The sequence below is a fragment of the Oncorhynchus masou genome, chromosome 18, assembly GCF_036934945.1.
Source record: "Oncorhynchus masou masou isolate Uvic2021 chromosome 18, UVic_Omas_1.1, whole genome shotgun sequence".
Taxonomy (NCBI): Eukaryota; Metazoa; Chordata; class Actinopteri; order Salmoniformes; family Salmonidae; genus Oncorhynchus; species Oncorhynchus masou.
The window spans coordinates 18,405,738-18,477,826 of record NC_088229.1 but is presented as its reverse complement, the minus strand read 5'-3'; the positions used below and the strand labels follow the sequence as shown (position 1 = coordinate 18,477,826).

The following is a 72,089-nucleotide window of genomic DNA, read 5'->3' as shown; positions in this document are numbered from 1 at the left end:
AGTCGTAACGCGTGACAAACCTCTGAAAGCTGTGTAGATGTAACCTATAGGCAGGCAGTGTGTGTTTGGGTCACACTACCCAGCCTAGCCCCAGGAATCATCAACAGATGGTTAGGGTGGAGGGAAAAGAACATGTAGCCACTTTAGTCTGTAAACCACAGAAATTCCCTCGCTGTTTCCAAAACCATGAGTAGAACCACATCCAGTTCTAGCTTGCCTGCTGTGCCAGGTACTGCGTACTGGGTGAACCATTCCTGAGTATATACCAAATTGTGCCCAACATCTGGGCACACAATAGAAACAAATATACCAAAACATAATTTTAGTTTGGGGTTGATTGTTTTCCTTGGATGTGTTTGCCCATAATCTTATCGTGAACAGAAAAAAACGTAGGTCTGAAATAATTCAGTAAGCCTCAGCACATCAATAACCAGGAACAGTCTCCAAAGGACACATTGGACATGGTGTCTGGTAAATGTCTAAACGATATAATTGCGATGATAGCCACTAGCCAGCATGGTGCAATGGCCACGATTCTGATCTAGCGAAGCACTCAACCGCACACAGGATCCACATTCCATCCACATCAAACAACGGTTCAAGTTTCCTTCCCACAACTTCTCCCTATAGTATATTCACACACACACACACCAGGGTTTCTGTTAGCTGGTAATAGCTGGCTTTTGGCCAATTTCTTTTTGTTGAAAAGCCAATAAATAAAATTGGCACCAGTCAATTTTTTGCCTATTCATTGATGGAAATACCAGTCGTTTGAAATAGATTTCACTGGTTATGCTTATCGGTCTATAGGTTAATTTGCATAATTTTGTAGAATTAAATTGGCGCGTGTGTAGGCTACAGTATATTCATTATGTATCTTATTAATCACAGATACATATACAAATCAGATTTTCCTTTGAGAGGAAATCTGTCAGTCTGCGTGAGAACTGCTGCTGTTGTAGCATATCATAATGGCAGCAGAAAGCAGGCTTCATCAATACACCACACACCACTTTTCAATCAGTTGGAGGCAGTACGCTATACATTTATAAAAAATATACTTCATTGTTTGAACCCTGAACGTTTTAATACATATTATGAGGCATGTCTTACCTTGCTTCAAAATAGCCTATTAGATCTCCTCTCTTTCAACATTTCTAACAGATATTTTCATTTCTGTCACATGAAACCGGTGGCATGTGCAGTGCTCTTTTGACAACAGTGCTTTCCCACTAATTGCACAATGGAACAAAGATGTTTGCGTAGCCTACTGCCTTGTGCGCATTGCAGCACTTACTGTATAATGTGAAGAAATAAGAGTTTATCAACATTTTAAGATAAAAGTTCTGATCTTTCGCATCAGACTCATTGCTTTTTAACGCTTCTTTATGTAGCCTAAGCCAACTGGTTGTATGAATTTGAACTCTTTTCTACTATGGGAGTTAGTAGATTGATATACGCTAGTCATTTTGCTGTTTGGTACTTGTCTTGTTGGCTGAGGAAAAGTAAATGTGGACAGTTATTATAACATCTTCAAAGCCAGCATCAGAATTCAGTAAGAAGGACAGCACATCGTTGCATCCTCGACTTGCATGTTCTGTTACAATGAATTACCATAATCTAAATGTGATTTCTGTATTTCTGATCCCAGTTGGTGGATGCACTAATCAGGTTGCGCACCCAATGCATATGGGTCTGTCAGATTTCTCAAATGTCCGGTAAATGTAAATGTTTCCCATGCCACATTTTCCTAACGGAACCGTGACACACACAAACACACCTTTCCAACCTGTAACTCCTACCTGTAGAGGTTGAGAAAAAGGTGAAGCGTTTTATAATGAAGTCAATATAGTTTATTACAATTTTTGCATTACTAAATACAATTTGATATGACAAACATTCCTGCTATGATGTGGGCCTACATCAAATGCCTCATTGTGAAGTACAGTAGCCTTGAAAACAGACCACATCTCCTTTTAAGTAGATCAGGAGTTGGAGTAAACGTCTAATTTTGCATCACTACAAAAGAATTTCCAGCAGATTGCGACCAGCAGCAGTACTCCCTCAGTCTTAATTGAGGAACAATGTTTCTCTACTTCATTTACTCCACACTTCTTCATCTCTGGCCAACAGAGGCAGGCTAAAGGCCAGTCAGAAACTCTGGAATTCACTCTCACTGATACTCTCTTTTCATTACATTAGCTAACACAGTGAGTGGTTGTTATTAGGTTCAAATCAAGGTATTTTCCCTGACAAGACACGGCTAGCTAGGCTAACAAACCTGTATGGAAAGTATTACATAACTGGACTCGGTTGAAGCTGTGATGGAAATCAAAATGTCACATACACACTTTCAGAGGGAATTATGATGAGTAAAGTATGTAGTTCTAGTGAGGTTTGGTGCAATCGGGTCCTAGGCAATTCATGACTTTGTAGTTGAAATATGTTGACTGCCAGGTTGAGATTTATATGGGCCCAATATGCAGCTCTGACTGCCACCAAACCACAAACAGTAAATAAAAAGCACTCAGCAGTCGGCAGTTAATTTCTGACTGCTTTATATTACCACAGATGCGACTGAGTTTCAACTTTTCTTACAGAACGAGATAGAATACTTGGAATGACGGTGTGGTGGGTTTAGGGATACTCTTTATATGGATCCACATACCGGTATGGATTTGTATAATACCTGTATAATATATACCTATAACAATATTTTAATGCAGTGCTAAATTAAATGAAAAATTGTACAAATTGGACTACATCACTGTCAGTTTTCTCATAGTTTGTTTGAATATAAACCCATCAGTACAAAACCACTTAGAACTCCTTTGTTGCCATTAAAGGGTCATGCACTACTCATAATATACTCAATTTTTATTATTCAGAAATATAAAATACCCTAAAATACGCTATACCTTCAAAAATGATACAAATCTTATGATATATTTTGCCGATATCACCCAGCCCTAGGTGGATTTGTGCATGTTCACTCTACATAAAGGGATTATGGGAAGGTGGAGGGGGGAGCACCACAAAACGTGTTCTGGGAGGAAAAATATGTATGATTGAAGTTCTTGGGGATTTGCCGTTCCAAACACACTTCAGACAGCAGATGGATCAGGGGGAGAAAAGAACAACAAATAGGATTATTGCTGTGGCTGTGGGTATGTAGCTAGGCTCTATAAGACAGACAGACAGACAGACAGACAGACAGACAGACAGACAGACAGACAGACAGACAGACAGACAGACAGACAGACAGACAGACAGGACATGCTCTGACTGCAATGTGCCCGGCATGGCACCGGAAACCCTGAAAAAACTTTGCTCCAGGGAAGTGGGACTCGACTTCTCCTGCAGATGAATCCAGGTTTAATTTCTCCAACAGGACGATGAGTCAGCATCAGGACGGCCCTGTTATGTTCTGTAGACCATCACAAACAACTAACCACCACACCAAACAATGGTCTGATAGTTGGCAAAAAAAACTAAATCCCAACCCTCTGTCGCCTGTTGCTCTAAATATACATCATGATGAGACCAATCACTTGCCCAGATTTCCTCCCTAGTTTCTCAGGATGTACTGGAGGGTTGTGTGCAGTGAGTTAAATCACACAGGGAGGAAAATCAAGAACAGGTGGCTAGGAGTTGGAGATACAGCCAGAAAGTGAGCTGAGCACAACCAAATTTGAACCGTCCTTCATACTACTGTGGCCTACCCCAACCCCACTAGAGCCCCGACACAAGGCATATACCAACAGCAAGGCACAAGGTATATTCTGTAGAGACTAGAGAGAGAGAGAGAGAGAGAGAGAGAGAGAAAGATAGAGAAGAGAGAGAAAGAGAGAGAGAGAGAGAGAGAGAGAGAGAGAGAGAGAGAGAGAGAGAGAGAGAGAGAGAGAGAGATAGGTAGCATGTTTTACACACTTTCACCATTTTCCCTCTCTGTCTCTGAGATGCTTTCCACCACCCAGAAGGGAGGAGGTTGAATTGTTAATTCCCAATGGGGAGGCTGTTGACATGCTAACACAGTGCAGACTCCTGCTGGCCTCAGAGATTTATCTCCTAGCGGTTCTCTCTAGTTGGCCTCTGTAGGGCAGGCTGAAAAAGGCTGAGGGAGGTGCAGAGGAGAGGCCCTGGGTGCCGACTAGAGAGCTGAACACTTCCAGGCGCAGGGCTATGGGGTTACACAGAGGCAAACTGAGACATATTTTGGCAGGGGCTTCAAAAGATACCTGTTTGCCAACAGTGCACGAGCACTGAACGTTACAGTTAGTGTTCTGAATGCGCCCATTAGGTCAAATGTACTGGGTGAGGCGCAAACTCAGGAGAAACGTTTTGTATTTTGCATTCAATAGTATGCAAGTTACTATAAATGTTTGTGCCATTTACATTGAAAAAGATAGGATTGTATTAAAGCAGAGTATTTAAAAAAGTATCACTTTTCACAGGCAGAATAAAAAGTTGTCACTCACAGTATCAACAGAGGCCCACACGCCCACTTAAATAAAATACAACATACAGTAAGCAGAAGTAACAAGTCATTTCCCCCTCTTGTTTATCTGTCTTCCTTTTGCAGTGAGGCATAATAACCAAAGGGCAGCTACATTCCTTCTGCCTGCCTTCCTCGCTGGACACCGATGGTTTAATAACGCCCTGGGAGAATGTGCATCATATTGGGGTTAAGAAAATACACTTCTTGAAAAAAACAGAGCTTGTCTTCTCAAGACAGGCAGGGGCTTGTCAGACATTGAAGGAAAGGAAGGCATGGGCCTTACAACCAGTTCAGGGGTTTGGGAATCACCCGTTCTGTAGATAAGAAACAACAACGGAACGCGTGATATACACACCTCTGGACGACAGGGTCACGCTAGGCATTAACAAATGGAAAGATTGAAAAATAACAATATTTTCTAAATAATGTACTTTTGACAAAAAAATAGAGGCTCCAAAAACATAATTTCTATAGCCATAGAAGCCTTGGTAAATAGGCTAACTAACCCTCTTCAGTGCTGCAGAGTAGGGAAGGCTACAATTAGGGAGGATTCAAATAACAATACATGAACTCCTCTTGAAAATCAGCAGAGCATTCAAATGGCTTAACGTCAATGCCAGTGTGAAAAACAATGAGGAGGATTCTAAAGAACACAGATGATGATAAAGTACCTTCAAAGGGGAAAGTGCCATACTAACTTAGCATTTCAATGATTCTCCAATAAGTGGAGGGCCAAGAGACAGGCAGAGAAAACCGGGAGAGAACGCCTCCCAGCACAATACAAAGGCTACATCCCAAATGGCACTCTATCTCCTATATAGTCCCCTACTTTTGACCAGGGTCCATAAGGTTTTGGTCAAGAGTAGTGCACTTTATAGGGAATAGGGAGCCCTTTGGGACATATGAATAGTTTCTCTCTACGATGCCTCCGGCCAGTGACCTCAGCCTGAACTCAATTGGCTCTCTGACTGACAAACATAGTTCCATAAAAGAGGAATGAGGAAGAATCCATCTAGACTAAAGCTTCTTCACTCAAGCTGAATCAGCACTAAATAAAGCAGGTATTTGGAATCAAGAGTATTTATTTAGACTGTTTATGTCAGTTAGGCTGATCGGAGGCCAGTGACGCCATTAACCTTTATTCAAGGTTTATAGTGAACCTTTGCTCTTGAACTTTATAGGCCTGTAATCCAGCATAACTCCACATGTAATGAGGAGAGGAGGCTTTCTGCCCACATCATCACAGCAATGTACTGAAGTGTGACATATAGTTTAGGATGATGTGTGTTCCAAAAAAAAGAGCCAAGCAAAGATCTGGGGTTAAGAGAGGGACTTGCCTAGTTAAATAAAGGTTAAATATAATTTGTTTTTAAATCTGGGGTTAAGAGAGGGAAACGGAGAATGGGGAAGAAGGGGAAACAGGGTTTCTCAGGGGCCAGTGACAACCCTATATTCATTTACACCGGTGGGCCTCTGCTACATTTTTGCCACCACTCTAAAAGATATGATTTATAAAATTAAAATGGAAATATATGCATATATGTTTTGAGAAAAAAATAGTGAACATTTTCAATGTGGAGTTAAAGGACTAAAATCAGATATGAACTTTGTAGAAAAGATCATGGAGCTACAGAGTTTTAAATAATATCATCTTTAACTAACAATCACCAAAATATAAACAAGACAGTCAGGGAGAATGTAAAATTCCAAAAATGGCATGTTATGAGGCCCACATTGATTTTGTTATAACGTTTGAGTTAATCAGATAGCACAAGAACATGGTATAAGCATGGCACTATGTGTATAATTGCAGGAAATTTGCTTTGAAACAGATATTTTTTCTCACCCCACTCCCTTTGCCACTGCTGCTGGAAAAATAACCAAGGGGAAACACTGGGGTCTCCTGTTGCATCAAGCAAGACAGGCGGCACAGGAAGAGAAGTATGCGTGCTGCTCCTGCTTATGTCAGCACATGCTCCGTCCTGTACGAGCTGAGGTGCAGCTGTGTTTGGAACCTGCCCCTCCATCTGACACGGAAGTGAAACACATGAAAGCCAAGCACACCCTCCCCACCACACCCACAACCGCAGAACACGCTGCATTGTGAGAAGAGGACTAAGATGCTTGTTTGTTGAGTTGATTGACAAAACAAAGCAATTGATTTATTAATGCAAGAAGACGTCTAAAATGCTTGTTTGTAGAGCTGAGTGACAAAACAAAGCATTTGATTTACAGTTTTTTACAATCACTTGGGCACTAATTTCGGAACCTTGATGTCATTTTTCAAAACTTTAGACACAAAACTCACAACCAATGATCAAAATGCAAATTTTTCAAAACAGACACTTTTTCCAATTGCTTGGATTCAATACACATAAATCTAAGATAATTTGTTCATTGAACTAAAATCACCTGTTGAAAATAACACAACTTCAAACATCAAACATCAACATCAAAGTATAACCATTTCAAAATGCAATTCACACATTACATCTGAGATGACTGTCTATTTATTTCATTACAATGATCTAACTATCAATTGATACAACTGCTCAAAATGATAAGTAACTGTTGCATTAGCCTAAAAAAATATAGTTTTATGGAAACTGACAAACAATATTACATGTTTAGTTCATGAAAGTTTCAGGATAATGAGATCCATTGACACCAATTACCGTGGAATATGAACCAATTGGACTACATTATCTATGGATGTAATATTTAATTCTTTATCAGACACTGTTTCTATGGTACCATGTACCACTTTTCCAGACCATGTTTTCAGATTTGACATTACTGTACACTCACCAGCCACTTCATTATGTACACCTATCTAGTACTGGGTAGGACCCCTTTTGCCTCCACAACAGCCTGAATTATTCATGGTGTTGTACGTCAAGAGATGCCCTTCTGCACAACACTGTTTCAAACAGCTGTTATTTGAGCATTGGTGGCCTTTTGTTAGCTTGAATGAGTCTGGACATTCTCCTCTGACCTCTCTCATTAAAAAGGTGTTTTTGCCCACAGAACTGCCGCTCACTGAAAGTGTTTGCTTATTGCACCATTCTCTGTAAACTCTAGAAACTGTAGTGCGTAAAAATCCCAGGAGGGCAGCTGTTTCTGAGATGCTGGAATCACCATGTGTGCCATCAACAATCATACGACGGTCAAAGTTGCTTAGATTACTAATGTTTGGTCGAACAACATCTAAAGCTCTCTACTCTATATACTCTATATATTGAGTTGCAGGCAGCCACATGATTCGCTGTTTGAATGTAACCTTCCTTGATGAGCTAAACCAGGTCTGTAGAGCTGATGGCGTGACCTATGTCATTGTGTGGGATAATATCAGGTTCCACCATGCTCAAATGGAGCAAGCCTGGTTTCAGGCCCAACCCCAATATACCACCCTGTACTTACACCCATACTCTGCCTTCCTTAACCCAATTGAGGATTTTTTTCTCCACATAGAGGTGGCAGGTATATGACAGGCGCCCTCACGAACAAGCCAACCTTCTCCTGGCTATGGATGACACATGCAATGACATCACAGCAGACCAGTGTCAGGCCTGGATTCGCCCGAAGATTCTTCCCAAGATGTTTGACTAATTAAAACATCAATTGTGATGTGGATGAGAACCTGTGGCCAAAACCACAAGACAGAGTTGATGGAAATATAGAAGTACAGTAATTAATCCTTTGTTTTGATTTTTACAGTAAGCCAGGTGAGGAACACTGCAGTTGATGTTTTACTGTAGTTTTTTTCTAATTTTGTAGCTAATTATTTTTGCTTTGATTCAAAGAAACCTATGTTGTGATTGTATTGTCTTTCATCAATAAATGTCATATTTTGTTCAATGATTCCACTGTGTCTGTAGTATTCTCTCTACTCGTCCTTTTACAGTGATGTATTTACGTGTAGTAGCATAATGAAACATGTGACATATTTTGTACTACAATATTTAATGATTGAACGAACAACTACACGGTGAAACTATCGGTATCTTGTGTGTGGGTGATCTAAATGAATGTTCCAATGGTATTTCATGATATATTAGTTATTTGAACCAATGATTCCGCAAGTGCAAGGTTTCTTTAAAGATATGAATGCACAATGCAATGTTTTGAACATTGGACATCATGTGTTACAAGTGATGACCGTTTTGAGTTTTGTGTCTAGAGTTTTGAAAAATGACCATAAGGTTCTGAAATTAGTACCAAAGGGATTGTAAAAAAAACTGTATTAACTGTGAGTGTCGAATACTCCGCTGCTCGCTAGAACCCATTGTTTTGCTATCAGACAATTGAGAAAGAATCGTCTGTGTGAATGAATTCATTAATGAATAGTAAAAGCAGATTCTTTGTTTCAAGTTGAATCAAGTTATGCCTCAAGCTATAATAAACTTAAACAAGATGAAAGGCACAATTGCATGAGAACCATGAACCGAAAGGTTTATCCCCAAGGTGCAGGAGAATCTCTGTAGTGAATAAATCATGTAGAAACCTGACTACAGAACACAAAAAGTCAGGTTCAAAGTCGTAACCGCTGTAACCATCCTGTGTGTGTGTGTGTGTGTGTGTGTGTGTGTGTGTGTGTGTGTGTGTGTGTGTGTGTGTGTGTGTGTGTGTGTGTGTGTGTGTGTGTGTGTGTGTGTGTGTGTGTGTGTGTGTGTGTGTGTGTGTATTGGGTCTTAAAAACTCCAAAAGTACAACAGTAAAACTAGGAAAATTCTCCATCGTGAGGAAAATGGCTATTTTAAGCTTAGTGGTTAGGTTCAGGGTTAGAATTAGGGTTAGGTAAGGGGTTAGTGGTTAGGTTTAGGGTTACGGGTTAGGGATAAGTTTAGAGTTATGGGAAGGGTTAGGGAAAATAGGATTTGAATGGGAAAAAAAATGTTTTGTCCCCAGGAGGATAGGAAGAACAAAACGTGTGTGTGTGTGTTTGAGGAGGCCGGGGCCAACCAGCCACTTCACAATAGCATTGTCCTCTGAGACAAGATGGCATCCTTCCCCTCTTGGGGGGGGGGGGGGGGGACTAACTCAACAATGCAATGTTTGTCAAGCCAAGTCAAGTCAAATCAAATTTGATTTGTCACATGCTTCATAAACAACAGGTGTAGGCTAAAAGTAAAATGCTTACTTACAGGCTCTTCCCAACAATGCAGAAAAATAATAACATGAGGAATGAATACACAATGAGTAAAGATAACTTGGCTATATACACAGGGTGAGTAACGAGTTGACATGCAGGGTTACGAACGAGATAATTGAGGTAGATATAGGTATGAATAAAGTAACAAGGCAATAGGATAGATAATAAACAGTAGCAGCAGCGTACAGAGCCTTCTGAAAGTACTCAACCCTTTGACTTTTTCCACATTTTGTTGTTTTACAGCCTGAATTTAAAATGGATTCAATTGAGATGTTGTTCACTGGCCTACACACTACACAACCCATAATGTCAAAGTGGAATTACATTTTTTAGAAATGTGTCTTAATTTATTAAAAATGAAAAGGTGAAATGTCTTGAGTCAATAAGTATTCAACCCCTTTGTTATGGCAAACCTAAATGAGCTCTGGAGGAAAAATGTGCTTAACAAGTCACACAATAAGTTGCATGGACTCACTAAAATCAAATCAAATCAAATTTTATTTGTCACATACACATGGTTAGCAGATGTTAATGTGAGTGTAGCGAAATGCTTGTGCTTCCAGTTCCGACAATGCAGTAATAACCAACAAGTAATCTAACTAACAATTCCAAAACTAGCTTCTTATACACAGTGTAAGGGGATAAAGAATATGTACATAAATATATGAATGAGTGATGGTGCAGAGCAGCATAGGCAAGATACAGTAGATGGTATCGAGTACAGTATATACATATGAGATGAGTATGTAAACAAGGTGGCATAGTTAAAGTGGCTAGTGATACATGTATTACATAAGGATGCAGTAGATGATAGAGTACAGTATATACGTATACATATGAGATGAATAATGTAGGGTATGTAAACGTTATATTAGGTAGCATTGTTTAAAGTGGCTAGTGATATATTTTACATCCTTCCCATCAATTACCATTATTGAAGTGGCTGGAGTTGAGTCAGTGTGTTGGCAACAGCCACTCAATGTTAGTGGTTGCTGTTTAACAGTCTGATGGCCTTGAGATAGAAGCTGTTTTTCAGTCTCTCGGTCCCAGCTTTGATGCACCTGTACTGACCTCGCCTTCTGGATGATAGCGGGGTGAACAGGCAGTGGCTCGGGTGGGTGTTGTCCTTGATGATCTTTATGGCCTTCCTGTAACATCAGGTGGTGTAGGTACCCCGGAGGGCAGGTAGTTTGCCCCCGGTGATACGTTGTGCAGACCTCACTAAACTCTGGAGAGCCTTATGGTTGTGGGCGGAGCAGTTGCCGTACCAGGCGGTGATACAGCCCACCAGGATGCTCTCGATTGTGCATCTGTAGAAGTTTGTGAGTGCTTTTGGTGACAAGCTGAATTTCTTCAGCCTCCTGAGGTTGAAGAGGCGCTGCTGCGCCTTCTTCACGATGCTGTCTGTGTGAGTGGACCAATTCAGTTTGTCTGTGATGTGTATGCTGAGGAACTTAAAACTTACTACCCTCTCCATTGCTGTTCCATCGATGTGGATAGGGAGGTGTTCCCTCTGCTGTTTCCTGAAGTCCACAATCATCTCCTTAGTTTTGTTGACGTTGAGTGTGAGGTTATTGTCCTGACACCACACTCCGAGTGCCTTCACCTCCTCCCTGTAGGCCGTCTCGTCGTTGTTGGTAATCAAGCCTACCACTGTTGTGTCGTCCGCAAACTTGATGATTGAGTTGGAGGCGTGTGTTGCCACGCAGTCGTGGGTGAACAGGGAGTACAAGGAGAGGGCTCAGAACGCACCCTTGTGGGGCCCCAGTGTTGAGGATCAGCGGGGTGGAGATGTTGTTGCCTACCCTCACCACCTGGGGGCAGCCCGTCAGGAAGTCCAGTACCCAGTTGCATAGGGCGGGGTCGAGACCCAGGGTCTCGAGCTTGATGACGAGCTTGGAGGGTACTATGGTGTTAAATGCCGAGCTGTAGTCGATGAACAGCATTCTCACATAGGTATTCCTCTTGTCCAGATGGGTTAGGGCAGTGTGCAGTGTGGTTGAGATTGCGTCGTCTGTGGACCTATTTGGGCGGTAAGCAAATTGGAGTGGGTCTAGGGTGTCAGGTAGGGTGGAGGTGATACGGTCCTTGACTAGTCTCTCAAAGCACTTCATGATGACGGAAGTGAGTGCTACGGGGCGGTAGTCGTTTAGCTCAGTTACCTTAGCTTTCTTGGGAACAGGAACAATGGTGGCCCTCTTGAAGCATGTGGGAACAGCAGACTGGTATAGGGATTGATTGAATATGTCCGTAAACACACCAGCCAGCTGGTCTGCGCATGCTCTGAGGACGCGGCTGGGGATGCCGTCTGGGCCTGCCGCCTTGCGAGGGTTAACACATTTAAATGTTTTACTCACCTCGGCTGCAGTGAAGGAGAGACCGCATGTTTCCGTTGCAGGCCGTGTCAGTGGCACTGTATTGTCCTCAAAGCGGGCAAAAAAGTTATTTAGTCTGCCTGGGAGCAAGGTATCCTGGTCCGTGACTGTGCTGGATTTCGTCTTATAGTCCGTGATTGACTGTAGACCCTGCCACATACCTCTTGTTCCTGAGCCTTGAATTGAGATTCTACTTTGTCTCTATACTGACGCTTAGCTTGTTTGATAGCCTTACGGAGGGAATAGCTGCACTGTTTGTAATCGGTCATATTACCAGTCACCTTGCCCTGATTAAAAGCAGTGGTTCGCGCTTTCAGTTTCACGCGAATGCTGCCATCAATCCACGGTTTCTGGTTCGGGAATGTTTTAATCGTTGCTATGGGAACGACATCTTCAACGCACGTTCTAATGAACTCGCACACCGAATCAGCGTATTCGTCAATGTTGTTGCCTGACGCAATACGAAACATGTCCCAGTCCACGTGATGGAAGCAGTCTTGGAGTGTGGAATCAGCTTGGTCGGACCAGCGTTGGACAGACCTCAGCATTGGGGCTTCTTGTGTCAGTTTCTGCCTGTAGGCAGGGATCAGCAAAATGGAGTTGTGGTCAGCTTTCCCGAAAGGGGGGCGGGGCAGGGCCTTATATGCGTCGCGGAAGTTAGAATAACAGTGATCCAAGGTTTTGCCAGCCCTGGTGGCGCAATCGATATGCTGATACATTTTAGGGAGTCTTGTTTTCAGATTAGCCTTGTTAAAATCCCCAGCTACAATGAATGCAGCCTATGTGTGTGCAATAATAGTGTTTACCTTGATTTTTGAATGACAACCTCATCTCTGTACCTCACACATACAATTAGCTGTAAGGTCCCTCAGTCGAGCTGTGAATTTCAAAACACAGATTCAACCACAAACACCAGGGAGGTTTTCCAATTCCTTGCAAAGAAGGGCACCTATTGGTAGATTGGTAGGGAAAAAAGCAGACATTGAATATCCCTTTGAGCATGGTGTTAAGCAAGTTATTAATTACACTTTGGATGGTGTATCAATACACCCATTCACTACAAAGATACAAGCGTCCTTCCTAATTCAGTTGCCGGAGAGGAAGGAAACCGGTCAGTGATTTCACCATGAGGCCAACGGTGACTTTAAAAGAGTTACAGAGTTTGATGGCTGTGATTGGAGAAAACTGAGGATGGATCAACAATGTTGCAGTTACTCCACAATACTAACCTAAATGAAGCCTGTACAGAATACAAATATTCCAAAACATGCATCATTTTTGCAACAAAGCACATAAGTAAAACGGCAAAAAAAATGGCAAAGAAATGTACTTTATGTGTTGAATACAAAGCCTTACGTTTGGGTAAATCAAACACATCACATCACTAAGTAATCACTCTTCACATTTTCAAGCATGGTGGTGGCGGCATTGTGTTATGGGTATGCTTGTCATCAGCAAGGACTAGGGAGTCTTGTAGGTTAAAAAGAAATGGAATAGAGCTAAGCACAGTCAAAATCCTAGAGCAAAACCTGGTGCAGTCTGCTTTCCAACAGATACTGGGAAACAAACTCGCCTTTTAGGAGGACAATAACCTAAAACACAAGGAACAAATATACACTGGAGTTACTTACCAAGACAACATTGAATGTTCCTGAGTGGCCAAGTTACAGTTCAGACATAAATTAGCTTGGAAATCTATGGCAAGACTTGAAAATGGCTGTCTAGCAATGATCAACAGGTATCCAGCAGGTATATTTCACTGGTCATCCCCAAAGCCAACACTTACTTTGGCCGCCTTTCCTTCCAGTTCTCTGCTGCCAATGACTGGAACGAATTGCAAAAATCACTGAAGCTGGAGACTTATATCTCCCTCTCTAACTTTAAGCATCAGCTGTCAGAGTAGCTTACCTGTACACATCCAATCTGTAAATAGCACACCCAACTACCTCATCCCCATATTGTTATTTATCTTGTTGCTCTTTTGCACCCCACTATCTCTACTTGCACATCATCATCTGCACATCTAATGCTAAATTGTAATTATTTCGCCTCTATGGCCTATTTATTGCCTTACCTACCTAATCTTCTACATTTGCACATAGATTTTTCTATTGTTTAATTGACTGCACGTTTGTTTATGTGTTGTTGTTTTTGTCACACGGTTTTGCTTTATCTTGGCCAGGTGGCAGTTGTAAATGAGAACTTGTTCTCAACTGGCCACCTGGTGAAATAAAGGTGAAAGAAAAAAAAGGGACAAAAAGAAATCAACAAGCAACTTGACAGAGCTATAAGAATTTTAAAACAACCATGTGCAAATATTGTCCAATCCAGGTGTGCAAAGCTGTTAGAGACTTACCCAGAAAGACTCACAGCTGATATCACTGCCAAAGGTGATTCTAAAATGTATTTACTCAGGGGCATGAAATCTTATGTAAATTAGATACTTCTGTAATTAATTTGCAATAAATTTGCAAACATTTCTAAAAACATGTTTTTACTTTGTAATTATGGAGTATTGTATGTAGATTGGTAAGAAACAAAATCAATTTAATACATGTTGAATTCAGGCTGTAACACAACAAAATGTGGAATAAGTCAAGGGGTATGAATACTTTCTGAAGGCACTTTATGTGATGAGTCAAAAGAATGAGTGCAAAAAGGGTCAACGTAGATAGTCTGGGTAGATATTTGGTTAACTATTTAACTACCTATTTAGCAGTCTTATGGCTTGGGGGTAGAAACTGTTTAGATCCTGTCGGTTCTGGACTTGGTGCATTGGTACTGCTTGCCATGCGGTAGTAGAGAGACCATCAATGACTTGGGTGGCTGGAGTCTTTGTCTTCACCCACATAGCTGAAGTTCTTGGGGCCCAACTTTCTAAACGGTTGTGGTGTGGCTGCTGTTTGCTCTGCTGTGCTTCAGAGACCCTGGCTGGGTTCCTTATTGTGTGGCTCTTCACTGAAGTAGCTAGTCAAGAGAGAACAGGTAGCTAGTCAGAACAGGTAGCTAGTCAATAGAGAACAGTTCAACAAGGCTTCTCTTTGCAGCGAACATGTTGCCAGAGTAACAATTTCAGTTGAATGATTTGAATGAACATTCCAAAATGTTACAGTGAAACATCAAATGGCTACTTTTTGCAAGGATTACTGTGGCTTTTTAGCAACAATATGCAAACTCAAAATGACTTAGCTATTCCTACTAAATATAAAAGAAAGTCTACAGTTGAAGTCAGAAGTTTACATACACTTAGGTTGGAGTCATTAAAACTCATTTTTCAAACCACTCCACAAATTTCTTGTTAACAAACTATAGTTTTGGTCGGTTAGGACATCAACTCTGTGCATGACACAAGTAATTTCTCCAACAATTGTTTACAGACAGATTATTTCACATATAATTCTCTGTATCACAATTCCAGTGGTTCAGACGTTTACATAACGTACACGAAATTGACTGTGCCTTTAAACAGCTTGGAAAATTCCATAAAATTATGTCATGGCTTTAGAAGCCTCTGATAAGCTAATTGACATAATTTGAGTCAATTGGAGGTGTACCTGTGGATGTATTTCAAGGCCTACCTTCAAACTCAGTGCCTCTTTGCTTGACATCATGTGAAAATCAAAGACCTCACAAAAAAATGTGTAGACCTCCACAACTCTGGTTCATCCTTGGGAGCAATTCATCTGTACAAACAATAGTCCGCAAGTATTAAACACCATGGGACCACGCAGTGGTCATACCGCTCAGGAAGGAGACACGTTCTGTCTCCTAGAGATGAACGTACTTTGGTGCAAAAAGTGCAAATCAATCCCAGAACAACAGCAAATGACCTTGTGAAGATTCTGGAGGAAACAGGTACAAAAGTATCTATATCCACCTAAAAACGAGTTCTATATCGACATAACCTGAAAGGCTGCTCAGCAAGGAAGAAGCCACTGCTCCAAAACCATCATAAAAAAGCCAGACTACTGTTTGCAACTGCACATCGGAACAAAGATCTTACTTTTTGGAGAAATGTCCTATGGTCTGATGAAACAAAAATAGAACTGTTTGGCCATAATGACCATCGTTATGTTTGGAGGAAAAAGGGGGAGGCTTGCAAGCTGAAGAACACCATCCCAACCGTAAAGGGTGTGCGAGCAAGGAGGCCTAGAAACCTGACTCAGTTACACCAGCTCTGTCAAGACGAATGGGCTCGACTCGACTTATTGTGGGAAGCTTGTGGAAGGCTCCCCAAAACATTTGACCCAAGTTAAACAATTTAAAGGAAATGCTACCAAATACTAATTGAGTGTATGTAAACTTCTGACCCACTGGGAATGTGATGAAAACAATAAAAGCTGAAATAAATAATTCTCTCTGCTATTGTTCTGAGATTTTACATTCTTAAAATTAAGTGGTGATCCTAACTGACCTAAGACAGGGAATTTTTACTAGGATTGAATGTCAGGAATTGTGAAAACGGAGTTTAAATGTATTTGTCTAAGGTGTATGTATGTATCTGCTAAATGTGTGTATGTGACCAATACAATTTGATTTGATTTGATTTGATTAAAGGATCACAGCTATAAATTTTCTTAGGGATAGCCCCCTTTTTTCAATTTTCACCTAAAATGACATACCCAAATCTAACTGCCTGTAGCTCAGGCCCTGAAGCAAGGATATTTTATTTATTTTTTATTTTATTTCACCTTTATTTAACCAGGTAGGCAAGTTGAGAACAAGTTCTCATTTACAATTGCGACCTGGCCAAGATAAAGCAAAGCAGTTCGACACATACAACGACACAGAGTTACACGTGGAGCAAAACAAACATACAGTCAATATTACAGCATAAACAAGTCTATATACGATGTGAGCAAATGAGGTGAGATAACATTTAAGGGAGGTAAGGGAGGTAAAGGCAAAAAAAGGCCATGGTGGCAAAGTAAATACAATATAGCAAGTAAAACACTGGAATGGTAGCTTTGCAATGGAAGAATGTGCAAAGTAGAAATAAAAATAATGGGGTGCAAAGGAGCAAAATAAATAAATTAAATACAGTAGGGAAAGAGGTAGTTGTTTGGGCTAAAATATAGGTGGGCTATGTACAGGTGCAGTAATCTGTGAGCTGCTCTGACATTACTCATCTCATATTGGGTCAGCAGGTAACCTAGTGGTTAGAGCACTCTTGGTACCATTTGAAAGGAAACACTTTGAAGTTTGTGGACATGTGAATGGAATGTCGAAGAATATAACACAATAGATCTGGTAGAAGAAAATACAACTGTTTGTTTTTTTTGTTTTTTTCTAACACCATCTTTGAAATGCAACAGAAAGGTCCATCACTCTGGTTGTAATGCCGATGGTGTCCACAAGATGGCAGCGGCGTGTGTGCAAAGTTTCAGACGGATAAATTGAAGTATGAGCAAACTACATGAGATTTAGTGTGAAGTCACCCAGGTACATTTGGGCAACATTTACATTCACATTCACATCCTCAAATCTGTATACTTGGACATTGATTTAGCTTTTCCAGTATTAGTAGCCCTATTATAAGTTCAACATTTGCAAAACGCCCAGTTTTCATAACTTCATAAATCTCCATATTCTTATCATTTCTGTCCAAAAGGAAAAGGCTTGCCGTCGCACAAGGTTAGCAGCAACATTTTGCTACAGATTCCATATACTCCCGTAAAGCCCAGCTCATTCGCTATCTAGCTAGCTTTGTTTGACCCTGATTGATGCTTATTTGACAAAGTTACAGTCAATCAAGTGAAGACCGCCCGCGTCATCGGCGTGCCATGAGGGCGTCGCTCTCTGACCAAATTTGGTGTCCTATAGGATATACTACACTCTTAATGATATAGTGAAGTCTGGTTACGTTCTAGGATCTCTGGGGAATAAATATGAATGTGATTTGACTGACGGGTTGAAACAACGTTTAGGGCTAGATTTTCACAGATTCCTTTCTTTGCATATTGAACGAGTGGAAATACAAAATCGATTGTGCATGCTATATGGACCTTTTTAGGTTATGAAAAGGGATTTTATCTAACAAAACGACACTTCGTGTTATCTCTGGGACCCTTTGGATGATAAATCAGAGCAACATTTCAGAATGTGTCATGATCGCTGTCTTGAAAATCAAGGTACAGCGTGGTAAGCGTACATTTTTCTTTATTATAAATGTCGCCGACAAAACAAGAAACAACCAAAACGAGCATGAAGCTTACTAGGGCTATACAGACCACTAACAAAGACAACTACCCACAAAATACAAAAGGAAAAAGGCTGCCTAAGTATGATTCCCAATCAGAGACAACGATAGACAGCTGTCCCTGATTGAGAACCATACCCGGCCAAAACATAGAAACACAGAATATAGAGTTTCCCACCAAACCATCCAAACATAGAGAATAAAAAGATCTCTACGATCAGGGAGTGACAGAATGTAAGTACACATTTCACCTTCAGAGGTGAATTTATAAACCTATTGCGGTGAAAAAAGTGTTTTGTTGTTAGGAGCTCTCCTCAAACAATAGCATGGCATTGTTTTGCAGTAATAGCTACTGTAAACTGGACAGTGCAGTAATATTAACAAGAATTTAAGCTTTCAGCCGATATAAGACACTTATACTGTATGTACCGGCATTTGTTGTTTCTCTAAAATCTGCGATCGTGACGTTGACGGGACGCCTATCCCTAATAAAGCATCAACTGACTTCTCAGCTTCGAAATCTCACCACACGTGTACAGACAGATCTGGGGTGGCAAAACAGCAGCACACAGAATCAAACTCCATTGCTTACTTAATATACCACACACATGGCACTAGCTATATCAAGATGTTGCATAACATTTAGATGGGAATAAGAGGGTTGAGTTTCACAGGATTAAAAAAGACCAAGGTTTATGACAATGGGCACACAGTCTGTTTATGGTCACAGGAATCCAGGGCACTCTTCCCCCGCGTGGCTCACGCCACCCCCAATGAAGTCAGGGGACACTTGTGGCTGTTGCAGTCCATACCAGGAGGGAGGGCTCGCAGAGCCAAAATAGTCAGCAGTGCTCACAGTTCTGATGTCAGACAACCAGAAAACCAAGTGGCCTCAACTCCAAACTGCTCGTAATGACAGGCAGTCAGGACGGGCACAGAACCAGATCAAAAAACGTGGCTCTGACAATATCCTGGACAAATACTGCTTGCTTTGCCAAAGTATGACGTAAAGATTGACGTTCTCAAGTCATGAGAAAACAGGAGGGTCGATAAAACATAGGAAATGCCGGCTTGTGATAACAGGGAATATCGAGCAATGCACTTCTATACCCATTTCTGAAATCTAGTAAACCAGGAAAATATGAGGTTATATTGTTGTTATTACACACATCATCCCCTTTTCAATACAAGTTCACACTTTTTTTATTTAATCTATTTTTCCATTGTTTAATTTAAGAATTTCTACTTATTATGCTTAAATAATCCCCAATACAAGGCATTGGTGGTTAATAGCAGGATGGGAGCAGTTGATTGAGTTAGTCAACTGGTATGTGCCATTTTATTGACGTTGATTGTTTGAGTTGATTGATCCGACTTACCCTGACATTCCAGAGGAGTGAAAGGGACCCCCATCGCAACGGCCCTTTCTATCCGGGATCCTTGGGAAGTCCTTACCCCATTGAAGTTGAGATGTAAAATGGTTAAGGTTATGATTAAGGTTAGGGTAGGGGTTAAGGATAGGGTTTTCGGGTAGGGACATCCCAAAGTTCCCATTGAGCACTAAGCCCACAGCAACAGCAGTATGTACTTAGTTGAAACATAGAGTCAAGCCTGTCAGTGTGCAGACTCAAAACACAAGAAACAGATGCTGCTACTGATAATTAAATTATGTTGCTATTGTCATCCTTGGTCGTCATCGAGGTTACTGGTAAAACTATATGAAAGCCAACTCCTAATACAGACAGGCGAGTCAACATGTATCAGATGATCGCTGAATGGAGACCCAAAAATAAGTTGAACATTGACAGCGATTCATGACATGCTTGAAAATTCAACTACAACAGAAAAAACACATACTTCAGCCAATTGGACATGACAACATTTAGACTTCCCATTATCAACATGTAAGCCACAGGATTGACAGTGGACTCCTCATCAACATGTTCCATGTTTTGTCTGTTACCCTCAGCTTACTGTGGTTTATTGACTATCTCAAACAGGTGTTAGACTGTGTATCTGGGACAGGGCTTCCAGGAGAACGCTCATTCTCTGATGAAATTAAAAACAGAAAAGTGCCTGACAGACAGACCTTGACCGCTTATTCTATTTGATGAAAAATAGATGAGAATCCAGACATGATCTCAGGGGTATAATTATTCTTATCATGTGGGATAAAGTGCCATCTCCTCAAATCAAAATCACATTTTATTTGTCACATCGTAAACAACTGGTGTAGAGACTAAGAGTGAAATGCTTACTTACGGGTCCTTTTCCAACAATGCAGAATTAAAGAAAAAGATTAAAAAGATAGCATAAAAATAGAAATAGAGACAGGATGAATAAATACACAGTGAATAACAATACAGAGTAAAAATAACGTCTATATACAGGGAGTGCCAGTACTGAGTCTATGTGCAGGGGTATGAGGTAATTGAGGTAGCTATGTACATATAGTTAGGGGTAAAGGGACTAGGCAACAGGATAGATAATACACTGAGCTGTAGAAGCAGCGTATGTGGAGAAGTAGCAGCAGCGAATGTGGTGAGTGTGAAAGTGTGTGTGTGTGGCGTCAGTATGCATTTGTGGGCATGTCATGTGTGTGGGCATATGTAGTGTGCTTGTGCTTGTGCTTGTGCGTGTGCGTGTGCGTGTGCATGTGCGTGTGCGTGTGCGTGTGTGTGTGTGTGTTGGGAGTGTCAGGGTAAGTATGTGTCAGTGTGTGGGTAGAGACTACCCACTGGGCACAAACTCTTTTGTGCATACTGTTTTTAGAACACAAGGCCTGCAATGGAAATAAAAATGAGCACATTTATCTATATGCCAACAGATCGCAACAATGCCTAATTTATCATAACCATACAGATAACTGCACTGGCCACTCAAGTAAACTGAACAAACTGTCATTTTCAACATAGACAAACCTTATGTAAAATATGTTGACTTTGTACCTTTGAAACAATGTCAGATCTTCAACGTTATAAACACTATCAGAAGAAAAAATAGTCTGGGTAGCACCTCCTACTGGAGAGCTGATCTATCTACAGCTATTAATTTGGTCGCCCAAACAGGATTTTAACCAAGCCCTGCTTAGCTTTGATAATTGTGACTGACTACTACCTATGTGCTATCGTGAGAATGATTATTGAGAGATCTCTAAATAATTAAATATATTCACTGTTGCTATCAAAGTCATTTCAAAAGGTCGGTTAACACAGCAAATTAAATGCAACCATACTTTATAAGTCATATATCATCAATTATACTATTTAGGCCTATATAACATTTACAAAGTCATCAACAGCTATTGTTTTAATTCAACCCAGCGTTCAACTAAAAATAGACAATACATATAGACTTAGGGTTTCAAGCTTTGGTTAATTTCAAATGTAATATTCCATTTAATCATTAATATGTCAGAATCACGTCTCCATCTAAATAAAATCTAAGTTAAAGAATAGGACTAAATCAAATCGAGCTTAATTCAAAGTGCATTTAAAGTTTGATTAGATTAGATTTAGTCCTATTCTTGAACTTAGATTTTTTGTTGAGATGGACACATGACTCCAACATATCAATTATTAATTTGTAGACAAACTGAATATTGAATTGTGTTTGGTTGTCAACGCAACCAATTATGAACATTTGAAGGAGATGTATCTTATGCTTGGATAGCTCCATCTGTGCCACTGATTTAGTCTGGCTTTAATTCCAGTTTGTCTACAAATTAGATTCTTGGTTGAGATGGTGACATCAACCCAACATATCAATAAATAATTTCTAGGCAAACTGGAATTAAAGCCAGACTATGTCAGTGGGACAAAAGATACATCTCCTTCAAATGTTGATTTTTGGTTGTGTTGACAACCAAACACAATTCAATATCCATTTTGCAATACAGACAGTAAATTTACATTTCTTCTTATGGAATGATATAAATCATCCATGTTCAAAATAGCATGCAAAGGTCAGAGGTCTGTGGAGACCTTCACAATTAATATAATAATTTGCGCATAATCTTGAACAGTATTGATCACTGCACTTTGTACTCTCAACTGCAACCCAGGTAATTTGGTTGTGCTATTAGACGAAGCACAGTGATAACACATTAAATTCTTCGATAAATACAAAATGCCTGGCATTGTATTCCCACTGGAATTTGGTTGTGCTTTTAGATGGTTGAAAACATAGTGATAACACTTTGGGAATTCAAGAAACTTCTGGCTGTCTTTTTGAGTGGGTGAATACAGGTTGAAATCTCATCGATCAATGTGTCAACTAAATATTACCCCAATTTCCACGTTGAAATTACTGGTGTGTCCAGTGGGCAGTGTTTGGGCATAGAGTCAGTGCAAGAGAGTCAGTTCAAAAAAGTGTCAATGCAGGTGGTCCGGGTAGCCTAGTTCTGTAGTTTTGTCTTAAAGCTTGGAGTTATTGTCTCCTACAATTCACATCACTTGAGCACAGGGCCAGGCTACACTGTACATTTCATACATCATTCTTATGATCCAATGTGAAGCTCTATCTGAAGAGATACTCATAGAACATTTTGAATGAATTGAAAACAGTATGCCACTAGCACAAGAACTGAATCAAGTTCGAAAAGTATGCTGATGAATATTCATACAAGAACAAGTGGCATTATCAAAGTATACTGATACCTGTTATAGACACCAGTATTTCCCCCTAGAAAAAAACGGTTACAATCTAGTTTACCAATAAGTTGGTTTTAATGCACAGTAACTAATAAGCAACCAAATCTAGATTCTGACCAGTGTCCTTTCACATCCATTCAATTATTGTTTTATGTAGCCTTTGCATAAATTCGCAAATAATGGAATAATGGTCAAACGCTGCCAGTTTTCCTGAAGCGTTTCATGTGAAATGAGTGTGGTTCAGACAGAAGATTGAGAAAGTTTTTTGCATGTAGACAGAAGAGAGACTTGACTATGAATAGACTGTTTCTATGGACAGAATTAGATCAGCTCTATTCCACTCGATATTCTAGTTTGTCACATTATTTTTTAGAACATATTTATGAAACGTATAATTAGCGTGTGGTGAATCATATATATTCAACTATGCTATATATGGGATACTTGACCCGCAACACCCAAGAAACAAATAGCATTACACTGTAATAAAGTTTTTAAAAGTAGCCTAGTAGTAAGTTAATTTTCTTTAGTCAATAATTTTCGGTTGTGCGTGGAGCAGTGTGAAAACTAGTCCAAAATCTTGTTCATGAGAAATATATTAAAGTTCAAAATAAAAGGATGTAAAAGATCACTTACATTTATCAGATGACATGTAAATATCAACGAGACGATAAGTCCAGAGACCGAGTGGATCCGCGTGCCCATTTTCCACCAACCTAGCACAGGCTGCAAATGCTGGGGAAAGGAAAATCAAGGTCCTTCACGTCTGGCCACTGAGTAATGGTTGGGTGCACCTCTTTACACTTTCTATAAAGGACAATTATTTTCTACGTCCCACACCCGGTGGGACTTCATCAACATAAAAATGATTCCTTAATGCGTTTTCTATTTAAACGGAGAAAAAAAATGACGTGAAAGAGATAGATCACTTCGCTCCTACTTTCTCTTGCACTCTGAAACTTCGACCTGTAATGCCAACACAAGTCACTTGGAAGTCCGATGCTATTGCGATACACGAGCCACTGCCCTGCGTAAAAGGCGGAATGGAATTCAGGGAGTTCTGCTGATAGGCAGCCGTAATCCCTCCGTGAGGAGACGCCGACCCACCTAGCATATCTTTTGCTTTACATTTTTAAAACAACCCCATTACTTTAAAATGTGTTAGGCTATATGGTTAAATGAACATTGAAATGGATCATAAATTGGATTTAATGTAGAGATGAATAATTACGCGTAAACTACGCACCAATACATATACTTTCACTGTTAGTCTACTACAACTGTTGTTTACGAAGGATGTGACAAGTAATATTTGATTCGATTTTTTAAATTTAGAACGCACGAGGCGTATCGTGCCCGCCTAAGATATTTGGAGCGCTTGACATCATGCATCACATTCACCACCATCCTAACCAAAAGCGGTTTAGTGGAAGAGCTTTGTGTTGATACTACACGATGTGGAAATTACTCTACCTTTGACCTTTAGCCTGTAGGCCTAAATAGAATGTTTCTCCCAGTGGTTTAGGCCTACCTTGATGCTGGAGAAGTCTGAGCATCGGCGCCCTCTGTTGTTGATCTCGAATCAGTTGTTCTCGTTGCCCATCGAAGGCTTGATGGCATTTCTCCACTGTATATCTGTGATGTGCATTTCTCCACTGCATGTCTGTGATGTTGAATTACTGTGATTTAACAGTACATTACAATGTAGACTTGCTGTACATTGTATGCCACCTAGGCCTATATTCTTTATGAAATCAATAAGCAAAACTATCATGAAGCATGTACTTTTCTAGACCTTTTCTAATGATTTAGTGTTAGCCTGGAATAACAATTCAACAACAACAGGAACACTATGGTGATACTCTTTTTTTCCTTTTTCTTTTTTACATACATATATTTTGAAGGATACAAATTCAAATCTGTTTCAAAACTCTATACATTCTTCTTAAAAATTGTAACACAAAACATTGCAAACAAGCAGATAAACACAAAAACAGCAACATCGTGTAACTCTTCTGCAGTAAAATCTCGCACACCCAAGTAATTCTCTGCAGCTGCCACCACAACATCTATCCTCTGTGATTTACGTACCATTCCTGCGATACAGTTGACAACCGTGGCCACCAACGCCAAAAAACACCCCTTACTGATATACGTTATTCCTATCACTCTCTATTTGCCTAAGCCTACTCACAGGGATCCTCTTAGGATCCCTCACCCTGGACCCATCTTCCTCTCCTACTCTCTTCACTGCCTCAGCATACAACATCTTCTGTACTACTCTGATCCTGGCCACTTCAACCTGCCTCTCTCTCACCATGGGTACCCCTTATTGATGTCACTTGTTAAATCCACATCAGTCACTGTAGATGAAGGGAAGGAGACAGGTTAAAGAAGGATTTTTAAGCCTGGAGACAATTGAGACACGGCTTGTGTATGTGGGCCATTCAGAGGGTGAATGGCCAAGACAAAATAGGGGGGAAACTCAGTATTAGGAAGGGGTTCTTAAAGTTTTGTACACTCAGTGTATATGTTTTTCAATAACATTCTTTCAAAGTCTTTGAACTTTACTCATGTTTTTTTGTGTTTTTTATGGAAAGTTTTCTGAGAACATTACTTGAAATAGAACCATGAGGAAACCTGCAGAAAACATTATGCTGAAATACTGAAATTCCCACAGAAGAACGTTGTTTCGTAGGGTTCTCTGAACAAGCATATCTACATGTACATACTACCTCAATCAGCCTGACTAACCGGTGTCTGTATGTAGCCTCGCTACTGTATATAGCCTGTCTTTTTACTGTTGTTTTATTTCTTTACTTACCTATTGTTCACCTAATAGCTTTTTTGCACTATTGGTTAGAGCTGTAAGTAAGCATTTCACTGTAAGGTCTACTACACCTGTTGTATTCGGCGCACGTGACAAATAAACTTTGATTTGAATTTAAGAACATTAAAACATTTAAATAGAACATTGTAGAAATGTTATGCTGAAGTATTGAAATTCCCACAGGAGAACGCTGTTTTTTAACATTCTCTGAACCTTTTGAAAACATTCCCAATGTCAAACAAGTTGGAGAACTTGCCTAGAACATTACCTAAAATTAAACTAAATGTAACAGTGTTTGAACTTTTAGGAAACATTCTGCTAAAGTAAGGAAAACCCCCCCCCAAAAAAGTTCCTTAAATGGGCTGAGAATGTTCCAAAGCCAAGCAACTATCCTGCACCATCCCAGAACGTTGTGGGAAGGTTATATGTCAAATAACCATGGGACAACCACAGTCTCACCAAGCTCGAAGAAGCAGAACGATAATTAGAACGATGGTCTTCAAGTTGTCCCTGGAGCTGGCTTGCTTGTGGACCAAGTCAATTGGAATTGTACTGCACAGCTGTGATCAGACATCTATGATATAAATCAAATGGATCAGCCCAAAAATATTAAACACTTCTAATATCAATGGATTCCAACCCCTGGAAGTGGGAATTGAGGGACCCAGACGGATTTTAGAATTAAGTATCTATTTCAGGAATTTCCCTTCGCACGTCAAAACATATCAATTTACTTTATAATTATCAAACTCCTGAATCCTGCTTACTGCATTTGAAAGCCACAATGACTAACAGGCACCCCCCCATACCAAAGAAATGTTGCAACGGTAACCTTTAAACCTTAAAACAAAATTAAAATCATTTTAAAAAAGAGTGTACAAATATGACCAGAACACAATTACACAATACATTTTGGACATCACACTGTTAACCTAAAGTACATCACAGCCATTCACTAAATATTCACCTGGAACTAATTCACTCAACATGGAAATGACATATTATATACAATTTATTTTCCGGCTAATAGTAAGGTCATCAACAGTCCTGATTGATATTTCGCAGAGAGCTTCTCAAGGTAAACCATCGTTTTTTTTCCGCAATTTTTTTTTTGATTTTCACAATGATTTTGCATTCTCAAAAATATTGAGTGTAAAAACAAGAAATGAAAGAACATTAGAAAAATGTCAACAAAATTACAATCTTGGTACTCTTTGATCACATATCCAAATAAACGTTGATAGGGAAAATTAGAATTGTTTTAAAAGGGCACATGAAGAGACAATTTCCTGAGAGTGAAACACTGTGTTGTCATGACACGATTGGTCTCTGGCAGGGCAGGGCTTGGAAGTAGAGAAGTTTGCGTAGAAAGTTAAAGGAACCAGGCATCTGTTTGTAGAGGCCGTTGGCCGTGTATTCTGAAACTTCATGGTTTACCTGAACACAAACAACATGGAAAGCTTCATAAGAGGATATACTTTAATATAATTAAAAGTAAATACAGCATTATTTTAAAAAGACAACAAACTCACCATCATTAACATGGTGACCAGGTCATCGGTGGCAGCATTCTCTTCCAACATGTTATCCAGTGTCTCTACATACCAGGAGCCAGCCTGGGTATCTCTCCAGGAGACGTAACCTGTACAAGTCACACCGACAAACAGCCATCAGAGCGACAGACACACTAACAACACTTTCTGGGATTGATAACCACAAAGATTTACTGTATTTGACAGAAACACACACACACACCTGGGAAGGTGGAGTAGGACACCAGTATGTCGCTGGCTGTGGGTAGTGTGGCCTTTGCGTCTGGCTCATCAGACTGAGTGCTCAGAGAGTCACTGCTAGAGGACATGGGCATTGCATCTGTCTGGTCACCTGTTCCTCCAATACAAGGCCTCGCCTCGTCAGGAGACACCTCAAAGCCTGTGTCTCTCTCACCTGCCAGTCCACAATGTACAGAACATTATACAAGTTATAACAAATGACTCCAGCCATTCTGGGTTTCTCAAACGAGAATCCTGTGTGAGGACTGACAGAGCGAGACTAGTTCCACTAGCCCCCAAATACTTCCTCCACTGTCGGAGATGTAACCCAGTGTACAGACTATTATTTCAACACCTTCATAACATTGTTGTTACAGTGCTGCATAAGCAGTAGTAAGTAATAACTAAGCATGAGCAACTATTATAGCTAGTGAAGTTGCCTTACCTCCCCCACAGGCCTGGATGAAGAAGATCTTTGGTTTGCCCTGTAGGGAAAGACAGTTCTGACCGTTCAGGTAGTTGGTAATGTGCTGAACTGGGACATTGGGCCCATCCACTCCATGTACTGCAACGGGGAAGCGATTGTTACACACCTGAAAATATGCAATGAAATTGATTAACATTATTAATCTCCTGAAAGACAAAAATGCTTACACTTTCTATGCATTTGTAAAAGAATAGAAAGAGTCTTACCTCCGTTCCATGTGATAACATGATCACCACACAGCAGTCATACTGTGAATGATCCTTCTTGGACAAAGCCGAAAGCTCCTGCTTTATTTGCTGAAATATAGTGATTAATGTAAGCATTGGATCACTTGGCCAGTTAAACATGAATATTTATAAACTAAACTAGTAGGCTAAACAGGAAGGTAGCTGGGGACATCCTCACCTTTTGTTTCAGGTTTCTTTGACAAGAACAATAAAGTTCAGAGAATTGAATCTTCTTTCCAGTTTTTCACAGTCTATGTTGGACCCTGTGCGCTTACTCAGTTCCGACTTAGGCTCAAAATCGACATTGTTTATGATCAGGCAGTGTCCACGGGGGTTGGCATCCATCTTATAACTCTGAGAGAATATGAAAGTAAAGCATGCAAAGATTCCACAGTATATCCAAACAATCAGGGAACTGGTTGGACACAAATTTAGACTTGTTGCAATCTTGACTCGGCAAGATACAGAGTATGTGGAAATATCACATTTAAATAAGTATTCAGACACTTTAATCAGTACTTTGTTGAAGTACCTTTGGCAACAATTACAGCCTCGAGTCTTCTTGGGTATGGTGCTACAAACTTGGCACACCTGTATTTGGTGAGTTTCTCCCATTCTTCTCAGCAGGTCCTCTCAAGCTCTGTCAGGTTGTATGGGGTGCGTTGCTGCACAGCTATTTTCAGGTCTCTCCGGAGATGTTCGATCGGGTTCAAGTCCAGGTACTGGCTGGGCCACCCAAGGATATTCCGAGACTTGGCCCGAAGCCAATCCTGCGTTGTCTTGGCTGTGTGCTTAGGGTTGTTGTCCCGTTGGAAGGTGAACCTTTGCCTCAGTCTGAGGTCCTGAGCACTTTGGAGCAGGTTTTCATCAAGGATCTCTTTGTACTTTGCTCCGTTCATCTTTCCCTTGATTGTGACTAGTCTCCCAGTCCCTGCCGCTGATAAACATCTCCACAGCATGATGCTGCCATCAACATCCTTCACCGTAGGGATGGTATTAGCCAGGTGATGAGAGGTGCCTGGTTTCCTCCAGATGTGACGCTTGGCATTCAGGCCAAAGAGTTCAATCTTGGTTTCATCAGACCAGATAATCTTGTTTCTCATGGTCTGAGAGTCCTTTAGGTGCCTTTTGGCAAACTCCAAGCAGGCTGTCATGTGCCTTTTACTGAGGAGTGGCTTTTGTCTGGCCATTCTACCATAAAGGCCTGATTGGTGGAGTGCTGCAGAGACGATTGTCCTTCTGGAAGGTTCTCTCATCCCCACAGAGGAACTCTAGAGCTCGGTCAGAGTGACCATCGGGATCTTGGTCACCTCCCTGACCAAGGCCCTTCTCCCCCGATTGCCTTTCCAAATCATGTCCAATCAATTGAATTTACCACAGGTGGACTCCAATAAAGTTGGAGATGCATCTCAAGGATGATCAATGGAAACAGGGTGCACCTGAGCTCAATTTCGAGTCTCATAGCAAAGGGTCTGAATACCTACACAAATAAGGCATTTCTGTTTTAAATTTTTATAAAATTGCCAAAATTTCTAAAACCTGTTTTCGCTTTGTCATTATGGGGTATTGTGTGTAGATTGATGAGGACAATTGTTTATTTAATTCATTTTAAATAAGGCTGTAACAGAAAAAAATGTGGGAAAAGGGAAGGGGTCTGAATACTTTCCAACGCCCTGTTTATAGCATATTGTGTGTTATATTATAAGTTAAATTCAACATAACTGAGATACAACAATTCCTTTAGAGAGTACTGTCAAAAACCACAATAGGGAACTGATGCTTAATTTAGCCTACAGTAAATAGAACCAAAAGGCAAGATAACTTACCTGGATACTGTCACGTCTAACTCTTCCTGTTGTCCTAGGTTTTCCAAACTCCCTTTCAGGGGCTGTAATAAGCATGGAATAAACATGGAATAAACATCACCACATTTATACTTGAATATGCAGACTTAAATTACTTACAGAAAATTGATGTGAACACTTACAGTGGCAAGAAGAAGTATGTGAACCTTTTGGAATTACTTGGATTTCTGCATAAATTTGTCATCAAATTTGATCTGATCTTCATCTAAGTCACAACAATAGACAAACGTTGTGTGCTTAAACTAATAACACACAAATTATTGTATTTTTCTTGTCTATATTGAATATATAATTTAAACATTCACGGTGTAGGTTGGGGAAAGTATGTGAACCCCTAGGCTAATGACTTCTCCAAAAGCTAATTGGAGTCAGGAGTCAGCTAAACTGGAATCCAATCAATGAGACGAGATTGGAGATGTGGGTTAGAGCTGCCTTGCCCTATAAAAAACACCCACAAAATTTGAGTTTGCTACTTACGAGAAGCATTGCATGATGTGAACCATGCCTCGAAACAAAAGAGATCTCAGTAGACCTAAGATTAAGAATTGTTGACTTGCATAAAGTTTGAAAGAGTTACAAAAGTATCTCTAAAAGCCTTGATGTTCATCAGTCCACTAAGACAAATTGTCTATAAATGGAGAAAGTTCAACACTGTTGCTACTCTCCCTAGGAGGGGCTGTCCTGCAATGATGACTGCAAGAGCACAGCGCAGAATGCTCAATGAGGTTAAGAGGAATCCTAGAGTGTCAGCTAAAGACTTACATAAATCTCTGGAACATGCTAACATCTCTGTTGATGAGTCTTCAATACATAAAACACTAAACAAGAATGGTGTTCATGGGAGGACTCCATGGAAGAAGCCACTGCTGTCCAAAAACAACATGATGCACATCTGAAGTTTGCAAAAGTGCACCTGGATGTTCCACAGCGCTATTGGCAAAATATTCTGTGGACAGATGAAACTACAGTTGAGTTGTTTGGAAGGAACACACAATACTATGTGTGAAGAAAAAAAGCACAGCACACCAACATCAAAACATCATCCCACCTGTAAAGTATGGTGGAGGGAGCATCATGGTTTGGGGCTGCTTTGCTGGCTCAGGGCCTGGACAGCTTGCTATCATCGACGGAAAATTGAATTCCCAAGTTTATCAAGACATTTTGCAGGAGAATGTTAGGCTATCTATCCGCCAATTGAAGCTCAACAGAAGTTGTGTGATGAAACAGGACAAGAACCCAAAACACAGAAGCAAATCAAAAACAGAATGGCTTCAACAGAAGAAAATACACCTTCTGGAATGGCCCAGTCAGAGTCCTGACCTCAACCCGATTGAGATGCTCTAGCATTACCTCAAGAGAGCAGTTCACACCAGACATCCCAATAATATTGCTGAACTGAAACAGTTTTGTAAAGAGGATTGGTCCAAAATTCCTCCTGACCATTGTGCACGTCTGACCCGCAACTACAGAAAACGTTATTTCTGCCAAAGGAGGGTCAAACAGTTATTAAATTCAAGGGTTCACATACTTTTCCCACCCTGCACTGTGAATGTTTACACAGTGTGTTCAATAAAAACATGAAAACATATAATTGTTTGTGTGTTATTAGTTTGAGCAGACTGTGTTTGTCTATTGTTGTGACCTAGATGAAGATCATATCAAAATGTATGACCAATTTATGCAGAAATCCAGCTATTTCCAAAAGGTTCACATACTTTTTCTTGCCATTGTACATGGAATGGGTGTGGTGGGCATAGGCTTCACTGATTGAGTTGGATAGACAGGGGTTACCACTTGAACAGGCTTGACAGTGTCCATAGGTGAGTCTGTCAACATAGAGCAGTCCAGAGCAAATATAAGAATTTCAGCAGTATGGACAGATATTGTAATGAACGACTACACATGCCTACTCACAAACTGGCAAAGGCCTAACGACTGGCCGGACATGGACAGGCTGAGGTAGAGGCTGTTTTTGTGGTTCTCCATCCAGTAGGAGCTCTGCTAAACTATGCTGCCCTGTTTCATGAAGGCACTCTATTAAAGCTGGGAACGCCAGACTCCCGCGGGTCTCCAGGTCTCGAACCAACTGCCTGGCCTGGTCTTGTCTGATCCCTGAGCTCTGAAATAGAGGAACAAGGTATGTGCTTTTGAGAACTGAAACAGTGGCATATGACGCATGGTAATAATTCAGGTAACCTGTTCATAGTCTCACACACCAGACTTCGCAGTGCGTAACAACATGGGATGAGAATAGCCTAATCATGATGATGTTTATCATGAATCGGGATTCTTTCAAAACAGACAATAATAGTCAAGAAGCATACCATCACACACTACCTTTATCTCGTTGATCATGTCTTGAGTAAATATTCCTTTTGACAGAAGTCCATGATACATATCTGACGGGTTCAGGTCTCTCACGAGATTGACCCTATTGCGTTGGAGAATCCTTTTGTGTCTTTCCTACATTCTGTAGGCTTAGGCTTTATGGAGCATGGAACAGGAGATCTACAATGACTCTGTTGTGGAGAAGAGAAATGACCAAATCAGTTTACAATAAGTGTTCTTAAAACATATGTATTTACAAAGACAGTCCCAGTACTACAAAATATCAATGATCAATACAAACAGCAAACAGGCAGAGAAGTAGATTACTTTATTGTCCAATTGAATGGACATTCGACTTCCGCTTTATCCCAACCCCTTCAAAAGACACACATACATACACAGTTTGGAGTGGAGAGGTCAGAGCATTTACATTTACATTTAAGTCATTTGGCAGACGCTCTTATCCAGAGCGACTTACAAATTGGAGAGCGACTTACAAATTGAGCAGAGGGCGTGGGGCCCATGGAGCAGCCGGGATATAGGATTCCGATACGGTGGGTGCCAACTCACATTCCAACTACTGTTCCCAAGGCAGACCCAGGATTTGAACTGGCTGGCTCATAAAAAGACTGTGGAAATGTACCTGCCTAGCTATAACCATCTAAAAATTGTGTTTTGGGACACATTGGTGGGACCAGGGTATCCTAGTGGTTAGAGCGTTGGACTTGTGACTGGAAGGTTGCAAGTTCAAACCCCCGAGCTGACAAGGTACAAATCTGTCGTTCTGCCCCTGAACAGGCAGTTAACTCACTGTTCCTAGGCCGTCATTGAAAATAAGAATTTGTTCTTAACTGACTTGCCTGGTAAAATAAACCAAAAAACACATAATTTGAACAATGTTGAGCAGTTGTTTCTCAATTCAACTCATTATAAAAGGCACGCTAGTTTGGTTCCTAGAGTAAACGGTTGCCAACGCACCATTTTGTAACAGACACAACGTTTTGCAACGGAGTACGACTAATGAATACACCCCTAGTTAGGTAAAGCGTTAAGATATATGTTATTGAAACTATGTCGACCACAGAGAGCTACGCGGAAGTCCTGAGTTTTAAAATACCAAAAATGGCTTATACAGTTGTCATAAATGGAAATAAATAGAATACACAAACTATAATGACAAGCAGTGGTGATAAATATGTTTGTTTTTTACCAGCTCCGTGTGATCACTCCCCACGCTTCTCTCACCTCCTTTAATTGTTCAACGACTTCCTTGTTTACATCACACTTCCTCGTGATTGGTGGACTGTAAAATACTGTAACTCCCACAATGCCTTTGGTGTCTCTGGTCCCCCGTTCGCACTCACTTGATGCAGTCCCAGCAGGTTATCGTTTAAGGAGAGAGATACGCCTTCACGACTTCACTATGGTGAATCACTAAAACAATACAGAAATACACTACGGAAAAAGAAGGAACAGCATGTCAGAAATCAGCTCAATGTAATTGAAGAATCCATAGACTCTAACCACTTTTGGGAAAATTGGAAAACACTAAACAAACAACAACACGAAGAATTATCTATCCAAAATGGAGATGTATGGGTAAACCACTTCTCCAATCTTTTTGGCTCTATAACAAAGAATAAAGAGCAAAAACATATACATGATCAAATACAGATCTTAGAATCAACTATTAAAGACTACCAGAACCCACTGGATTCTCCAATTACATTGAATGAGTTACAGGACAAAATAAAAACCCTCCAACCCAAAAAGGCCTGTGGTGTTGATGGTATCCTCAATGAAATGATCAAATATACAGACAACAAATTCCAATTGGCTATACTAAAACTCTTTAACATCATCCTTAGCTCTGGCATCTTCCCCAATATTTGGAACCAAGGACTGATCACCCCAATCCACAAAAATGGAGACAAATTTGACCCCAATAACTACCGTGGAATATGCGTCAACAGTAACCTTGGGAAAATCCTCTGCATTATCATTAACAGCAGACTCGTGCACTTCCTCAATGAAAACAATGTACTGAGCAAATGTCAAATTGGCTTTTTACCAAATTACCGTACAACAGACCATGTATTCACCCTGCACACCCTAATTGACAACCAAACAAACCAAAACAAAGGCAAAGTCTTCTCATGCTTTGTTGATTTCAAAAAAGCCTTCGACTCAATTTGGCATGAGGGTCTGCTATACAAACTGATGGAAAGTGGTGTTGGGGGTAAAACATACGACATCATAAAATCCATGTACACAAACAACAAGTGTGCGGTTAAAATTGGCAAAAAACACACAAATTTCTTCACACAGGGTCGTGGGGTTAGACAGGGATGCAGCTTAAGCCCCACCCTCTTCAACATATATATCAACGAACTGGCACGGGCACTAGAAAAGTCTGCAGCACCCGGCCTCACCCTACTAGAATCTGAAGTCAAATGTCTGCTGTTTGCTGATGATCTGGTGCTTCTGTCACCAACCAAGGAGGGCCTACAGCAGCACCTAGATCTTATGCACAGATTCTGTCAGACCTGGGCCCTGACAGTAAATCTCAGTAAGACCAAAATAATGGTGTTCCAAAAAAGGTCCAGTCACCAGGACCACAAATACAAATTCCATCTCGACACTGTTGCCCTAGAGCACACAAAAAACTATACATACCTTGGCCTAAACATCAGCGCCACAGGTAACTTCCACAAAGCTGTGAATGATCTGAGAGACAAGGCAAGAAGGGCATTCTATGTCATCAAAAGGAACATAAATTTCAACATACCAATTAGGATTTGGCTAAAAATACTTGAATCAGTCATAGAGCCCATTGCCCTTTATGGTTGTGAGGTCTGGGGTCCGCTCACCAACCAAGACTTTACAAAATGGGACAAACACCAAATTGAGACTCTGCACGCAGAATTCTGCAAAAATATCCTCCGTGTACAACGTAGAACACCAAATAGTGCATGCAGAGCAGAATTAGGCCGATACCCACTAATTATCAAAATCCAGAAAAGAGCTGTTAAATTCTATAACCACCTAAAAGGAAGCGATTCCCAAACCTTCCACAACAAAGCCATCACCTACAGAGAGATGAACCTGGAGAAGAGTCCCCTAAGCAAGCTGGTCCTGGGGCTCTGTTCACAAACACAAACACACCCTACAGAGCCCCATGACAGCAGCACAATTAGACCCAACCAAATCATGAGAAAACAAAAAGATAATTACTTGACACATTGGAAAGAATTAACAAAAAAACAGAGCAAACTAGAATGCTATTTGGCCCTACACAGAGAGTACACAGCGGCAGAATACCTGACCACTGTGACTGACCCAAAATTAAGGAAAGCTTTGACTATGTACAGACTCAGCGAGCATAGCCTTGCTATTGAGAAAGGCCGCCGTAGGCAGACATGGCTCTCAAGAGAAGACAGGCTATGTGCTCACTGCCCACAAAATGAGGTGGAAACTGAGCTGCACTTCCTAACCTCCTGCCCAATGTATAACCATATTAGAGAGACATATTTCCCTCAGATTACACAGATCCACAAAGAATTCGAAAACAAATCCAATTTTGAAAAACTCCCATATCTACTGGGTGAAATTCCACAGTGTGCCATCAGAGCAGCAAGATTTGTGACCTGTTGCCACGAGAAAAGGGCAACCAGTGAGGAACAAACACCATTGTAAATACAACCCATATCTATGCTTATTTATTTTATCTTGTGTCCTTTCAAATTTGTACCTTGTAAAAACACTGTATATATATATATATAATATGACATTTTCAATGTCTTTATTGTTTTGAAACTTCTGTATGTGTGATGTCTACTGTTAATTTTTATTGTTTACCTTACTTGCTTTGGCAATGTTAACACATGTTTCCCATGCCAATAAAGCCCCTTGAATTGAATTGAATTGAGATAACAGTAGAGAGCTCAGATGATGCTACAAACTACACATTGTCCATGCTTTCCTTTCGCAGATAAACAGTGACAATGTTGAGGAATGTGGCAGAAGAACAGTTGATCCAGACAAATGTTTGTTTAACAAACTAATCTGGATAGCTAACTAGCTAGGTTAGCTATCCATATATTCTAAATTGATTACAAGGCAAGGTGGTGAATTCAAGTCAATGGCAATTTAATGAATTTGTTCTGTTTTGTAACTTACATGTGGCAATTATAATGGTATTGCCTACTAACGGCTGTGTTTAGACGGTTATCTAGTTGGATCTGTATATGTTTCAAATCTTCCCTTTACCAATGCAGATTAATTTACCTACACATCCCGTCAGACATATGTGTTCACCCTGACTGTTGTTGTTGCTTTCCCGACAGAGAACATGGCAAGAAGAACAAGGATGTGTTTGGCATTTCCTGATATAGTGGTTGTCCGTCTGATTCTTCTGGTTCGCTTAGTGGAGACAGCCAATGAAGTAGACCCATACAATATTCTTGGAGTGACCAAAAGTGCAAGCCAAACTTAAATCAAGAAAGTGTACAAGCGCCTAATTAGAGAATGGTAAGAACATTACTTACTCTTTCTGTTCTGGGTGTCAGAACTCATATATTTAGCACTAGACTATTGACTGTTTACAACAATGAATGGCCCATTGATGCAATGTCTTTCCTTTATTTCTGTAAGGCATCCTGATAAAAACAAAAATGAAGGCGCTGAAGATATGTTCATCAAGATTACCAAATCTATGAGGTAAGAGTGTATACAATTTTCACCAGCATCAAAACGTCAGCAGCCTATTGTTACTTTCTTTTTACATTAGTTTATTTAGTAAATATTTTATTCATTTTCTTAAAAATGCATTGTTGGTTAAGGGCTTGTAAGTATGCATTTCACGGTAAGGTTTGTTGTATTCGGCGCATGTGACAAATAAAATTAGACTTGAAATGCATTATTCAGAAGGGAATTCCCCACCCTCTGGTAACAATATCCATGTGCTTTCTACCCAAACTCTTTAAGATCTTATCCCACGAGGAGAAAAGGGCCAACTATGACCGGTATGGACAGACTGATGACACCCAGCCGTATGGTCATGGTCACTACGGTCATGGTCATGACCAATTCTACTTCGATGAGTCCTTCTTCCTTTTCCCCTTCAGCAACAAGGACAGCCAGGAGTTTGCTGACAGCAAGTACGCTCTGCACTTCAACCAGTATGTGAATGACGTGGTGCCAGACAGCTTCAAAAGACCGTACCTGATCAAAATCACCTCCGACTGGTGCTTCAGCTGTATCCACATTGAGCCAGTAAGGAAAGAGGTTGTTCTGGAGCTGGAGGCCTTGGGTAGGAAATAACAAAATGCATTACACAAATTAAAGTTACTCAACGACTTCACCGTCCATATGACATAATATTACGTTCTAGTAATTTAGCAGACACCATTATCCAGAGCAACATACATTCAGTGCATTCAACTAAAGTAGGTACAATAACCATAGTGAGTCTTTGTATGGCCGATTATGTGTGGTATGTGTTAGGTGTGGGGATTGGTGTGGTGGACGTTGGTTATGAGAGACGTCTGGCCAATCACCTCGGTGCTCACCGTACCCCGTCCATACTCGGTGTCATCAACGGGAAAGTGACCTTCTTCCACTACGCTGTGGTGAAGGAGCACCTGAGGCAGTTTGTGGAGAACCTGCTCCCTCAGAGACTGGTTGAGAAGGTAAATAACAACAGCAGCAGCAAACATGATTTCGCAAATTCATAATTATTTTTTTGTGTGTGTACGTTTCAGGTTACAGACAGGAATGACCTTCAATTCCTGAACAGCTGGCATGAGCAGGACAAGCCGCACGTGCTTCTATTTGACCAAGTGCCTGTAGTCCCACTCTTGTACAAGGTAAGCCATTGTCTAGACTAGTCAGTCTGGCATCAGTTTAAACTACCCCTGAGAGAGCTGGTCTGACTATCATTTATTAACTTCCTCCTGGAACAAAGGTCATCGACAACTGCTTTCTGATACTTGCTTGCAGGTTTTTTTTCTCATCTTCCGTAGCTGACTGCGTTCGCCTATAAGGATTATATTCAGTTTGGGTAGGTGACCAGGGTCTCTCAGATACTCCCAACCTACTGAAACAGTTCAACAATAACACCTACGCCCACCACCATGCTGGTCTTTAAGGAGAGTATAGACAGGCCTGCAGACATTATACAGGTAGTTACTAGACAGTTAACTAGATTTGACTACTTTTCCACCAGACAGTTTAATTGAATTGTTAAATAGCATTTGAATACCCGAGTAGCATCTGTATTACTGATGTTTATTGATTATATTTAGAGATGCTGTTTTTGTTGAGGTGACAATTGTTAATTCAGCTGATTAGATACAGGGCATTTTATTAATAATCCATGTTGTAGTTCTCTTCTTCTAGGCTAAAGGAATGAAAAAACAAGTCATTGATGAATTCATATAGAACAACAAGTTTCTCCTCGTCCCTCGACTGGTGAACCAGAAACTGTTTGATGAGCTTTGTCCTGTGAAGCAGCTCCACCGACGCAGAAAGTAACATACTGATGCCCTTTGTGAACTTACAATTTATTTGTGAACATACAATTTCTGCACAGCCAGGTGACATGATTGATTATTTTACTTCTATAATTGAGGTATACACATTTGTGTGTCATGCGGCACTGTAGAAGATTCAGCACACGCTAAAGGTTTTAGTGCTGCAGAACAAACACTAATGTCCCCAAACATCTACCTTTCAGGTACTGTGTCCTGCTGATCACTGGTGATGAGGAGTCCTATACCATAGGAAACCAGGCTTTCCTCTCATTTGCCTATACCAACACTCAGGAGGTGGTGAGATTTGACTACTGCAACAACCACTGTGTGATACTCTGCTGAAGACCAAGGACAGTACACAGCCACCACAGGTACATTTATGCCATATTGAACATGAACTTTGTTAATGTGCTCTCCTTGGATTTTTTGAGAGCTTCTGGTATGTGTCTGTATAATGAGCCATATACACACACACACACACACACCTCTCTCTATTATACTTTATAAAAATGTAAAATCACCTTTCCCCAATACTATAAGCTCATGTGGAAGTGTGTTCATGTGTGCCTGCATGTGCTCGCTCCGCAGGTGTTCATCCTGGAGCATCGTAACGCGGCAGGAAAGGTCCTGTACAAGGAGTTGACGGGCGGTTGGAATGGAACCGATGAGAATAAACATCGTCTCTTGGATGAGCTGCAGAGGCTGCAGAAAGACCCCTCCATCCTCAACCAAGACACAATGCTGCCGGAGCTCAACAATGAGTTTGCCTCTGTGGGTTGAGTTCCTCACTACTGAAAAGTACTGTATGTAAAAGAACAAGGCTGCCCTACTTTATTATCTCTGAAGAGCAAGGATAATGATGTGGTAATTAGTACTGTGTCCAGAAATAAGATACTTGTTGGAATGTTCTTTTGTAGGATTCCAAACCTGCGATGTTTTTTTAATTTTTATGATGGGTAATGCAGTACAATCATGTAAGTGTGTTGTTCATCAGTTAATGACTAGCCAGTAAATATGTTTTAAATTCCAGATGTTTCTCATTCGATGGATCTATACAGCTTATGATTACCTCACTGAAATCATTGATGATATTATTCACAATAATTGGTAAGTTAACTCTTATTCTCGATGTTAGGTAACAACATATGGAGATGTGGACATAATAAAATGGCCCATGCCAATTCAACAGATCTTTCAAATAATGATAGTTCTTCAGTTGTTTGCTTGATGTTTTAGTCAAGAACTGCTTGAGTGTTATAATCAAGATTAGTGTTAACACAGTTTGTCACTAACCCCCTTGTATTTCGATATATCTGTAATATGTTTCTGCAGGCGTGAGATGATGCCCCTCCTGTCGTTGATATTCTCTGCCTCATTCATCCTGTTTGGAACTGTGGTGGTTCAGGCTTTCAGGTAAGATGGAGAACCAGTGATTCTGCGACTCAAACGTATTTCCTTGGGGGAAACTGCTTGTTCAGATTTATCGTTCTGCTTTGTGTGATTTCAGTGACTCTAGTGAAGACGGCAAATCCAAACCGAAGGCAAAAGACGGAGCTAAGGCAGAAAATGGATCACTGGGTAGCAGCAGCACCTCAAGGCAAGACATTTTCAGCTTCAGTGAAAAGATTTAAGCGGTGACTGAAATATATATGTATTTTAGCTCTGACATATTTTAGGGATTGTAGTTATCTTTTCAGTGATGTCGATGCAATAAATACAATTGAGTGGTTTTATGCTTATCATGTTTTTGTAATTTATAGACGCCCACTGAAGAAAAACTTTGTGGAGGTGACGGAGCTGACCGACATCACGTACACCAGTAACCTGGTGAAGCTAAGACCAGGCCACATGAACGTGGTGCTGGTGCTCACTGACGCCTCCAAGAACGTCCTGCTCAGCAAGTTTGCCAAAGAGGTCTACTCTTTCACTGGGTGAGCACATGATCCCACATGGTCTGGTGTTTTGAGGGCACCGTATAGCTCCGCATTGACATGATTGGTTGACAGTAGGTGGGGGGCAGGAGGTCCTGTATAAATACAAACTCGCTTCCTTGACAACTTCCTTCACAACAGCTCTGCGAAGCGCAAGAAGTATGAATATCCTGACTTCTGCAGATGCAGTATTCTAGTAAATGCTGTATGGCCACTGCAGACGTCGGATTGACCATGCAGCACCATTTAGGGGTGTTTTTATGCACGACATGAAGCGGAGTGCCTGGATACAGCCCTTAACTGTGGTTTATGGGCCATATACCACAAATCCCTGAGGTGCCTTATTGCTATTATAAACAGTTTACTTACATAAATAGAACAGTAAACAAGTATTTTTGGGCCATACACATGGTATATTGTCTGATAGACACACCGCTGAAATGCTGTTTCAGCCAATCAACATCCAGGACCCAAACTACCCTCTTTGTAATGGTGTATATAGTGATACATAGCATTGTACATATAACATGAGTATTCATATGTGAGTGTTGTGGAAAGCTGCCTCTTTGGGGGGTTGGCAGAATCCAGCAGTTATAACATATTTATAACCAACCTATCATATCCTTTCTTTTTGCCCCTAGGAGCCTGACGCTCCACTTTTCCTTCTTGAACGTGGACAAGCACAGTGCATGGGTGGAGACGCTGCTGGAGTGCACCCAGGATGCCATGCAGATAGACACTGACGAGGACGATGGCGCCCGCCACAAGATAGACTACACGGGCTACATCCTGGCACTCAACGGCCATAAGAAGTACCTCTGCCTCTTCAGGCCTGTCTACACCGGGGAGGGAGGACCTGGGTCCGCCACTGGGGGAGGGAGAAGGTCTGGGTCCAGAGAGGACCACCCACTACGCAGGTCTGTGCCCAGGTCCCGCTCCACTGCCACACTGCAGATCCACCACAAAGTGGACCACCTGGGGCTGTGGATGGAGAGGCTGATAGAGGGAACTCTTCACATGTACTGCATCCCTGCCTGGCCTGGCCTGGAGAAGATCACCGCCCCCAAATAGGGGGGGGGGGGGTAACAGGACACCTACCGAACATCCTGACTTGCGGGCAAAACTTTTGTGAGGTTTGAAATTAATTACATCCAAAGTCAGGATTCAGGCCTAAATAGACACGTACCAAAGCTACCTGTGTCTAAAAGCCAAGATTCCAAGGTGTCCTCATGGCGAGGTTAATGTATGTTTTGAGTGCATGCACTGGGACATAGTTTGAAGAAATGACTTTCAATAGTGAAGTTGGCTTGACTCATTGAGACAACTTTTTTTTCTACCTTTATTTTACTAGGCAAGTCAGTTAAGAACAAATTCTTATTTTCAATGACAGCCTAGGAACAGTGGGTTAACTGCCTGTTCAGGGGCAGAACGCCAGATTTTGTACCTTGTCAGCTCGGGGATTTGAACTTGCAACCTTTCGATTACTAGTCCAATGCTCTAACCACTAGGCTACACTGCCATCTCATGTTCTGCTGGAGTTAGCTAGAGCTGTCTTTTTTGCACTTCAGATGTTTATTTCTTACAGAAGTACTTTAAAGTAGGATCAATAGAGGGAGGGTACAGAATATAGTAGATCTAAAAGCAACAACCGTTGAACAATTCCTAGATCACTTACCTTTTGGGATCCCTTCCTCTGCATGCTGTCATAATAGTTACATAGTTCTAATATCTGCTGCTGTTACAACCTCTAGATGAGCTAACTTAATCACTGTGGTCATAAGTAGACTCCTGCCTTTTTAAAACCATCATCCATGCTATTCATGTATGTAATCTATCAGAGTGTGCTCTGATATTAGCTTCACTGTCTCAATGGTGATTGGTCAATTCTGTGAATAGAGACGCATGTCTCTACTAGATCTGTTTTGTTCACCATTTTGATCGTTTCCTGAACTTAAGGCTTATTATTGTGCAATATATAATGGAACTATAATGCCTTCCATTTCCCCTGGCAGCTAGTATTTCATGTATATCCATCTTCATGTAGACATAGGCTAATATCGAAAAATCTACACAACGTTATTATTGTGCTTTTTGTTACATGACCAATTGCAAGCTTTTTACATTAGTCTATTTTACTTTTTATTCTATTTTTTACATCACATAGCCAGTGGCTTCAGTGGGCTCAGTTGGTAAAGCTTGCAACGCCAGGGAACCACTACGAAAAATGTATGCAATCACTACTGTAAGTCGCTCTGGATAAGGGCGTCTGCTAAATTACTAAAGTGTATGTAGCAATGATAAAGTGTATGTAGCAATGATAAAGTGTTTGTAGCAATGATAAAGTGTATGTTGGACGACATTTCATGTGATATATTTTAGAATAGATAAGGGCAGAGCAAATGCAAATTAAAAAAACAATAACTGTGCTTAACCCAATTTATAAGCATTAAACTCTGATATTGTCATCATGACAATAGTGTAGTTATATTTGGTAAATGTAAATGCTGTACATATTCTACCTTCTAGCATGTTATCTGTACATGTTCTACCGTCTACCATGTTATCTGTACATATTCTACCTTCTACCATGTTATCTGTACATATTCTACCTTCTACCATGTTATCTGTACATATTCTACCTTCTACCATGTTATCTGTACATATATTAACATCATACTATAATATATAAAATGACTTTTTTGACATGCATTTTATAATAACATGGTCATATCATTCATCAATACTGTTGTTTATTTGATTATAAACATGTTTTTGTTACAAAATCACTATACTAATAACCCTGGTACAATGTTGACAAAATAAATGTATCTGATTTGCAGATGTCTCAAAGGTTCTGCTCCAGTGCATATCCTCTCGCTGTGTGTATATAAATGCTTCATGTTCATATGTTGCAGAGACATTCTATTTTTCTGCCTTACCAGTCCTTGTTTGGTGTGATATGGTCACACTGGTGATTAACCTCTGATTACATATTGAATCTGTTCAGTAACAGTGCTATTCTTTCGATTAAGTATGTGCAGAACCTCATCACATAATTAGTCATAATATTTTGTCTTTGGAAGGACACACATCATTTCAAAGAGCAGGTTGGCGGCAGTCAGTGCTGTATTGCCTGCAAAAAAAAAAAAAAAAAATGTGTGTTTGAAATTATACTCAAAGTAAAACAGATTATTTAATGTGACACAGAGTCATGATAAGTACAGTACCTGTGGTGTCATAGGGTGGAGACACCTCCACTAAATCACACCCCACCAGGTTTAGGCCATGGCAGCCCCGGATGATTTCTAGTCCCTGGGTGTCACACACACAAAGAGGAAAACATAACACCACCCTCTGTGTCAGCAGCTGCCTCCATCTCATATCTGTATTATAACACAGTAACAACTAAATATTCTACCAAATGTCTGTAAAAACAAACACTAAAACAAAGTCAGGTATTTCCTTACTTGTATGGATGTGAGGCCTGCTATCTCTGGTGTGCCTGTTCCAGGGGCGAAGGCTGGGTCTAAAGCATCGATATCAAAGCTGAGGTAGACTGGACCCGTGCCCATCTGAGTCCGAACCGCAGCCATGAGAGGAGCCAGGGACTTGAACCAACACTCCTCCGCCTGAACCACACGGAATCCCTACAGAGCATATACACACACACCGAGAGAGAACATACACACACACCGAGAGAGAACATACACACACGGAGAGAGAGAGAACATACACACACGGAGAGAGAGAGAACATACACACACAGAGAGAGAGGGAACATACACACACACAGAGAGAGAGAACATACACACATGGAGAGAGAGAGAGAACATACACACACCGAGAGAGAGAGAACATACACACACCGAGAGAGAGAGAACATACACACACCGAGAGAGAGAGAACATACACACACCGAGAGAGAGAGAACATACACACACCGAGAGAGAGAGAACATACACACACCGAGAGAGAGAACATACACACACCGAGAGAGAGAGAACATACACACACAGAGAGAGAGAGAACATACACACACAGAGAGAGAACATACACACACGGAGAGAGAGAGAACATACACACACCGAGAGAGAGAGAACATACACACACCGAGAGAGAACATACACACACCGAGAGAGAACATACACACACGGAGAGAGAGAACATACACACACGGAGAGAGAGAGAACATACACACACGGATAGAGAGAGAACATACACACACCGAGAGAGAGAGAACATACACACACGGATAGAGAGAGAACATACACACACGGAGAGAGAGAGAACATACACACACGGATAGAGAGAGAACATACACACACCGAGAGAGAGAGAACATACACACACGGAGAGAGAGAGAACATACACACACACCGAGAGAGAACATACACACACGGAGAGAGAACATACACACACCGAGAGAGAACATACACACACCGAGAGAGAGAGAACATACACACACGGAGAGAGAGAACATACACACACCGAGAGAGAACATACACACACGGAGAGAGAGAGAACATACACACACGGATAGAGAGAGAACATACACACACCGAGAGAGAGAGAACATACACACACGGAGAGAGAGAGAACATACACACACACCGAGAGAGAACATACACACACGGAGAGAGAACATACACACACCGAGAGAGAACATACACACACCGAGAGAGAGAGAACATACACACACCGAGAGAGAACATACACACACCGAGAGAGAACATACACACACCGAGAGAGAACATACACACACGGAGAGAGAGAGAACATACACACACCGAGAGAGAACACATACACACATTTATGTTTTTCCTACACACTTTTCTGTAGTTGGTATTCAGACTTAGGTGCGTAATGGGCTTTGCAGGCGTGGTTCCCTTGCGAGCGCTGAATAAATGTAATTCAACTGCTGAAAACCCTCCCAATTGCTGGCGAACAAATTATTCGGTGGTTTTCATTCAATAGGGTTTTCAGTACATTTATCTTAAGCCATCCCTTTAAATACGGTGCACCTTTCATTTGAATTTTGTCGACAGACTAGAACACATTGAGAGAACGAACGGGTTCAGAATATAGGGATCAATGAAAGGAAACCATCTGAATAAATACATTTTTGTCTCCGTTTCAACACCAACTGGTAAATTAAAAAATACTCTGATCGTATAGATTATTTAGGCAAATTGTTGGGTTAGGAAAGTATGTTTGAATCATTTCATATATTGCGCATGAAATATATTGATCAATCAAAAATACAGTGGTTTGATTCATTCTGAAAATTGCCACATTCAGTTCTTTAACCCATGGTAATGTTGGAAGATTAGTGTATTTACATTTATAATAGGGGGAATAGTGTACAATAGTAGGCTACACCCTCATCTATTGCCTGCACTAACCATGGAACTGTGTGATGACAGCCAAGTATTGCACCGTGTGTCGGGTTCAAACTGTTAGGACTCGGTCTGTGCTCCGCTCCATTACGATTTAATTAGCCTATATGTCTTTCATTTTTTATATTATCAACTGTTACTAATAGAGCCCCACAGTGGAGGTGTCATAATATACATAGAACCTAGTGGTCAAACAGGGAAATGGTTCCAATAGCTTTTCCACCATTTCCATAGGGGATTTTAGAAACACTTAAAATAAGGGCTGTGTTTTGTGTAGGCTTAACCTGGTGTGACGTTTTGATAACAATGTAAATCTCTCTAGGATAAGGTGACTTTTTTTAATCAATATATTCAGCTCTATTTACTCTCAGTTTTGAAAATGCTAATTAGCATCAAAGTAGATGTCATGCAAGACTACAAATCCCTGCAAGCTCCTGCATGACACCTTTGCTAACAGGTATTGTGTCAATTTAAAACTTGCACAAGACAGTTCACAGAATTGTCCATTTAAAGAAATGTAGCCAATTTATTAATTGCCAAATTTAGCTTACATTAGAGATCCTTACCTTTGACTCAATTGAACAGTCTTGTCCAGAACATCATGGTGGCAGAGTGGCCTAGTGGTTAGAGCGTTGGACTAGTAACTGCAAGGTTAAACCCCCGAGTTCAAACCCCCGAGCTGACAAGGTACACATCTGTCGTTCTGCCCCTGAACAGGCAGTTAACCCACTGTTCCTAGGCCGTCATTGAAAATAAGTATTTGTTCTTAACTGACTTGCCTAGTTAAATAAAGGTAACAAAATGGCATTTAAAGTTTTTTATAATAGCCACATTAGCAGCTAATTAGCGTTTCATTTTGGGGGGGGTGAATATATTGATAGAAGTCACCTTGTCCTAGAGACTTTTACACAGTTACCAAAATGTCATGCTAGGGTAAGCCTACCCAAAACACAGCCCTTATTTTAAGTGTTTCTAAAATCTCGTGTGGAAAAACAATTGGAACCATTTCCCTGTTTGACCACTAGGTTTTATGGGTATTATGACGATTACTGTGGTACTCTATAATCCTCAGCAACGTGGTGTTTACAGAGGAAACAAATGAAGTCAAACAAAACTATGTAATTAAATTGAATGATAATGTAGGATATACCAACTGAAGGGAACTTCGCAGTTCAATATGAGTTATTAGGCCTACTGATAGTGTTATTTAAAATGATAGAAATAGGAAACGGGGTAGCCTATAATTAAGACCTTCGAGAGTGCACATAGCTGCCAGTTAAAAGGCTGTACAATTAAAATTCTGCAAAATGGCACAGTATTTCGTAAACTTTACTGTGGGAAAGTTGATATGCTCAGTTTGCTGCCATATGACTGGTTTCACATTTGTCTGCAGTGATTATAAGGTAAAATGTATCTAAAACAAGTGTAATTTATATTTGCAATTCCCTTATCCAAACAGATTACTTATTTAACTAGCACTTAGCACTTATCAATAGCTCTTATGAAATTGTAAATTAAAGTGCATGGAGAAGTGTTACATCTAACGGGAATTAAGTCAAGATCAGAATACAGCGTTTCTGTAGACACACCTCCGCCACGCCTTCAATTCAAGGTCAGAATACACAGAGAGAACAAAGTGCATAAAAAGGGAATAGCGGTCCATTTACGTGCAGTTAACTCAGGCCGGAATCGGGGCCATAGAGAGATATTTTAATCATATATAATGTTTATTATTTGACCTATTTTTTTACTTTTGTGAATGTTTGTGTCCCCCTAGGTGAGGACAACCTCTACGCACAGTGAAGTGAGTACCTGTGCTCGGCTCCACTCATAGGCATCAGGTGAGTAACCTGTACCACGCAGGCCTATCTGGACGACCCTCTTGCAGTCTAGCAGGCCCTCCTCCACACAACGCCTGAAGGGTGTCCCGTGGCCAATCTTCTCCCCCAGGACCACGTCACTTGTGTCGGCGTGAGCATCCACATGGATAAGTCCCACAGGGCCGTGTCTAACAAACACGGGATACAAATGTACTGTTTCACAAAGATCGATTCAGCCCAGTCCTGTACCGAAAATTGAGCTGAACAGAGATTCTCCATTGAAAGGTCATTTTTTTTAACCAAATCACAAAAATGTATGTTAAAATGGCATGTTATTGAAGTGTCCAGACACTTTTTTTGCCAGTTCACTTGGTTTGAGAAAATTACCCGACCGGCGATAGACTTCCTCAGGCTAATTCCGCAGTATCAGGGCAGTGATGAAACATGAACAAAGGCTCCAGAAACACCCACATAGGTCCTTTTAGAAACTGAAATGCTCTCAGTATAGTGATGCAGGTCATTAAATGTTGTACAAATTGAGTCTGCGAACTTCTGCCAATTTACATTCCATGATGTTGGACTTGAACGATACATTTTGCAAGCATGGACGTACTTTCTATCAGCACAAGAAAACACTTGCATGCTCGCACACCGATACTGCAGAACAAGCATGAGGAAGTCTATCCATGGTGGGGTAAGTTTCTCAGAACCAAGTGAAATCGCAAAAAAAAGTGAACACTTCTATAACATGCATTGACATTTATTTTTATTTTTTGCAAACCTCTCCTTTAATATGTCCAGGAAACTGGCCCTGAAAGTATTCTAGTTATTCTGGCATTTTACAAATGTAGGGCTACTGATACACTACTTACTTCTCAGCAACTGCTTGGAGAATAGGGTATGCTATGGTGTGATCACCACCTGTTAAAAGACCGAATAAAATGTAGCCTATCCAGTTAAACATACACCTTAACGTTAGTGTGTCATGCCAACACTTTGTAACAGTAACCTTTGTACTATACTTGTCAGGAAGGTTCATAAGCAGGGCAAAGATGAACCATTCAACGTTAGCCTAAATGTGTGACAAGGAGAAAGAAGAAGCAGGTGTTGTTTTGAGACACATCTGAAAGGAATATCGATCACTGTTGAAATGTAGTTAGTAGGCATTTGCTATAATGTCCGAAATCCCTTTCCTCACATCTCAGATTGCATAGTGTAGACATGGGTACTCCTCCTCACCCATAGTAAGGGGGATACAGTCCGTGGCCAGGATTGTACGGTAGGCTTCCCGGATTCGTCTACAGGTGTCCTTTAGGTCATACACGTTGACGTTGACGTCCCCAATATCAGCAACCATCAGAGACTCATAGGGGGCTGCCCGCGTGCCACTGTTGTAGGCCCTCAACATGGCCGATTCTGCTCTGATCTGACGGGGGCCAAATCTGTAAAGGATCATGCATGGTCCTACTTTTAAATAACATTGGTTGTAACACGCAGAATTAGTTTGACACATGCTGTCAACTGATCAATCACTAGATTAATTCATAAATTAAATGTGTACATTATACTACAATTTACAAATATGCCTCTCAATTTGTTAAAGAACATAAAAGGTAAAAATGTACATCTACTGTAAATGTGATAATGGATTTCAAATAAATTAGTACAGCCTGCTATGCTCGTACGAGTACAGTACAGTATTTGCATAGATCCGGCAGTGCAGAAGTAGGCTACCTTGTCCCAGGTCGGTTGGAAGTACCAGTATCGATTGGAACACCAACAAATGCTGCATCAAGTCCATCTGCGGTCTCTTGGTAAGGTAATTTGCCCATTGTAGCAATTCCAGAGACCCTCGCTACAAATTCGGCGCTCGGAGGGACATTGTAGCGCTTTCCTGAGCAAAGTCGTGTAGGGGTGATACATGGACGTCGCCTGTCAAGTGTCTTGTTGCACACTGCTGACACTTCCGAAAAAGTATCGGTCATTCTTATGCATGACCGCCGTAACGTTCCCAGAATGTCAATTCGACTCGTTTTCAAAAGAGACAGCATACTTTCAATAGATATAACAGCGTAGTGGTTGGCGACTTTTGATTTCAGCTTTTGGATTCCAGGGCTTGCGTTTACAATTCCACAGATCTATTAAGTACATGGATTGACTCGAAAGAAAATTGGCAAGTGTTTTGACCTATGCTTTCATCATGTTCATATGATTGGAGATCTGTGCACAGTCAGATCTCTCTGACAGGCAAATAAGTTCTAGGCAATAAAAGGGGGTGATGGGAAATGCATTTTATTTATCAGCGTACAATCTTTGCTAGATAATTATTTTGCTATCAACGCTAGGGACTCAAGGAAACACCAAGTTCAAACACTAACACTTTATTATAATCTTTGGATATGTCTTTTACACTACATCCAGTGTTTATTAAAAACATTATCACAATTAAAAATGTAGCTTCACAAAGTGTTTGTTGTCAGACAAAACTCATTCTGTAATTGTTATAGGACTGTATTCTAAAATGTCCCATGAATCAATTTTTGCATGCATGGACTTTCATTTTATTTAAATAAAGGACTTAACTCAAAATGTGAAGTATAGTGATCTGGTATTGCTATTAAATCTGAACTGATGTTCTGCTACATAACCACCTGGAAATATGTAGATGCTTTATCATATCATCCTTGACATACAGTAAATACATTGATTACCTCATGGTCTTAGTGAAAAACACACTCATAGGCTATGGAATAGTCTATATGAGACTGTAGTGGTGCAACTCAGGTAAGATGTGATGATTTGGAAAATACACAAACCAAACAAAGGGGTAAACCTCAAGCATGTCATTGACCAGGTCCAAACTGGACATAAAGTGCAAAAATTCCACAAATAAAATTCAACCCCCTAACATATGGAGTCTAGTCTTAGCATTAATTAAAAAGTGCATATATATGTTTCCTGAAAGCTCTATAGACAGGGGTGGAAATGGGGAGAGAAACTATTTTGATTTTATATGGGTGGGTTCCCACAAATTCACAGTGACATTTTTTATTCCATTTTCCATCCCTGGCACTACGTTCACCTACATTCAAACTCAACGGGTTAGACCAGAGTTACACATATATGTCTCTGGGTTAGACTGAGAGGACCTAAAGCGACATGATGCTGGCTCTGCCCTGTTCTCTTCCGTACATCAGGAAGCTGACAGCCAATCGGAGGTCTTCCAGGTCCAGGTTAGACAGGAAGCACCTCTGTAGCTCCGCCTCCACCGAGCTCCCACTGGGGCCGCAGCCCCTCAGGAGCACCACAGCAGACTGGCACAGCAGCCAATCAGCGAGCTTCTTCATACCAGCGCTGTCCTTATTGGCAAGGGCACACCTTCCCCAGAGGCTCAGATGCAGCATGTTGGCAGCCACTCTGGCACTGGGGCGCTGCAGAATAAATAACAATAGGAGCATGGGATTCTCTGATGGTGATTAGTATTGGAAGTCATTATGTACACTAAGCCCTTACGTAGTGAATGGAGTACTGCATAATGAACAACTTCAACTTGTTTCTCACAAAAATACTCTGAGAATCCCTGAGAAATTGGTAAATCATTTTTAACATACCCTTCAATGAAGTGATGGCCATATAATCTAATTCAATTCCTTACTAGACTCAGTACCTTATTGGGGTCCCTACGCAGAAGCAGCTTGACGACAAATTGCATGTCAGCAGATACACAAGCAGGCAGGGCAGGAAGCTGGATCTCTTGGAAATTCCTGCTGTCCAGTCCACCTGCTCCATAGAACGGGTTGGCCTGGCCAAATATCTCATAAGAAATGGTCCCGACAGCCCATGCATCTGCATTGCTGTAATTGATAACCACACCCTGCCCAGGAACTGCAGTGACAACCTATAGAGAGATAGAGGTGTATTTTAATCCCAAAATCAGGAAAATGTTTCCATTTATGTTAACAGTCAGTCACAAGAGACAATGCTTGCATGAATCTTGATTGTATAGGTTGTTGTTTTCTATTTCTCTGATGATAGGAGCTGACCTCAGGTGCCATCAGGCAGGAGTTGCCTCCTCTGTTCACCCACATAGTGTTGAAGGGTAGTTGGAGACTGGAGTCACTCTGAGCCAAACAGCAGCCGAAGTCTGTTATTACCAGGCGGGGGCAGTCCGCTGAACAATAGAGATGCCAAATAGCAATAGGATTATTTGATTAAAACTAATATGATAAGCATTAATGAATTAATTAGTATCACATGCCATGTAAATATCTTCATTTGAGTTTGGAGAGAGAAAAAAACATCAAGACAGAATTCTGACCATATCCTTTGTAAAATAAATTTCATATTTAACTTGTTTAAAAAAAAAATCGCAAAGCTTAATGACACTCAAGATACCATGCATGAGCTTGCCCTGTTGCTCTCTCTGACCTGAGTCAAACTCCAGGAGCACGTTGTCTGATTTAAGGTCCCTGTGAGCGATGCCCTGTCTGCACAGGTGGTCGACCCCCTCTAGCAGCTGCAGCACCATCAGAGAGCCCTCTCTCCTGCTGGGCACGTTCACCTCCAGGTACTGACGCAGGGTGCATGGGTAACTATGGAAACAGGGTGAGGAAAGATCAGGATACACTAGGTTAGTTGAACAAATAACTAGTGGGATGGACAAATCTGCACACAAAATGGTCCGGTCTGGAAAAAAAAACAAATGCTTTTTAGTCCAAAGGTTGACTGTCAGAAATGTTATAGGAAGAGAGACTGTAGACTCCTGTAACAACAACTTTATTATAAGATTAGCAAAAATGAAGCAATCAACCATTACCAAGAATGGTTCAGAGTTGAAAGCTTAAACATAGTCGGGTTTCTGCTTTTATAGAAAAAGTACAACCTCTGGTCTACGTGGCAGTTTAGCAGATGTGTGGAAACAGGCGGAACAGTGTAAAAGGCGATTGGTTTGTCTGTGCAGATTAAGATAGCCCCAGGTTGATAGCACAAGGGCTCAACTGTTTAACTGTGTTTTGTCACAGTTCACATTATAATGTGCTCCTTCCTGCAAGGTTCCACACAGCTGACTTCCTGCAGATAGTAAACCCCACGGGATGTCTCACATGCTGCAACCGCACCTAAACGGATCTTAGCTAAGTCACACAAAGACAAGTTTGTATCAGGTTAGAAAAAACACTAGCATATAACAAGAGATTATTCTTTAAGCAGTGAAACACAGGATTGCATGACTAATTGTGTAATTTTCCATGACACAAGTTAAGCTGGGGCTGGGACACTGAGATACAGAATGGATGTGGGAGAATGATCCTTACTTCTTCATGACCAGGAACAGAGTACGGTTGTTGCCCAGGCCCCCAGGGTTGAGTCTGGCTGGCAGGACATCGGGGTACTCCTCCTGGGCACCGGGTAGAAGGGGTACGTCTGCTGTGAATGCCCGGAACACCCTGATCACATTGGGGTGGGCAGAAACCCTCTTGGGCACTTCCCCAAAATACCTGCAAAACAGAGCAACTGAAATGAAACTTGCAATGCACTCTTTTGATGCATGGCAAAACACTCAAAATATGTTGGGCTATTTTGTGTCTATTGAAAGTAAATTGATGCTATGACTGACTGCTGATACTAACCCATTTAGTGCAATATGTTCCTCTTTTTCCTGTTTCATGGCAAGAGGGCCTGCAGGGACCAGCTCCTGGGACATGGATCTCAGAATAGCCTCGCTTGATGAACCAGCCTGCAGGGGAACAGGGAAGACAGTCTTATTACTATGCCAATTGCACGCTGAACATAGCCTATATTCTACAGTAATATAACATTTTTAAAAAGTAACACTCTCCCTGTGCCCCAATAATCTGTCATTTTTTCTGAAGTGTAGATTGGTGTAAGAATGGGCTAGACTGTTTCCACCAAATCTCTTAAACCAGTCCTTTCACTTTAAATCCATGAAGGAAAGTGAACAAGTGCAAACTTCGGGGGAAAAGGACATTATTTAACTTGACAGACACCCACCCACCCCAAAGTTCCACATCATCTTGACAGCTAGAGGATAGATGCCCAGAGAGCTGGAGGGGCTCCTCAGAGACCCAGTGGCCACCTCTCCATCTTCACTGGGCTGGTCATTTAGGGAACACCGGTCACTCTCCCTGTCCCTGGGCACAGATAATGGTGCCACAGCTTCATACACTGCAGCGTTGGAGCCTTTTCCTATCTGCTTCCCAATAACGTAGTCCTCCAGCTTGTAGCCCGAGGTGAAGCACTTGAGTGGACTGCAGTACTTCTTCTTGGTAAACACAGCCTTTAGAAAAGAGGTGAAATTTAGTCCTTTTAGATTAAATAACACATTTTTATTAACGTCATTACTTCTTGGTAAACACAGCCTTTAGAAAAGAGGTGAAATTTAGTCATTTTAGATTAAATAACACATTTTTATTGGCGTTATTAAATTATTAGATATGTAATTATTATTTTATTTTACTAAATGTAATATTTAAATGTGATATTCCTGTCCAGACTAAAGATAAAAACTGATGACTCACAAAATTGCCTTTTTTCAACATATCAATAAAATATTTCACACTGTTGATTGCTAGCACTTTGTTGTCAACATCCATGTTGTTTACCTGGATTTCCTGGCATGTCGCAGCACTCCTTCGATCATCATCGAGCTGTTTTTCGATCAACCCCACACCGAGACCGAAAGCCAAAAACACTGCTCTGTTTCTTGGCGAGCCGCTGCCCCCAAACCTCCTGAAACCACCGGACTGCAGCTGTGCTGCAAGACCCCTCAACGACATGCGGAAATATCGGTACCGAACTGGCAGGAAAGTCTGAGGCTGAACGGTGCGGGCCGGTTGGCCTACACGAAGACGCTCACCTCGGAACTTTGCTGCAAGTCGACCAGCAGGTTTGAGACCGAGCTGGATAACCGACCGTCCCAACTCCACCCCACGGCTGATGGCATGTTTTACAGACATGCTTTACCAAAAATGGTAAGTTTCGCTTTGTTTTTACTTTCTCCGTCAGTCCTCGTCGTTGATAACGTTACACAACTTCTTCTTCTTCGTTGAGGTTTAACGGCGGTTGTTATCCAATAAATGTTGCATTACCGCCATCTACTCGACTGGAGTACAACTCCCGTATACTGCTCCGCTATTTAAATCAAATCTTATTGTCACATACACATGGTTAACATATGTTATTGCGAGTGTAGCGAAATGCTTGTGCTTCTAGCTCCGAAGGTGCAGCAATATCTAACAAGTAATCTAACAATTCCACAACAACTACATAATACACACAAATCTAAGTAAATGGATGGAATAAGAATATGTACATATAAATATATGGATGGGCCATGACAGACCGGCATAGACCGTATAAAATACAGTATATTCATGTTGGATGAATAGTGCAAGATATGTAAACATCATTATTAAAGTGGCATTAATAAAGTGACTAGTGATCCATTTGTTAGAGTGGCTAATGATTTCAAGTCTGTATGTAGGCAGCAGCCTCTCTGTGTTAGTTGATGGCTCTTTAACAGTCTGATGGCATTGAGATAGAAGCTATTTTTCAGTCTTTTGGTCCCAGCTTTGATCCACCTGTAGTGACCTCGCCTTCTGGATGGTAGCGGGGTGAACAGGCAGTGGCTCAGGTGGTTGTTGTCCTTGATGATCCTTTTGGCCTTCCTATGACATCGGGTGCTGTAGGTGTCCTGGAGGGCAGGTAGTTTGCCCCCGGTGATGTGTTGTGCAGACCGCACCACCCTCTGGAGAGCCCTGCGGTTGTGCATCTGTAGAAGTTAGTGAGGGTTTTAGGTGACAGCCTCCTGAGGTTGAAGAGGCGCTGTTGCACCTCCTTCACCTCACTGTCTATGTGGCTGGACCATTTCAGTTTGTCTGTGATGTGTACGCTGAGGAACTTTCCAAGTGCTATTTCGTCACCCCTCAGGTCAACAACCTGAAAGGATGGGACACCATTACTTAACACACCCTGTAACTCTTCTGATGTCAAGTCTCGCACACCCAAATACCTCTCTGCAGCTGCCACCACAACCTCAATTTTCTGCGACTTACGTTCCCTCCCTGCAGTACGTACAGTTGTTAACCATTGCTATAAATCCAATCTTACTCAAACATATATGACTTGTTGCCCTATCCCTCTGTACTGGTACAGTTCTACTACTCACACCACTCCTCTCCGGATCCCTCCCCCTAAACCCATCTGTCTACTTTCTTCACTGCCTCAGCATATGACAACTTCTGCACTATTCTAACCCTTGAAACCACAACCTGCCTCTCGCACGGGACATTTCTGATCCCCAACCCCATGGGCACCCCTACATTTAACACATACCACTACTTTCCCCAATGCTACACATTCCTTTGTCTCATGCCCTTCTGCACACCAAGGAACCTGACTTCTGCACACTACTGTCAGATGCCCATAAGCTTGACACCTGTAACAACGTAATATATTCATCACAAAAGCTCATACAGGATACCTTATATATCCTAACACCACTTTGTTGGGAAAAGAATCAACATCAAAACTCAAAAGAACAGACAATGACTTCTGTTTCACCACTCACGCCACCCTGTCTGAGTAGCACCAAACGACGAGCATCCCAAACACCAGGAATCTTCCCCTTCAGTTGGTCAACTTTTACATTTACCGCTACCTCAGTAATCACTCCTTTCAACGGTGGCCTTTTCTTGAGAGCAAAACAATTCACATATCTTGCCCCCCATTCGTTTAACACGGAGAGCCTTCTCCCACTGACCAGCAGAAACACAATTATCACAAGACCACTTCTGGTTACCGATTCCACAGCACCCAACTCTGTTTTCACACACCCTGAAACTACAAATGGGTTAAACAAATAAATATGTACTCATCTTTATCCTGACCCTTGGTGCAAGCCTAGGGGTCAGAGAACCTCACCACACCTACCAGCTCAGGTACTTCACCCTCATTCACTTCCATTTCTCCTCCTGTCTTCAGCTCACTCTGCTTACACTTTCTACCATTCTTCTTTAACAAATCATCTCCCTTTTTCCCACCATTTTTAACCGACTCAAGCTCACCCTCTTCCTCTCTCTCTTAGACCTCCTCTGCCTCTCTTTTGCCCTCCATTGCTCCTCTGTATTCCAAGTATACGTCTCCTTGTGATAATACTGCATTTCTCCTGACGTACATCTTGTTCTTGCCTTCTCAAGGGACGCCATTTAACCGGCTGTCACCATCTCCGTGCAATCAGCATGAACACATCAGGATGTAGCACTCTTCTTCTTCTGTGGGGTTTATCAGCGGGTAGCATCCAACGTGATGGCGCATTACCACCACTTACTGTACTGAAGTATGGGCCAAAGACAGGGAGAAACTAAATCCTACCTGCCAGCCCCGTTGCTCTTAAAAAATATTACAAAATATTTTAGACTAGATCTAATGACGTTCGACTCAATATACTTTTTAAACTAAATTCCTGTATCCCCTTTTCCCTCATACTAGATCTCAGCCTCTCTCTTTCCCTCTGATACTTCCCACACTGTAGCAATACATGCTCCACGGTCTCTGTTTCCTGGCAAATAATCACACTTTCCTGTTGGATGCTTTCCTATCACATTTAAGACTTATTCAACCGGCTGTGTCCCACCCTTAATCTTGTAAAAATTAGCCTCCTTTCTTCTGTCCCTTCCTGCCGTCCTCCTCTCCGACTCTGTACTTGAAATAAATGCCAGTCCTTAGTATCTCTATTCCACTGCTCCTGCCATCTCTGCACCATCACTGTCCATGTCAGGCTTTTTGCCTCTGCCTTGCTCATTGAAACTACAACATCCCCACTACTAAGTGCTTGTTTAGCCAGTACATCAACTGCCTCGTTCCCCTCCAACCCCTACATGGGCTGGGATTCAAGTAAATCTTATCTGTATACCCATCTGTCTAATCCAGCCATGGGTTTGTAGCACCTTATAAAGCAGGTCTTGTCTGCTACGTGATATAAAGGACTGGAGGCTCATCAACACTGCACATGAATCAGAGCAAATAACTACTCTGTCTGGCTTGACTTCCTCCATCCACTGTAAGGCCAACAGTATGGCCATCGGCTCTGTCATATATACATACAGATGATCTGTAACGTTTCCTGACTGCCACCCCACACTCCTGCACTACAAATGCTGACACAGTATGTCATGTCCTTGGATCTTTTGAACCATCTATGCAAATTACCACAATATCCTGTGGCACAGTGGGCTCCCAAGTAAAGCACTGCATCTCAGTGCAAGAGGTGTCACTACAGTCCCTGGTTCAATTCCAGGCTGTATCACATCCGGCTGTGATTGGGAGCCCCATGAGGCAGTGTACAATTGGCCCAGCGTCATCCGTGTTTGGCCGTCATTGTAAATAAGAATTTGTTCCTAACAGACTTGCCTAGTTAAATAAAGGTTAAATAAATAAACATAAAATAAATTAAATCCAGACGTCTCTAAACAAATCAGATGGATCAACACCCTCCCTATCTTTCTGTAGTCTCTCCAACACTTCTAGATCAACTACTCAACACTGCATACCACTTATAAAGCAGCTGCTTCGTCTTGATGTTCTTCTTTATCAAAAGCTAGCGCTACGCTTTTCCATTTCAAACACGCGCGCTCTTCCAACCACCATTCACCGTCTCGCTTCATGCGCTTGATACCATTCCACTCCCAAACAGGAAACTACCTTCCCAATGTTACACAACACAAGGACGAATAGTTACGTAAACAAACTGGAACAGTCACAGAGAACGTGCTTCTTAGTGTCACATGACGTTTTATTTTTTATTTTTTACTTGACCTGTTTTTAGAATTAAAGAGACAATGACAATGTTATTGGTGTCAGCAAATGACGCAAATAGGCCTAAAAACAATCAAAACTGTACACAAATGTCCTAAAATATTGCAATATTAATGAGAAATACATCAAAATGCATTTTCAACATTGATACTTCATACTTCAAACAAGCACTCGCATATCATACATCAACAAATACTAATGTGATTATGAGCTGTGTAGCTTAATATCGTTTGATGTAATTTACTGCATTTCAAACAATTGTTAGAAAACACATTGAGACCGATTTTCCTCATTTCAAAGGTACAGACAGAAGAAAAAGAATATCCAATAACATTATTCAACTAATAAATTGTATAGTCCTAATGGCTGGCAAATCAGCCCGTTATCCAGCCCAGCAGTCTAACATTTCACAGACCTGTAATGCTGTTATTTACGATTCTGGTTTTGCCTCTTGTCTGGTGAATACTATTATGACCCATTCTCTGTGGTGAATAATCTCTTTTTCTTCAGGTCTTCTGGCCCAAAGGACACAGGAAGCAGGTCTTCTATAGTCATTTCCTTGTAAGAACCATCAGGCTTGGATAGGTAGACAGACCAATGATCACCAAACTCCAAAGAAAAGGGAAATTAGATTATTTGAGATTTTTCCATTATAGATGCATGGCTGTGTGTGAACCAGTACCTGGGTTTGAGGAGACTTAGACCTTTTCTGGAAGTACAGACCGAGCGTAACGGCAGTAATGACGATAGCTGTTCTGTGAAACTGCATGTTTTTGTGGTAGTGAACATATTTTGACGTTATAACGTTTGCAGAGCTGGTTAATGGGACTTTCAATTGAAGGATCCTGGGCGTCAGAGACCTTGTCTCCTCATGTCCAGGTACTGGTTCAGGCTGTGTGATGTACCTTTGATTTTAAAACAACATGTTGCTTTCCTGGATCGGACCTTTCTTCCATTATCAATGCACTCATTCACATATCTAAGTTGTATAAATCATTTATGTACCTCTCTCATGAACTGTCTGCAACCTCCACATGGTGAGATGAACTGGTCTTCCAGGTCACTACAAAATCAATCATGTCATTAACAACATTACCCTCAATGGTCATTTTTAGTACTGTGTGCACCCATATAGTTAGTGTTGACCATAATACTATAGTTGTGCAGAAAACCTTTTTTGTATTTTCTCTATTAATTATCTACTGAACATTTCAGGAAGACTAAGACATACCCCAATTTACTGTTTATATCAGCATGACTTTGATAGTAGAATGGTTTATAGCCATCAACATACTCTGAGGGGAAGCAAAACCCAATGAACTCTATGATGGGGTCATTAATAATTGTATGTACTAATCTTAACTTGATGAAATCAACAGGATGACTGAATCAATACTTTTTTGCGATTCAGACATCATCGATCAACTGACTGTTGTTTACTCAGAAACAAGGCAAAGTTTTAAAAAGTATGTACCTGGCAATGGCAATAGCCTTAAAACTTCTGTATCCCCCGGAAACAGCTTTTGCAATAGCAGTCCTCTCTGCACAGAGGCCAAGGTTGTAGCTAGCATTTTCTACATTGCATCCTGTTAAGAAAAGTTCTGCATTTGTAAGAGTTTCTGGAATCTCTGAAAGGGCATCACATTAAAAACAGAACACATTTTTTCATTTAATAACACTATAAAATAAATTACTCTCAATTATCATTCTTGACTCACACTCAGAGGGTTCAATTTGATGCTTCTAAGGGCAATCTTAGTGTCACATATATTCATGTTTCATATGACCTGCACTGAACATGAATGTAGAAAATCTACCTAAAATCGACATCTTTAAAATGTCTGGGTTGTGACTTCAAGCAGAACAGACACAACAGAACAGACATAACCAAAACTGAATCAGAAATATCCTGTTTGTATCCACTGGCCTGTCTGACTTTATCCTCTGGCCTGTATGACTTTATTTACTGGCCTGTCTGACTTTATCCACTGGCCTGTCTGACCTTATCCACTGGCCTGTCTGACTTTATCCTCTGGCCTGTCTGACTTTATCCTCTGGCCTGTCTGACTTTATCCTCTTGCCTGTCTGACTTTATCCTCTGGCCTGTATGACTTTATTTACTGGCCTGTCTGACTTTATCCACTGGCCTGTCTGACCTTATCCACTGGCCTGTCTGACTTTATCCTCTGGCCTGTCTGACTTTATCCTCTGGCCTGTCTGACTTTATCCTCTTGCCTGTCTGACTTTATCCTCTGGCCTGTCTGACTTTATCCTCTGGCCTGTCTGACTTTATCCTCTTGCCTGTCTGACTTTATCCTCTGGCCTGTATGACTTTATTTACTGGCCTGTCTGACTTTATCCACTGGCCTGTCTGACCTTATCCACTGGCCTGTCTGACTTTATCCTCTGGCCTGTCTGACTTTATCCACTGGCCTGTCTGACTTTATCCTCTGGCCTGTCTAACTTTATCCTCTGGCCTGTCTGACTTTATCCTCTGGCCTGTCTGACTTTATCCTCTTGCCTGTCTGACTTTATCCTCTTGCCTGTCTGACTTTATCCTCTTGCCTGTCTGACTTTATCCTCTGGCCTGTCTGACTTTATCCTCTGACCTGTCTGACTTTATCCTCTGGCCTCTCTGACTTTATCCTCTGGCCTGTCTGACTTTATCCTCTGGCCTGTCTGACTTTATCCTCTTGCCTGTCTGACTTTATCCTCTGGCCTGTATGACTTTATTTACTGGCCTGTCTGACTTTATCCACTGGCCTGTCTGACCTTATCCACTGGCCTGTCTGACTTTATCCTCTGGCCTGTCTGACTTTATCCACTGGCCTGTCTGACTTTATCCTCTGGCCTGTCTGACTTTATCCTCTGGCCTGTCTGACTTTATCCTCTTGCCTGTCTGACTTTATCCTCTTGCCTGTCTGACCTTATCCTCTGGCCTGAACTGACTTTACCCTCTGGCCTGTCTGACTTTATTTTCTGTCCTGTGAACAAACTTTATAACATCAAAGGATGTTCAAAGTTATATTTTTAAAAATGTATCTCTCTGTTGTTATGTTATTTTTCTATTTCCATTCCTTAACAGAATACCAATAAATGTTCTTTATTCCATGGTGCATAACATTGTTATAAATGATCATGACTGTAGTTATTTTAAGCCACCTGAAGAGTTACGGCAGTATTCAACATACTAAATAAATAAATTGAAGCATTTTTATCAGCTCCCAACCCATGTATTCTTATTCTTATTGTTATATTATACTATTATTATATTATTTTAAAGCCCCTCACCTGTAAAAACTGTCCCATCATGTGCCAACAGGGCTGCCCCCACCCGGAACTTACTGTAGGGGCAGTAGGCAAACTCTTTAGCCCCCTGGGACTGGTGAATAAGAGGTTTAATCCAATCCTCATTTTCCTCTTCACTCGAGTGATTCCTGGCTTCTGTGTCTGCTCCATCTACCCTTAACTCACCGATCCTGAAGTCTGTCATACCAACACTTTCTTTGTAAGTGTCTGTTGAGAGAGAAAAGGAGAGATAAAAGGTGAAAATAGAGAGTGGATGGGTTGAAAGCTGTACCCAACAAACAGGTTTTTAAGAGCCCCACAGCTCACACATGGTCTAGGGTGGGAGGGGCACTGGCCCACTCTTTAGGGGAAGCCTAGCGTGTGTAATGACTTTTAAAGAGATCATTACCATATAGGGTTGGGGGGCAATTCCTACTTCCTGAATGTACTGATTTTAAATGGAATTGACCCCAAACTTTATCATTACTTTACTCTGGCTAATGTCTTTCCTTTTAAACAGGGGTTACTTAAATTATAATGGCTCATTTGTTTGAGTATGACAAGTCTTACAATCCATTATGCAAAAGCATGCATCATAATGCATTATTGATTATACCTGCAGACTTGTACCAAATCTTTATAACTAGTACTAGTAAATTATGATTGATTGACACATGTATGTGCAGTGAGGGTAAAAATGTAACAAACTGAGTAAAAATTCAAACGGACAACTACAAAAAGCTCATGCCAAGTTTATTCACCCACTAGGTCATACAGCTGCAAAGAAAAGGCATGATTACACAAGCATATATATATATATTTTTTAAACTTTATTTAACTTTATTCTACCTGGGGTGGTAGGTAGCCTAGTGGTTAGAGCGTTGGGCCAGTAACCGAAAGGTTGCTGGATTGAATCCCCGAGTTGACAAGGTAAAAATCTGTTGTTCTGCCCTTGAACAAGGCAGTTAACTCACTGTTCCTCGGTAGGCCATCATTGTAAATAAGAATTTGTTCTTAACTGACTTGCCTAGTTAAATAAAGGTAAAATACATTTTAAAAGTACGACAGTAGGAAAGACATTGTGGTGGGCCAATCTGGCACCCCTCCCAGAGGTTTCTTCTCACTTCATCTGTTGATTTGACCTCGAGACGCATTCCTCACTCCTCCGCAGTTCCGCAGCTGTCCTGCCTTATCAGAGACTAACTATTTCCTTTCACCTCTCTCCTCAGTAACATGGAACAGAATATGAATATGTCTTTCCATATTCCTACTTCCCATCCACTTTTCATTGACCCCAAAATAACATACCTTATACACGGAAAGTAATTAAAATTGTGGTGTATTGCTATTCCACACAGAATGACATACTGTAGGATCTCTGTGCTACTTCCCCTAATATTTCCTCTATGTTGGCCCTCTACTCACAACTAATGTGATGCCTCAGCCACTGCTCTTGTTCATATGGTTTAAAACTGTGACAAGCAGGAGTGGAATAGTGTAGTATTTTATTTGACCTCATGGTGATTTATATCCTTCTATTCAATTCATTGTGGAACTGTTCTCTTCCGTTGGTGTGCTACCCTTCCTGGACATTGGTCTTGATTCAGTTGTTGGGGTTGTCACTGTTGATGATCCAGTCGATCCATCTGACATACATTCTGACTTGAGTGTAGACTCCTGGGAAGTAAGGGTTGGCACAGCTGATTCCCCATGAGACGATGCCTTCCAAGTTTCCATTGCAGATAAGGGGTCCGCCCGAGTCGCCCTGTAGTACAATAACACAAAAGACACAATGATGAACAAAAGCTCTGGTCCTTTTGTTAGGGATATAAAATGTGAATACACCAATTGTATCTGGCAAATTTCATGTTAGTTACCACACATTTTACAGAACATTGTTTTGTGTCTGTTTTTCTATTTTACGACTAAATTGTGAAATTGTGATATTTTATTTTGTTGTGGTTTTTAAGAATGTCCTGTGATCTGGGGATCAGCATCTGATGTCCCTTATCTGAACCCCATATTATACATTTCCATAATCCAAACTAAATCTATTCCATTGGCTCTGGCCCCGTTTTAAAGGCCCACACCCTCTATTATTCATAGCAGTCTATACCTAGGCTCTTGTGACAGATGTGTTCTGCTTTTCATGTTTTGTGTTTGCCTGTCATGTATTGTGTAATTGATGTGTATTGATCATTTCATGCAGGCCTATCTAGAACCTAAAATGGTTCTTAGCCTGTCCCCATAGGAGAACCCTTTGAAAAAACATTTTTAGTTCCAGGTAGAACTCTTTTGGTTCCAGGTAGAACCTTTTTGCGTTCCATGCAGAACCCTTTCCACAGAGAGTTCCTAATGAAAACCAAAAGTGTTCTACCTGGAACCAAAAAGGGTTCTACTTGGAACCAAAAAGGATTCTCATATGGGGACAGACACATAACCCTTTTGGAACCCTCTTTTTAAAGAGTGTGGTCTCAGCATTGTTCCCTGGTTAAATAAAGGTTAAGAAAATAATATTTGATTCTGGGAGCCAAGATTAGGCTAGTCTCTACCTGACAGGAGTCCTTGCCACCAAAGCGAGACCCAGCACACATCATGTTGTCTGTGATCCTCCAGTAGTAGTAGTTGTGGCAGTAAGGAATGGTCTGCACATCCACAGCACGCAGCACAGGAGACAGGAAGTAGCTGTAGATACGCGTGACGCCCCAACCGCTCACCGTACAGGTGGTGTACCCTGGGAGAGCAGGGGTGTCGTCTTCTGGCAGTGGGGCAGGCTGAACGTAGGCATTGAGCTTGGCTGGCTCACTGAGCTGGAACACACACACAACCACAAAAAAGGCACAACATCAGATGCTGCTGACCAATCAGGAGGCACACAATCAGATGCTGACCAATCAGAGAGAAGGGATCAAAGGGGGCCGGGTCAATGTTATGGTACAACGTCTAAGCTGCAGCAGTATTTGAAGTTATGCAGTGGCTAGGCTAACTGGCTAACTGAATTATTGAAACACATTAACAACATAGAGAGGTTCCAATATCTACACTCGCATACCACTTTCCCAAGCTTCATTGTAAGTGGTATGCCTGTATGGGTATTGAAACACTGCACGTCTCTACCTCATGGTGATGGAATGGAAAGTCTCTTACCTTGATGAGCATGATGTCATTGTTGAAAGTCTTGTAGTTGTAGCTATAGTGGACCAAGATCTTGGATATGTTGAACACTTGCTCGAAGCCTTCTTCCTCGACCAGACTGTGCTCACTCAAAACCACCTGGATCAGCTGGGCCCTGAGGAGGAACAGACATGATCCAATCTAGTAAGAACTATGTCCAGGGGAATTGGAGAGGATGCAAATAGAATTGTTACAATCTACAACATGATACACTACTACTCCCCACCCCCAAAACATTTACTCATTCAAGTGCGAGCTGGCCCTTACATTTTTTGATGTAATTGACTGTTGGCTTCAAACATCTGTTCATTGTTTTATGCAATAGGATAGAGTTGACCACATTCTATTCCCTTCAACTGTGACACTACTATCCCATAATTGTAGTCAGTACTCACGGTCTCCAGCAGTGGGCAGCAGACACCACCCACTGGGGCCGAATGAGGGTGGCTCCACAGTAGTGGTTCCTGTTGTACTGTATAGATGCCTGGTACTTGATAGAATACCGTTCGACTTCTTGTCCTCCGATGATTCTCTGTGTAAATGTCTCTGTGGATTAGATTGAGAGGACAGTTTGTTATTAATCTGAATTAGTCATCTGAATTCCTACATGTGCATTGTGCATACAAAATTATTCAGGTGGTTAGTAAATTATACTTGAAAATATAATTATTTTTACATAAATAATGTAGTTGTCATCTTTATGTGAATATAATTATTACTTTACTTCACTTCACCTGTGACGAAAATCTTTGATTCAACATAAAATAAATGCATAATCTAAACAACTATTTGTGTGTAAAAACAACTACAAGGAAAATTGTGTTTAATATACATTTTCATGATATTTCCTTTCAATTTAAGAATTTTAAGTTCTTCCAACAACTTGCCATGTGGCTTGTGGGTATTTTTTGTATTTTTTTTAACTTTACAATACTTTTACACAATGTTGTATGCATGTTTGAAGAATGAAAAGCTAATTTCGATATTAGTATCAAACAGTTTGTTATGCTATGAGGTGTAATGGATCATGATGAATGGATATCAAAACTGTTTGGCAAATTGACTTTAAATGATGAGAGCACCCATTCTCACCATTAATAAGACCATGTAAGTCGCTCTTGACAGAGGCAAATACATCAAACTAGTTAGTGCTAGTGGAACAAATTCCTGCTAGAGTGGATGAAAATGTTGAGCGATGAAGTTCATAAAGCCATGTTTAACACTAAGACACGATCAATGAAAGTATCTACATAATCAGAAAGATTAAGTAGATCTAATGTACAATGACAGTTCTGGATTTGCTCAAATTAATTTGGATCGTAGCCATTGTTTTTGCTGGACTTTATATATTAGTGTTTGTGAATCACTAAAAGTGAAATATATTATACGTAAAAATACACCATGTTGGAAATTCTCAAAAAGCTGATGCAAAAAGTTGCCCATTTTTAAAAGTGGAACTAGCACAATATTTTTTACAGTGTTCATTAAAAACCGTTATGGATACACTAATTTAACAGATGGCTGAAAAAGGAATGTTTGAGGCCTGATGCTCTTCAGGGCTCTGTGGCCAATATTAGAAAAACAAAGTTAATTCTGAAACAGTTGTAAGCTGTGCTCATTATTTACAAACAAATACTAACCAGCTGGATATTGGCAGCGTACTGTAAATTGTCATACTGTTATAAAGCATCAACAACGTACTTTTAGCTGTCGACAGAGTCACACGGTATGTGTTTCTAGTGTGCTACATGTTTCACGTGGCTTAACTTCACATGCTATTACATATTGTAACAATGTTTGTCCAATCATGTAACCTGGACTGTAGGGACTTCAAATGTCATAGGATCCTGGTGTCACACCATGACCATAGTTTGCTTTGTATGTTTCTATGTTTTGTTTGGTCAGGGTGTGATCTGAGTGGGCATTCTATGTTGGATGTCTTGTTTGTCTATTTCTATGTCTGGCCTGATATGGTTCTCAATCAGAGGCAGGTGTTAGTCGTTGTCTCTGATTGGGAACCATATTTAGGTAGCCTGTTTGGTGTTGGGTTTTGTGGGTGATTGTTCCTGTCTCTGTGTTTGCACCAGATAGGGCTGTTTTTGGGTTACCACGTTTATTGTTTTGTAGTGTTCGTGTTTATCTTTCTTTTATTAAACATGAATCAATATAACCACTCTGCGTTTTGGTCCGCCTCTCCTTCAAGTAAAGAAAACCGTTACACCTGGATCTGACACCCGTGATGAGCAGGATATGCTGTAACATACGATGGGTATTCAGGGCCAGACTTAGGCTAATCATAGCTCCTTTTGCTGTCTTTGTTTCCATCTCTACAGCCAGCACACAAACAGGCACGCAAACAGGCTCACAAACAAGTGTACAGGCCGCATACAGAAGCATCTACCTTTCAGAGTTTACTGTTTACTGTTATTTACTGTTTTTACTCTGCCCCAAACCATACTGGGATTTTATTCATCCTCCTAGAATTCAAGGCGTATTTGTACTGTTTACACATAATATGGCCTATTACAAGTATTATTTAATATCCAAGTATGATCTAGTAGTAACCTACCTCTGACTGAGAGAGCCAGTAGGAGCAGCACTGCAGACCATGTCAACTGTTCCATGTTTACTTCACTTGAAACATGGAAACACATTGAATTTGATTAGAGAACTCCCCAATAATGACATAGCAGTGTTTCTAGCCTACATAGATGTCCTAGGGATTGTTTTATCTCGAGACACAATCCCACACAGCTTCTGAGAGATCAAAGTATGTTTCTGGTATCCTCAATTATGTGATTTTTTTACATGAGATACATCCCATCCCGTGTTAGGACCACTGAGATGATCGAAGACGACATCTTGTATCTCTTCAAACTTGTTATTTTCCCTTAGAAAGTGTTCAGTGTAGTTTAAACAAAATTTCACATGTAAAATTCAATAACTTGACAGAATTCATGTAATAAGGTCATTGATTATTTTAACAAACCAATCACATATATTTGAGTAGATGTAGCTTTTGACCCCATGTAAGTAACCATGGACTTAAAAAAGTAAACAAATGTTTTACATAAAATATGCACAAAAATAAATGTTAAAGTATCTAGGCATTTTGCTACTCACCAACAGCCACAATCCTTCACTGCACAGCCTTCTGGTATCTCCAGCTGGTGGTTCCAGGGTTGTCCTCTCGCCTTTTATAATGCTACCATGCCCTTTTATTTTGCTTTGTTATGTCCCATCATGCATATGAAATGGGGTATCCCACAACACAAGACAGAGACTGACCTAGTCCATGACAAAACATTGTGTTCTCCATTATCTCCATTTCTAAGCCTTTTCTTGATTGCACCTTGGGACTCATTGTTGAGTGGAGGTAGCTGGGAATTGAACACCTTTCTCCAGTCAAGCCCAAGACGTGAACATAATAAGAGTTCATTGGTTTATTGTGCTGATTGGATTGAATGGGGGTGGTGTTAGATAAGAATTCATGTATTGTGGCATTAAAAAAACAGTATTATTATAGCAAATATAAAAAGTTACATTTGTCCCCTTGGCATGATGTAAATGACTTGAACATTAGGCCTATCCAAATATGAATAACATTTATGGTTCTTTGTGTGAGGTCATGCATCCTCAAAAAAACAAAGGTGCTCCACTGATAGTACATACATGAAAATAACAGAAACGCCCACACGCTGTATGCTCCTAATTACCACATTTAAAGACAACATTACGATCTGTGTATTGCACCATATCAGGTTGTCAACTTCTGCTTGAAAAAGTGTATTGATGTGTATTTTCTGTAATTTCTGTAATTCAGGGCTCATCTGTAAAAGAGACCTTGATCTCAGTATGACTCACTTTTAAAATAAAGGTGAAATAAATTATTTCTGCATTTTATCCAAATAGGTATTTCCAGAAACAGTTTCTAATGGGGAACCGTGATAATGACAAGTGTACGTTTTGCAGTTTCGAATATGAAGGAAATAATAGCAGTTACATTATAATCATGTTTGTTCCAATTGCTATACTCTAGAGATACAGTATCATGCATCATTACATTGGGGAGTTATAATGTGTAGATACTGTATAGTCTATAGTTACAGTGTCATTGAGATCAACTTTTATGTTGTCTGATCTCATCTCAGATTCTATACTTCACACCTAAAAAGGGCAATTCCCAACGGACAGAAACCGTTTTGAAGATAAATTCTAAACCAACTCTTTCATTACTCGTGAATACACTGAGAAGTTGTACTAGGAATATACTTGTTACAAACTAGGCCTGAGCCTATTGAGATACATTGATCATACAAAGCCTAACAATTCCCTATAGAGCTCATCAATACATAAGCCACAGTATGTTATTAAAGCCACTCGCTACCTGCTCTCAGTCACTGTTCTGCTTCAGGGTTATGACCTTGAGGACTGTGTTTGACTGACTGTTGAAGTAGCCCACGGACAGACAGTCGCTCATGACTCTGCTTTATATATGGGCGTTTGTGGCACCCTGTTCCAATTATGCTCTTACGGTAAATTGGGTATATTTAGGTCATGTATATCACTGAGACCAAGCTTCCTGCCATCCAGGACATATATACTAGGCGGTGTCAGAGGAAGGCCCCAAAAATGGTAAAAGATTCCAGTCACCCAAGTCATGCACTGTTCTCTCTGATTCCGCACGGCAAGCAGTACCGGAGCACCAAGTCTAGGTCCAAAAGAAAGTAAGCATTTCACGATAAGGTTGTATCCGCCGCAACTGACAAATAAAATTAGATTTGATGTTTATCTCTTCCTGTCTATGAATGAAAACGCAGTGTCACTGTACTGTGTCTCAGGTAGTATCTCATACTGTTGGCAATTCAACTGCATATGTTTACAATATGTTCCACATATTCACAAATGGAAAATTTAATCATTTTAAAGAAAGCATTAAACAATTAATTATGCTCAACGCTGTTCTTCTCTGATTGCTATCATGTTAGTGATATATCATACAGATGTAGGATCTTAATTCCAGATGTAGGATCTTCATTCCATTTTTAAAGGACATGTAACACTTTTAGTGTATTTGAGGTTTTAAAAAGCTTCTAAAGTTTGTAATTTCCACTTTGAAATTTCAGACTTGATTTTACTAATAATTTATCAACCCCTACAAAAATGTCAGTTAATTATAACCACATAATAATTCACATTTCCTGATGCTGCATTTTCCTGCTGTAGAAAACTGTCTCAAATTAAGATCCTACATCTTTCTTTATATGTTGTGTGAAATTATATACAGTCATTGTCCCAATTTAGATAAAATACAGATAAGATACATTCTTAGGTACAGAATATCTCTGGATTATACAGGTATGTATGGAGGAAATTAGAGATGATTTACGTTTACCCTATTTTGGAGTTTAGTGAGCATTTCTATCTAAAACACAAGGAGATACATCTATCATTTAATCTGCAACTTAAATAATCGACACCTGGGTTTAACTGTATTCCAAATCAATATATCTATATCAAGTGTTACAAAACAGTAAGGTCATATCGACAGAAACAGGATTGAGGACAATTCCACAGAAACTCCAGTTCTAATTCATTTTTTTCTCATAGCTTTACAAGCAGGAACATTTAAGTTTCCGTTTTACTTCTTGAATTTACTGAATTACAATGGAATTGACCCCAGATGGATGAAGATAGAGTAATGGCCGAATGGCCATGAAGCGTGGAGATAGTATCGGAGCGCATCATGTGTAAAAAAAGCTTTGGTCAGCACCCAGAGGATGAGCAGCAGAGGGAGAGACGAAGGGAGGGAGGTTGCTTGCGGTGTCAATAAGTGTCCGACCCAGAGAGGGCCATTAGCTGGCGGAGGTCAGGAGGTCCACCAGGGGAAGGTGGCACTAGTGAGAAAGAGGGAGAGGGGAGAGAGTTAGAAAGAGAGAGAGAGAAGGAGAGCGACAGGGTGGCGTACGGTGGCACTGATGAGCCCTGTCAGAACCCCGGACGCTCCATTTTTAATGATGCCCTAACCAGGTCTGTTTGGAAGATGTACTGGGCCAAGCCTGAGGCAGTACAGTGCTGCTGCTGATCAGTCAAACACTCATCGATCACTCCTGGTTATAGAGATCAATAAGGAAATGCACAATAATGATAAAGAGCTGAGGGGCCAAGCTTCCTGACATCCAGGAACTATATACTAGACAGTGTCAGAGGAAGGCCCAAAAAAATGTCAAAGACTCCAGTCACCCAAGTCAGGAGACTGTTCTCTCTGCTACCTCACGTCAAGTGGTACCGGAGCACCAAGTCTAGGACCAAAAGGCTCCTTAACATCTCCTACCCCCAAGCCATAAGACTGCTGAACAATTAATCAAATGGTTACCTGGACTATTTTCATTGACCCCCCCCCCCCCTTTGTTTTTACACTGCTGCTACCCGCTGTGTTTTATCTATGCATAGGCACTTCACAAATGACCTCAACTAACCTATATAGCCTCGTTATTGTTATGTCATTTTCTTGTGTTACTTTTTGACTACTTTGTAAAAAAAATAAATATGTAAAGTTCACTTTAGTTTATTTAGTAAATATTTTTTGAACTGCATTGTTGGTTATGGGCTTGTAAGTAAACATTTCACAGTAAGGTCTACACTTGTTTCGGTGCATGTGACAAATACAATTTGATTTGATTTGATTTGAATCTTAGTCTTTATTCTCTTTTTCATTAAAGGTAGACT

The 72,089-nt window shown here is 40.8% G+C and overlaps 4 protein-coding genes and 2 pseudogenes across 4 annotated transcripts; 1 reads left to right on the top strand and 5 right to left on the bottom strand.

Moving 5' to 3' along the window:
- Positions 1 to 24,720: 24,720 nt before the first annotated feature.
- LOC135504136 (caspase-9-like) lies at positions 24,721 to 33,656 on the bottom strand (annotated as a pseudogene).
- Positions 33,657 to 37,344: 3,688 nt separating this feature from the next.
- Positions 37,345 to 43,493, top strand: LOC135559314 (dnaJ homolog subfamily C member 16-like; annotated as a pseudogene).
- An 88-nt stretch (positions 43,494 to 43,581) lies between these two features.
- agmat (agmatinase (putative)) lies at positions 43,582 to 50,223 on the bottom strand. The gene is made up of 7 exons (XM_064922451.1): positions 49,800 to 50,223; positions 49,305 to 49,507; positions 48,938 to 48,986; positions 48,058 to 48,253; positions 44,317 to 44,496; positions 44,077 to 44,161; positions 43,582 to 43,982 (listed from the first exon to the last, which is right to left on the bottom strand). The coding sequence occupies exons 1-7, from the start codon at positions 50,114 to 50,116 to the stop codon at positions 43,906 to 43,908; spliced, it is 1,107 nt and encodes a 368-aa protein (XP_064778523.1). The 5' UTR covers positions 50,117 to 50,223; the 3' UTR covers positions 43,582 to 43,905.
- A 207-nt stretch (positions 50,224 to 50,430) lies between these two features.
- Positions 50,431 to 55,153, bottom strand: LOC135504134 (serine/threonine-protein kinase PINK1, mitochondrial-like). Its single transcript, XM_064922450.1, has 8 exons — positions 54,686 to 55,153; positions 54,079 to 54,360; positions 53,693 to 53,799; positions 53,378 to 53,560; positions 52,494 to 52,657; positions 52,109 to 52,236; positions 51,733 to 51,963; positions 50,431 to 51,496 (listed from the first exon to the last, which is right to left on the bottom strand). The coding sequence occupies exons 1-8, from the start codon at positions 55,037 to 55,039 to the stop codon at positions 51,215 to 51,217; spliced, it is 1,731 nt and encodes a 576-aa protein (XP_064778522.1). The 5' UTR covers positions 55,040 to 55,153; the 3' UTR covers positions 50,431 to 51,214.
- A 3,705-nt stretch (positions 55,154 to 58,858) lies between these two features.
- On the bottom strand, positions 58,859 to 62,514 carry LOC135503641 (cytidine deaminase-like). The gene is made up of 4 exons (XM_064921796.1): positions 62,190 to 62,514; positions 60,373 to 60,484; positions 59,904 to 59,961; positions 58,859 to 59,507 (listed from the first exon to the last, which is right to left on the bottom strand). Exons 1-4 carry the CDS (start codon positions 62,389 to 62,391, stop codon positions 59,367 to 59,369), a joined length of 513 nt encoding a protein of 170 aa, XP_064777868.1. The 5' UTR covers positions 62,392 to 62,514; the 3' UTR covers positions 58,859 to 59,366.
- A 414-nt stretch (positions 62,515 to 62,928) lies between these two features.
- LOC135504133 (trypsin I-P1-like) lies at positions 62,929 to 68,013 on the bottom strand. The gene is made up of 5 exons (XM_064922449.1): positions 67,930 to 68,013; positions 65,756 to 65,906; positions 65,334 to 65,475; positions 64,739 to 64,996; positions 62,929 to 63,951 (listed from the first exon to the last, which is right to left on the bottom strand). Exons 1-5 carry the CDS (start codon positions 67,982 to 67,984, stop codon positions 63,790 to 63,792), a joined length of 768 nt encoding a protein of 255 aa, XP_064778521.1. The 5' UTR covers positions 67,985 to 68,013; the 3' UTR covers positions 62,929 to 63,789.
- Positions 68,014 to 72,089: the final 4,076 nt, after the last annotated feature.

Bases quoted from the DNA above. Each gene is read 5' to 3' on its own strand.
- agmat (XM_064922451.1), bottom strand. From the start codon at position 50,116: ATGCTGTCTCTTTTGAAAACGAGTCGAATTGACATTCTGGGAACGTTA. The intron at 48,254-48,937 runs GTAAGTAGTGTA...CGTGTTTGTTAG, and splicing joins CTCCAAGCAGTTGCTGAGAA to ACACGGCCCTGTGGGACTTA. The intron at 44,162-44,316 runs GTAAGGAAATAC...TGTGACACCCAG, and splicing joins CAGGCCTCACATCCATACAA to GGACTAGAAATCATCCGGGG.
- LOC135504134 (XM_064922450.1), bottom strand. From the start codon at position 55,039: ATGTCTGTAAAACATGCCATCAGCCGTGGGGTGGAGTTGGGACGGTCG. The intron at 52,237-52,493 runs GTCAGAGAGAGC...TCTATTGTTCAG, and splicing joins GCTCCTGGAGTTTGACTCAG to CGGACTGCCCCCGCCTGGTA. The intron at 51,964-52,108 runs GTCAGCTCCTAT...ATCTCTCTATAG, and splicing joins CCTGCCTGATGGCACCTGAG to GTTGTCACTGCAGTTCCTGG.
- LOC135503641 (XM_064921796.1), bottom strand. From the start codon at position 62,391: ATGACAGACTTCAGGATCGGTGAGTTAAGGGTAGATGGAGCAGACACA. The intron at 59,962-60,372 runs GTACATACTTTT...TTGATTTTGTAG, and splicing joins AAGGCTATTGCCATTGCCAG to TGACCTGGAAGACCAGTTCA. The intron at 59,508-59,903 runs GTACATAAATGA...TTTTCTTTGGAG, and splicing joins GCAGACAGTTCATGAGAGAG to TTTGGTGATCATTGGTCTGT.
- LOC135504133 (XM_064922449.1), bottom strand. From the start codon at position 67,984: ATGGAACAGTTGACATGGTCTGCAGTGCTGCTCCTACTGGCTCTCTCA. The intron at 65,476-65,755 runs GTGAGTACTGAC...GTTCCTCCTCAG, and splicing joins GCTGCCCACTGCTGGAGACC to GGCCCAGCTGATCCAGGTGG. The intron at 64,997-65,333 runs GTAAGAGACTTT...TGTGTGTTCCAG, and splicing joins ATGACATCATGCTCATCAAG to CTCAGTGAGCCAGCCAAGCT.